This window comes from Lontra canadensis, unplaced genomic scaffold (assembly GCF_010015895.1).
Source record: "Lontra canadensis isolate GAN:19392208 unplaced genomic scaffold, GSC_riverotter_1.0 scaffold219, whole genome shotgun sequence".
In the NCBI taxonomy this organism is placed as follows: Eukaryota; Metazoa; Chordata; class Mammalia; order Carnivora; family Mustelidae; genus Lontra; species Lontra canadensis.
This window is the reverse complement of record NW_022631213.1, coordinates 408,250-477,652: the sequence shown is the minus strand read 5'-3', so window position 1 is coordinate 477,652 and position 69,403 is coordinate 408,250. Positions and strand designations below refer to the sequence as shown.

Sequence of the window (69,403 nt, the reverse complement as noted above, 5' to 3'; positions counted from 1 at the left end):
GGTCTGGGCATATGACTCAAGCTGGCCAATTAGAGCCCTCCCCTGGGATTTTTGTCTGAGCTCCTCCTCTGGGATTCTGAGCCATAAGGGCAGGAGGGAAAGCTGAAGACACATCCCCCACTTGAAGATATATTCACTTCCAACACCGAGAACCTATGAAGGTTACCTCATATACCAACTATATGATTAAGTTAGAGGTCTCAAGAGAAGCTTAGCCTGGATCACCCAGGTAGGCTCTAACTGCTATGACAAGTATCCTTGTAAGAGGGATTGGACACACTCAGAGGAGAAGGTGACGTGAAAGCTGAACAGAGAGAGAGAGGTGACCTCAAGAGGTGACCAAAATGCTGACAGCCACCAGAAGCTAAGGAGGCAAGGAACAGATTTTTCCCTGGAGCCTCCAGAGGGAGGAAGCAAAGCCTTGCTGGCACCTTGATTTCAGACTTCTGGCCTCCGGAACTGTGAGAGAATACATTTCTATTGTTTGAGGCCCCTTTTTGTTATAATCTGTTACAGTCCCCCTAGGGATCGAATACAGACAGTAAGCACCTGTTGGGGGGAGAGGAGGAGGTCCTGTCTGAGACGAAGCTGATTCTGAGGAAAGCAGAGGTGAGTGTGGAAAGAGGGATACTTGTGGGTGGGCAGAGCATGCAGGTGGTTACCCCTGAAAGCAGTCTTCATGTCCAGGGAACAGACGGCATCCTCAGGGCAGTAAGATCCATCCCAGCTCTCCCTACATTCTCACTGGGGTTCTGAGAACAGGAGCAGCTGAGGCAGTCGGGGGCCTCCTGGCCTTTTCAGCAACATAAGCCAACACATGTCCCTCCTTATTTAAGCCAGTTTGAATTGGTTTTCTGTCACTTGCAACGTAAAGAACCCAATAATTACCAAGAGCCTTAAAAAGAGCTCAAACCTTTGACCCAGTAATCCCAGCTCTCTGCCCTAAGAAAATAATTTGTATAAGGACAGTCACTATGATGTGGAAAAATGGGAGGTGGGGGTGGAAACCCTCTATATGTAACCTCAGGACATGGGTTCATAAATTATGGTGCATTCCTTTAAGGGGATATTATGCAGACATTAAAAATCATGTTTCCCTGCTCATTATAAAATGTTAAATGAACAGCAGGACATCAAAACTATGCACACACATACAAATATACAGAATGAGCCCCATTCTTAAATTTTGTCTTAGAGCATTTTTTTAAGAAATAAAGCATTACACACACAACGGAATTCCTTTGTATACTTCTCCCCAGGTCCTTACATGGCCCCTTCTCTCTCTAAAGGCAGTCACCCTAAACTGGTGTCATTCTCATGCATGATTTTAAACATACATACCACCTACGTATTTATCCATAAGTAACACATCATATTTGTATGTTTTTATAGTTTTTTAAATAGCACGAGACTTTCTGCAAGTTACTTTCCACATGTTTGTGCACTTAATCCATCTTGGTAACAGGTAACATTAATTTTAACTGTTGTCAAGAATACCATTTAGAAGTACCCCACACTTGGGGCGCCTAGGTGCCTCAGTGGGGTAAAGCCTCTGCCTTCGGCTCAGGTCATGATCCTAGGATCCTGGGATCAAGCCCCACATTGGGCTCTCTGCTCAGCAGGGAGCCTGCTTCACACCCCATGCCCAACCTCTGCCTGCCTCTCTGCCTACTTGTGATCTCTGTCAAATAAATTTAAAAAAAAAAGAAAGAAAGAAATATCCCACACTTTATTTACCCTTTCTCTGGTTAATAGATGCTGAGATTATGGACAATATTTTTTCCCATAAAATGCTGCAGCTCTGGGGCATCTAGGTGGCTCAGTCTGTTAAGTGTCGGACTCTTGGTTTCAGCTCAGGTGTGATCGCTGGTCGAGAGATCAAGCCCTGAATACCGCTCCATGCTAAGAGTGGAGCCCCTTTGAGCTTCTCTCTGTCCTTTCCCTCTACCCTCCCACCCCACCCTCTCTCCCTCTCTCAAAACAAACAAACATGCTGCTGCTCGTAGGTTTCCTTGCACACGCAAGTGAGATGGGCTCTGGGATTTAAACCCCAAAGTGCATTTGCCAGGTGGCAAGGCAGGCCCACCTTCCCCTTCCCAGGATGCCCCAACGGTATGCTCCTAAGGAGGGATACCCAGAGTGGAGAGTTCCCGTTTCCCACGGGAGAGACATTTCGTCTTTGTCAATCCAGTGGGCAGGAAATTTTCTCTCACAGTGGTTTCCACCTGGACGTCTCTGTTGACAGAGCCCAGCACTTTTCTGCATGTTGGCCCCATTTGCTTTCCTCCTGTTACATGCCTTAGGCTGTTCTGCTGAGATGTTTGCCTTGCGAATAGAATGTACGTCATACCGATCTCGCACTTCATTTGCCTGACTTCCCTACTTTGGGAAACACTGCCCCACCACACAAGCCATGTGGACCAATGGGATCTGATCCCGCCTCACAGACTACAGTGATTGGCCCAGGGTGAGGCATGTGACCCAAGCCAGGCCAATCAGAGCTCTTCCCTGGGTTTTTCAGAACTGGAGTGGTCAAAGAGTGTTTCCTCCTCCATCTTGAAAGTGTGAATGAGTGAGACCAGTCTTGCAACCTTAGAGAGATGGGCAGCCTGAGGGCAAGGAACAGGTAGTGGACAGGAGTGAGAGTGGGGACATGTCTAGCCCACCTCAGCCCTCCTGGTCACCAAGTAATGGCTTCCCTCCTGCCTGCATGGGCTCCAGTTGGTGGCTCCTCATGAGCCACCCATGGGGCTCTAAGGAACATAATAAAACTTGCCCGCATTTTCCAAGTTCTTGACAATAGGCCCATATGTTGCTATTTATAATCAGAAATTCAATAGTACATATATTGTTAACTCTCACTCGTCTTTCGAGGTTAGATATAAACGCCTGTCTTCCGTGAAGGCTGTTCTGATCACGTAGCCAAAGTCCTGACTGTGGGCTGTCAGACCTGGGGCTTGGCCCTGGGCACTGTGGGAAATAAGGGCAGGAGGGAGCTCCTCCTCAGGAAAGGGTCGCCATGGAGATGGGGGGGGTGGGGAGCAAAGGACTGGGATTCTTGGGGCGCCTGGGTGGCTCAATGGGTTAAAGCCTCCGCCTTCAGCTTGGGTCATGATCCCAGCGTCCTGGGATCGAGCCCCGCATCGGGCTCTCTGCTCAGCTGGGAGCCTGCTTCCTCTTCTCTCTCTCTGCCTGCCTCTCTGCCTACTTGTGATCTCTGTCTGTCAAATAAATAAACAAAATCTTAAAAAAAAAAAGGACTGGGAGTCTGGCCTCCACTGAGGATGAGGCCTGGCCAGAAAGCAGCCCCTACAGGGATTTCCTCCACCACCACCACCACCGCCACCGCCGCCTCTGGCTGCCCCCCATCAGGGGAGACAACACGGGCTCTGGCCTTTCAGACCGAGGACTGAGGAAGAGCCCGCTTTAGATGCTGGACCAGCAATGCCACCAGGCTTCTGCATAGGCCCCGGGGCCAGGCTTACCTGAGGGGAGGTGGTTGCCAAGAGCAGACCCTCCGGGCCCACTCCTGTCCCCACATGTCTTGCACTTCCTCTTCTTACCGGGTCTGGAGGCTTAAAATGAGAAGCGTGTTCCCAAAGATGAGGCTTATGGGAAAACTTCAGCCAAATCAATTAATGATAAAACCCTTGAGCAAACACAGCTACTTTCATCATTTTCGAATGTTGTGATTTGAGCAGCAAAAGAAATTAAATTAAAAACGCAGAGTCTCTGGGTCAGAACCCCAGCTGCTCTCATTGGTTTTTAATCTCCTATTAAATGATATATCTTCTGATGGCTTTTGTCAGCTTATTCAATGTAATAACATAGGACATGTGGCCCAGTGACCCTCCTCCTTCCCTCTGCACAGCTGAGGGGGTGGGTACCGCCGGCAGCCAGGTCAACTGACAAGCTTAAAATGAAGACAGAGAGATGGCCTGGGGTCAGGGGTAGGGACAAGTGGCTGTGTGGTTCTGTACAGTATCAGAGCTGTGTTGGCAGGGGGCAGGGCCGTGGGTTGCCCTGGGACCACCTGTCTAACCCCTTATGTTACAGATGAGGCACCTGGGACCTGAAAGCAGAAGTTTTCCCGAGTCACCCTGAGTCAAGGTTAGAATGCCAGGGTCCCAATGCCCAGCCCATAGCTCATTCTGTTGAACTACCAGCCTAGGTCATCCAGAAGGGAAACTGTGCTTGGTGCAGGGAGAGAGGTCACCAGCCTTCACCCTTCTCTCAGGGCCTTGGCAGTGGGGCTTACTGAGCTCCAACTGGAAGATGGAGTTAGGATTCCAGTCCCCATTTTTGGGGAGACCCTGACCATTTGGGAAAGAGGCTGTCCTCAGGCTTAGGTGCCTCCCAGTCTGATCTTGGGACACAGATAAATACATGGAGTGAAACACACGATGGCAAGAAAGGATGGCTTGGAGGGGTGCCTGGGTGGCTCAGTGGATTAAGCCTCTGCCTTCGGCTCAGGTCATGATCCCAGGGTCTTCGGATCAAGCCCAGCATCGGGCTCTCTGCTCAGCAGGGAGCCTGCTTCGCACCCCCCCACCTCTGCCTGCCTCTCTGCCTATTTGTGATCTCTGTCTGTCAAATAAATAAATAAAATCTTTAGAAAGAAAAGAAAGAAAGAAAGAAAGAAAGAAAGAAAGAAAGAAAGAAAGAAAGAAAGAAAGAAAGGCTTAGAATTGGTTTCGGCTTGACCATGGAAGGCTTCCTGGAGGAGGCTGAGACTTCGGGAGGAAGAACGGGTCTCATGACAGCTTAGGCAGAGAAGCTGAGGCAAGACAGAAAGGCTGGAGCTGGAGAGGAAAATGACACAGAGGATGAGTTGCCTCTGTGAGTTTGTACCCACACACAGGCACGTCGATAAACACACGGGCCTGTGTACATACACTCACGCCCACAATGCACATACTCAGCTGTGCACTCATACCAGCACACTTACGTGTCAGGTGTAAGCACACACGAGCTTTCTCATACCTCCACACGCGCACGCACACACACACACACACACACACACACACACATGCGTCTACCCATGCAATCATTTACAGACCTAGACTGGCTAACAGGGCTTTGCATATAGCTCAAATGTACTCTGTTCTGCACACAGGTAGGGGGCCCTCGTGACCCCCAGCCCACTTGAGTCTCCCAGCCTTGTATCACCTGCCTGCCCTGCTTGAGTTCCATCTCCATCCCCGGCCCCTGCCACGGTCCGGATACACGGTCCCTCCATCTGCTACCTCTCCTTTGGTGCTGTGGCTGGGCGGGGAGCTAGGGCTGACCTGGAGGACACACCCAGGGGGCCTCGGGGAGCTTCCTTCTGCCCGGAGGACCCACAGGCTGGGGAGGAGTCTCCGGGATTATCTGTGGCCACCTGCCAGCTTCTGAGTGGGACTCCCTACAGCCACTCACGGCCCCCTATTGTTTCCTCCAGGTCTCTGGAACAGGTCAGTTCCTGGGAGACAGACCCTGAGCTGGAGATTCAAGGGCAGGTTTCCTGGGAATGGGACCCTTGCGAGAGTGAAGGAGCCAGGACGGGGCAGAGTGAGGAGCTGGGCCCTGCTGCAGGCACAGCAAAGGCCTCGGCCACCCCCGCTGCCACCCCCAGGAGCTGCCAACCAGGGAGGGCTCTGCAGGCAGCGCACCACCCCGCCCCAGGAGGCAAGGAGGACCTTCCTTTATGCTATGCCTTTACCGGTCACTGGATACAGGCTGCCTCCAGAAAGTGGGGTAGCCTTGAGGAAGGAGGGTTGCTTCAGCCAAGTACACTCAGAAGCAAGAGGGGCTCCCCTTAGAGCTGCCAACCGCCCACGTTCCCCACCGTGCAGGGAGAGCAGGCACTTGAGTCTTAAGGGGGCTATGCGAGCAGCTTGATGATGCCCGCTGCAGTGGGCAAGGGACCCCCTTCCGCCTGCAGGCCAAACTTCAGTCCCCCCTGCTGCAGTCAGATGCTCCTCTTAGGTTTTCTGGGCCCTGCTCCCTTGTTCCTCCTTCCCGCATCATCCCATCTCGCTGGACTGGTGTTGACAACTCCACGTTCCAGGATCCTGTTTCCATCCCAGAAAGCCAAGGACGTGGCTCCCTTCAGCACCCCCTCTCCATCCTTTCCTGGGGGCCAAGATCATTGCTGAGCATGGAGAGCTGAGTAATCGGGGGAGGGGTTCAGACCGTCTCTGCCCGCCTGCTAGTCCCCCATGACTCAGATCAGGGGGACAGGGGCTGAGGCCATCTGTTTGGCTCTGGGCTGACAAGACAATGGCGTGGGCTTGTGACTTTATTATTCAACAGGCTTTGTGGGTGGTAGATTCCTTTCCACTTTCTACTGGCAGGATCCCCTTCTTGGTTTCCCTAGTCCTCTGTTGATATCACCCCCATCTCCGGTTCTTCTCACAGACAGGCCTGGCAAGGGTGGGAGCCAAAGCCTTTGGATCGGAGGCAACCCTGTCACTGCTTCCTTTCCAGGGAAGGTGTGAGCCAGAAAGTGCCCAGCTTGGAGAGGAAAGGCCTATTTCACCTTCCCGACAACCGTATTTTACCAAAGATGCACATTGCTTCTCACATTTTAATATCCCTGAAACTAAGCACGTCCTGTAATTGATGGCTTACTCCAGTTTAATCGGCCTCATTTTCCCCCTTCTTGTACCTGCAACAACAGTCACTCTTTAAATGAATGGAATCTTAGATTTGATGTGACCGAGCCTCGCCACCTGAAGGTGGGGGAAGGCAGGGGACAGGAGCTGGCGGGGTCTCAGCACCCCTATCTGAGGTTTTCACGGCGCAGCATCAAGATCCAGGCCCTCCCAAGGCCTCCGGCAGGCAGTTGAAGAGCAGAACCAGGTTCTGGAGCCAAATAGAAAATTATTTTTAGAGACTCAGGGCTGAGGTTCGCTTCCGGTGCCCCGCAGACCTCATCTGCTGGTGGCTACAAGCCTCCTTCTCAAGCCAAAATGAAAGTAGCTAGATGCAGCCGCGAGGATGTCAGGGATGTAAATGTGGGTGCAGACATGCTGGGGGAGAGAGCTCGGGGCTGCGGTGCCACGTGAGGCCTTGTAAAGGGGTACATGGGCCTCGCACTGTCTCCGGGTGAAGGGAGCGGCCCTGCAGGGTGCTGGCTGTCCAAAGCCGGGACATGAGGAAGAAAATGTCCCAGAGGAGGAGAGGCAAGTCTGGGGGAGCCAGGGATGCCGAGATCAAGGGGGGCAGAAAGATGTCTGGCCACAGGCAGCCCGGAGACCCCTGGAGCAGGTTCCCAGGGGAACAGCCTCACTCAGCAGCCAGGCCCTCACTCTCTTCTCCTGAGCTCCCAAACGGCCAGCTGAGCAGACCCTTGCTGGAGGACGTGGTCGGTGGCTGATGTGGAGATCAGAGCCAGATGAGGTTTCAACAAGCAGTAGAGACTGGAGGAAGCCATTTGAGGGGCAGGGACAGGGACAAGTATGACCGGAGCCCGGTGGGAGACAGTGCCAAAGAGGCTGGAGGACTGAGCTGGGAGGTGGGAGGAGGCGGGGCAGTGTAGACTTCCAGAAACCAGAAGCTCCCAGCAAGGGGCCCCGGGGAAGAGAATTTTGCGGGAGAAAGACAGGAGCACTTACCACCCCCAGGACCACAGGGTTTCCTGCCAGCCCAGGTCAGCTCTCATGCATTACTCCACTTGCACAAATATGTTCTGAGCACCCATGACAGGCCATACCTGAGCGGGGTGCTGGGGATTCAGCAGCGAAGCAGACAGGCTAAAAAGCCCCCTCTCAAGGAGTCTGTGTTCTAGTTGGAAAGTGATAATAAAATCAACACACAGCCAGTGCTAAGCGCTATGGAGAAAGAGACACCAGGATAAGGGAGCTGGGGAGGCATACGGGTGTTCTTTTACTGGTGTGATCAGGCAAGTCCTTCTGGAAAGTTTGACTAGGGATCAAAATGAGATGAGGGAATGGGCCAGCAGGGTATCTGCAAACACTGCGCTTCAGGCTCAGGAAAGCAACAGTTGCAAAGGCTCTGGGGCAGGCGTGAACTTAGAATGGTGAAGAACTAAAAAGCCCAGTGGCTGAAGTGGAGGGAGCCAAGGAGAGTCAAGGATGCAAGGGCAGGGAGGTAAGTAGCATCCCCTCCCGCAGGGCTTGCTGGCCCTTGGAAATGACTTTGCCTCTCATTGTGAGTGAACCTGGGAGCCTGTAGAGGGTTCTAGTGGAAGGGCATGATCTGGCTTCTGTTTCAGTAGGAGAGCAAACTGTTGGTGGCGAGGGACCAGAGGCAGGAGGCCCCATCAAGAGACTATTGTCATCTTCCAAGTAAGAGATTACGGAGGTTGGATTCTAGCTATATTTGGAAGGCATAGCTGACAGATTGGATTCAGGGTGCTTTCCAGTTATGTGTTTCCACATAACAAACCACCCCCAATACTTGGTGCTGAAAACAACCATACTCGTGCATTTTGCTCATGAGTCTGCAGTTTGGCAGGGCTCAACAAGGAAGACTCATCTGTTCCATGTGACATCGGCTGAGCCAGTCTGACAGGAGCTACCAGAGCCACTTCCAAGATGGCTCAGTCACAGCAAGTGTGTGCCGGCAGCGGCTGGGAGCTTAGCCCGGGCTGTTAGCCCAAGGTCTATCCCTCTTCCCACGGGCCTCTCCCAGGTTCCCTGGGCTTCTCACAACATGGCAGCTGGTGACAAGAGCCAGCGTTCCAACAGACCAAGGTGGGAGCCCCTTATGACCAAGCACTGAGTCCTAGACTCTCATTCCACCACCTTCTATTGTTCAAACCACTCTAGCGCCAGCCCTGTCTTAAGGGGCAGGCAAGTAGCCACCACCGTCATCCTTCAGTAGAGGAGAAGCTGATCTGCTGATCTGCTACAGGGTGTGCGAGGGAAAGAGGCGAGTCAAAGGATGGCTTCAGGATTTGGGAGCTGGGCCACATCTGTCCTGACTGAGGTTGCCATCTACACCCAGAGACAAAGCTGTGTGACCTTAGCCAAGTCCCTTCCCCTCCCCGGACCTGTTTCTTCCTGTCAAATGAGGAGCTTGAATTAGGAGACAGCCGTCCCTTCCAGCCCCGGTACCTTAGCTACAGGGGCTGGGGACACCCTGTACTGTGGCTTCCCAGAGACTGATGACCTCTCTAGCCGGGGCTGCTCTCAGAACCACGGCTGGTGGGCCTGAGGCTCGAGCCAGAGCAGCTGGACCTGGTAGGCATCAAACAACAGGATCCCAGCTCTCAGCTGTCCCCTTCACATCCTGCCTCTGCGAGACCTCCCCACCACAGAGGGCCTGGCCCAGGTCACAGCCGCCCATGGCGGCCTATACCCTCAGGGAAGAGGTGGAAGGGCCCAGCCTGCTATTGCCAGGTTATGGTTTCCAGATGTTTCCAAGCCCTTATTTATCTAGGCCTAACTACACAGCAAGAGACCCAGAGGCAATCAGCTGAGCTGCTGCCCACTGCTGCTCCACTCTGGGCTGGGGACCCGGAAGGCTGTCCCGGGGGCAGAAGAGGAGTGGAGGGGGCGGGGTTGCGCAGTGGCTGCGAGCACACAGCGGGGACGCCGGAGGGGGATACAGCGCCCCCTCCTGGAGGCAAGACCCGCAGCACGGAGAGCCTCCCCGGAAAGCTCGCCAACAGAAAACTCTGGTGTGCTTGTGAGTCTCTGGAGCAAGAGCGTTAAAATGCTGACTCTGATTCAAAAGCTCAGCATGGGGGCCGAGGCTCTGCACCTCTCCGTAGCTCCCAGCTGATATCAGGGCTGCTCACCCACAGAGCAAGGGTCTGGTCTAGCCAGAACTACGGCTTCGCAGGTAGACACTGTAACACAGACAACCAGGGTGGAGGGACGATCATCCAGCCCCAGGTGACCTGACCAGCAGCCATAGCGCACTGAACACCCAGGGGGGACGAGCTAGGTGCTCCTGGGCAAATTCCTTCTCTCTGAGTTTCAGTCTGTTCATCTGCAAAATGGGGGAGAGTCTTGGACAGTAGGAGAGAGGAGGAAAGGTTGAGGGGAGGGAATGGAGAAGCATTCCCCCAGTAGACAAAGGGGAAGGATGGAAGGGGAGGGGGAGGGGAAGGCAGAGTGAAAGAGGGCAGCAAGCCCGGAAACCCTGATCAGGAGTCAGCGGGGAGAACACGGAGAAAACATGCTGAAGGGGGAGATGCAGGGCCAGGGCAAGGAGGGAACTCGGACAGAAGAGGCAGGGTGGGGCTTGAAGGAGAGGCGGTAGCTCTCATCTTATCCTGAGCTGCAAGGCGCTAAGAAGATTCTCGCTGGAATTCTTCTGGGAAACATCTGCCTTTTCATTTATGAGAAAAAAGCAGAAAAATGACCAGGGGAGATGCCATTCTGTTTTTTAAGCAATCGAAGCAAAAAATGTCACCACTGGGAGTGTAAAGCCCACCAGGATGGTTAAGTAATCGCCTGGCCGCCTTCATCAGGCTCAGCCACCCACAGACCCCCCTTCCCTGGGCCATATTTCACCCCAGGGCCCCACAGCCCCGACTCACCTGCCATCCTGTAATGAGCCGCAAGATAGGCATAAAATGCCACCAGCAGTCAGCTCGTGGGCAAGCCAGGCCCTTCCAATGGAAGACACAGAACTTGTGAGGCCTTGACTGTCCCACCCCATTCCATAACACAACCGTAGGGAAACAGAGGCACAGATATTCCCCCACCCCTTTCTGGACCACCAGACTTACTCATTGTGCTGGCTTCCCCCACCCAGTGGGGTCTGCAAGGGACCAGAGTTGTCCTTGGGCTCAAGGAATGACAGTTTGGGGAATGCCTTAAAAAAATAAGAGAAACAGAGGGGCACCTGGGTGGCTCAGTCAGTTAAGCGTCTGCTTTTGGCTCAAATCATGATCCCAGTGTCCTGGGATCGAGCCTCACAAAGTCAGGCTCCCTGCTTCCTACTTTGCAGGGAAGCCTGCTTCTCCCTCTCCCTCTGCCCCTCCTCCTGACTTGTGCACGCATTCACGCTCTTTCTCAAATAAATAAATAAAAGCTTAAAAAAAAAAATAGAGAAGGGGCTCCTGGGTGGCTCCGTGGGTTAAAGCCTCTGCCTTCGGCTTGGGTCATGATCCCAGGAAGCCTGCTTCCCCAACCCCACCCCCGGCCGGCCTCTCTGCCTACTTGTGATCTCTGTCTGTCAAATAAATAAATAAAATCTTAAAAAAAAAAAAAAAGAAAGAAATGGATTTCTATGCCTTCCTGAAGCCCACCCCCCAGATAAAAAACTTTCTCTTTGGATTTTTGCCCGGAAACAGTTCTTGGTTAGGTAAGGCTGGCATGGGGAGGCAAAAGGGAGGCCTTGGAAGAAACAAAAGAGAAGGCTGGCATCACAGGCCTCTAAAAGATGCCAGGGCAAGGAGGGCTCAACATCTGTCCGGGGTATAATTAGCAAGGACTCTGTGCTCAAAGCACCTGCCAAACTCAGGCTTGGCATGGGACTGGGCTTTGAGTTAGAAGGAGGGACGTCTGGGGCAGCCCATCCCCTCCTGCATGGTGGTGGAGGGTGGGTTGGGGAGGTACTTGAGGAGGGGGCTCCTGCCAGCCTTCCCGGACCGGCCATGCCACGCCAGCTCACAAGTAGAATCCTGTCCAAGGAAGAATTGCCTGCACCCCTGGGGCCAGTCTGGTCTCTTTCCGGAAACATACCAGAAGGCCCTTCAGGGCAGAGCCTGGTACCAGCCCCAGCTCAGGGGAAGAGCATTTGGAAATTCCCTTTCCCCAGGGTGCAGAAGGGGCCCAATCACACCCAGGCCTGCTGGCTCTGCGCTCAGAGCTGCTCCGCACGCCTCTCCGCACCCACTTAGCCCGTGGCCCTCCCCCAACACCCACACTGTCCTTCTTTGTTGATTGTCTCCGGCTAGAATGTAAACTTCATCAGGGCAGGCTGGTTTTGCCTGTTTCCCTCATGGCTGAGTATCTGGCACCTGGAATAGTGCCTGGCATGTGGTACGTTCTGAATGAATGCTTGTTAGATCCCGTTCTTTACCAAGGTGGAATGTACTCAAGAGAGTCTTTCTTCTAATTGGTCTACAAACAGAGGCCACACAGCTGACAGGCCCGTGCTTTGTTCTGCATTGGGAAAGCAGATAGCACGGGAGAGGAATGGGTCCTTTCATACTATTTTGGGGTCTTGCCCTTTCCCTTTGGAAAGTCCCTTGAAATTCCCTCATCTGGACTTCAAGCCCTCAGTGAGCTCAAAACACAGATTGTTGTTGTTGTTGTTCAGGTCCTGGAGAATATCTAGAGAAGCAGCACCTTTCTGAGATGAGAGCAGTATAGTGACTTGCCAAATATCACACAGCCCATTAGTGTCCCAGCCAGAGCCCCACCACCACCCCCGGCCCCAGGGGAAGGGGACCAGCCATCAGCCCACGCTGGCTCTCTCCAGCCACCGACTCAGACGGAAGGAGGCCAAAGACAAGGAAATTAGCTGACTTTAGGGTTTTGCTCCAAAATAAAATGGGTCTGTGATAGGGGCTCCACCTGCGTGTCCTCCACTCCTGGCTGGGTCAGGGGGGCTGTGGCGGAGCTCTGGCCCCAGGGGCTTCAGCACTCCTTGAACTGGTTTTCAGTCTGGGACTCTCACCTGGGGACAGAATGCTGGGCCTGGTCCCCAGGCTGGCATGGGGCTCTAATCTGCATTTCTAACAGAGGTTGATGCTGTCGTGGGGGGAGGGCGCCAACTTTGAGGACCACTGGCCTAGAGAAAGCCCTCCTGGTGGTTGACAGGCTCACCGTGGGGAATTCGATTGGGAGAGAGAAAGGTATGAGAGAAAGGTACTTATCCATCTCGATGTGGTTATGAACATGTAAAAGCCAAGGGGACGATTTCTGTAATGGTTTTTTAAAGCTTTAAAAGAAAACAAGCAATTCGTGTGGGATGTGAGTGGGATGTGAGTGGCAATTATCTGTCCCAAGTAACAAGCATTTATTATGTGCCTGCTGTGTGCAGGGCAAAATCTGAAATGAATAAGATGCAGTCCCAGTTTCATCTGGATGAGAGAATCAGATGGGGAGTGAGAAAGATAAAGCAGCAGTAATGGAAAGAAGGGGGGACTGCCCCAGAGGTGTTTACAGGTATGCTGGGAGCACAGGTGGCCATCAATTCCACCCGAGGAGTCAGGGAACACTGCCAGAGAGAAGGGAGCATTTTCACTCAGCCTTGAAGGACCCCAGCCAAGGGGAGCAGTGTGCCCAGACCTGAAGGAGCACGGTACCTGCATTTTTAAGGAACTGGACTAAGCCTGGGATGCAGGGAGGACTCTGGGATGGGGGATGCGGGGATGGAAGATACTGGAGACAGGCCAGAAAAAGCAGGTGGCAGGCAGATGAAAACACTTATCTGTGGAGTTAAGTGGCTGTGACTCCACAGAGAACCCTCCAAGTTGAGAAGTAGGAAGATGAGACCCTCCACTGTGCTTCCAGAAGGACAACATGTAGGTGGATTGCATGGGACGAGGCAGAGAAGAGAGGCTGGATACCAGGGTAGGTGATGGGGTCCTGGGTTGGGGGGCAGAAGGGAGTGGGCACAGAGAATGCCCCTTGTTCTTTCTAGACCTTAGGAAGGGAGAGACAGGAGCAGATTTGCTCTGAGGTCCCCAGCTTGGCCCTAGGACTCTGGGGGCCCATGATTTGTATCATGTGACCCTGCCTCATTTCCCTAGCCACAGTCTATTGGTCCACATTCGGGCACATGATCTGATGGGGGATGGGGGAAAAGACTGGCCCTTGGGGATGAGATTCTGCCAGAGCCATGTTCTAGAGGATTCCTTGCAACAGATGTACAATGAAGAGCTCAGCCCTTATACCCCCACCCTCCTGGTCCCAGCACAGGACTCGGCAATCAGCATGGGATTCATTCAAAAGGAAGGTGGAAAGGGCTGGAAGCATGGAGGTCTTCCTGGAGGAACACGTTGGATTTGGATGGCCAGATGCCATGGCAGGAGCGCAGGGCCAAGCAGGTCCTTCAAAAGGCCAGCTCTCCCCCTCTCCAGCCCTGCAGCTCAGAGGGAGCCCTGACTTCCTTGCCCCCTTGGTCCCTCTGGGGTAGAGTCTCTGAGAACAGCTCTGGTGGGGAGTGTGGGCTCCCAATAGCTGAGGAAATGAGCCTAGGGAGAGCAGAGACATGCCTCAGGTCTAATAGCCAGTTAGTGGCCTTGCCGAACCCCAGATCCAGGCCTCTTTCCCTTGGGGAGGTGGTCAGGTCTGGCCAGACCTCCAGCCTGTATGGGACACTGAAGACTGGCCCAGAATCACCCACTCAGAGCCTGGAGCCTGGGCCGCTCTGCAGACCTGGCACAGATACACCCAGAAAACCCTTCCGCTCCAGCCACAGGGTCCTTGAGGCCCAGGAGAGGAAGCTGTATCTGGGGGGGTCAGGGAGGTCAGGAGGTGACAAGTGCTATGACCTCAGGACCTTCGGATCCATATCTCCCTGCCCCCGCATTCTAGCCACCACCCATTTAACCTGGGGGCTCTCTAAACCCTCCCTCCAGAGCTTTAGCCACAAGCTGCCAGACGCGCAGATAAGGGGAGAAGCAGTGAAAGAAGCGGGTGCCAGGCTGAGTGCCCACAGAGCTCTCCTCTGTGGTAGGGATCCAAATGGAGTGACAGCAATGACAGCCACTGGGTGCCTGACCTACAGATCAATCCACTCAGACATCAGGTGGTTATACCTGTGTAGCAGGAGCAGAAGGAGGGTGTGGTAGCTTCTAGAGCTGGAGCACCCCCCAAAACCAGGAGGAAACCCCCTCTGGTCACCAGCCCAGCCGGAGAGCAGCAGGAAGCCCCCAACCCCACGGTCCCTGCCTCCCTGTGTACCAAACTCTGTTCTCCCTCTGTTCTCTGCCCTCCCCATTATCTGTCTCACACCAGCCCTGCTTCACTCCCTACCCCCACCCCTACCCTCTTCTCCTCCCGCTCCCTCCCCCACCTTGGAGGTTATTCTGGTGAGTTAAGCATTGCCCTCCTCCGGTGTCCTGTTTTGTCCATGTTTCACCTGTCTCAAGATGCTCTCGTGACTAATGAAGTGCAAATTCATACAAAGCATCCCTGACTCCATAGTGGATTTTCGCCATTGTGAATTTCCCACCCAGGAACACATTACCACTACAATGCGCCATCACTTCTGTTTTCAAAGGAATGCTGCATTTTCTGTTTTGTTTTAATTCTTCATTACAGAGAATTGCAAAATGACAAAACTGCAGAGAAGGTTCTAATGAAGGCGCAGGTACCTCTCAGGCAGCCTAAACGGCCAGCAGCCCAAGGCCGGGCCTGGTGGCCACGCCCCAGCCACGCCCCTCCCTCCCCATACTTGGGAAGCATGACCCATTGTCATATGTCATACGGATTCATCTGTCCACACCTGACCACAATTCTCCAAACGATAAGGATGCTTCACTTTGAAGTGGAATCAAAATACCATGGTCACACTTAATACTTACTGGTCACTAGGTCATATCCTGTCAGTGTTCAAAGCTGTTCAAAGTTGATGTCAAATGTGGAGCCCAATACTTGAAAAAGTCAGGGAGCCTGCTTGTCTGGGCCTTCATGTCTCCCTCTCCTTTGATGGTAACTGTGCCTCCCTCCTACTCCGCACCCCAAGTCACCCTCCAACACAACAGATGGGAGCCATCTCAGGCCAGAAACTTAGTCCAAATCCTCTTCTCACCGCCGTGGGAGAAGTGGGTCAGGACCACCACTTGTGGGGTCCACAGTGGGGGCTCCAGAAGCATTTATTCAGCTGTAGTGAGCTGCACTTTATACTGAACACAACTGTAAATCTACGACCTGCCAGGAGAAGAGCTGGGGGAGGACCCTGTCGGCCTCCCCTCTAGGTGGCCGGAACATGGCACCCATTCCCGGGCACTTTCCTGAAGGGCCTCATCCTCCTGACCTCTTGCAGCTTATCAGGCCCTGAGAGAAGCTGTCCCTGAGCATCCTGCTTCCACTCTGCCTCTAAATGCACCTCATCCAGGAAGCCCTCTGGGAGCCTACTTACCACTGAAGGCCCCCTGACTCCAGACTTTGCCTGGCCCATCCCTCCCTGTGGCTCATTTGCTGTAAGCTCCTGAAGGGCAGGGCTGTGTCTTGTCTGTCTCCCTACACCCCGCTGTAAGTGACTGTTCATAGCCAAGAAATACCAGAGCATCTTTCTACCCTGAGATTTTCTTTTTCCCTGCCCCCCTCACTAATTCTTCCGACCCTTTAACCATTTTCTCCCTCTCTCATTTTTTTCTTTTTTTATTTATTTAGAGAGCTAGAGAGCACAAGTAGGCAGAATGGAAGGCAGAAGGAGAGGGAGAAGCAGGCTCCCCCATTGAGCAAGGAACCTGATGCAGGGCTGGATCCCAGGACCCTGGGATCATGATCTAAGCCGAAGGCTGTCACTTAACCAACTGAGCCACCCAGGCGCCCCATCTATTTTTTTCTTTTAAGACTTTATTTATTTGAGACGGAGAGAGCATGAGCAAGGGGAGCAGCAGAGGAAGAGGGAGAAGCAGACTCCCCACTGAGTGAGGAGCCCAAGTTGGGGCTCAATCCCAGGACTCTGAGATCATAACCTGAGCAGAAGGCAGGCAAACGCTTAACTGACTGAGCCACCCAGGCACTCCTCATTGCTTCATTTTTTTCAAAACCAGGGCTTCTCACCCATAAATCCACTTATTTTGCAAACTCTAATTAAGCGCTGCTGCATGCTAGGTGTAGGTCAAGCCCTCAAGGGCCAGAGAGAGGAGAAAGTGGGGTCACTCCTCCCAAAGGGAGGTAAGCAGGGTGCAGTGCCCAAGACGATATCCCACATCTGACTACAGGCAGCTTCTCCAGACCCTCCACGCGCAGCTCAGGCCCCATAACCCCTCGGTCCACACAACTCCACGAGGCCTGGCTCTGCCCCACATCTAGGTGTGGCCACCCAGACCTGAATCAGATACTCAGGTCCATCCTCAGCAGCGATGACAGTTGACACAAGGGATACACAGACAGTTTGTGCCTTGCCTGAGGGACACACAGCAAGGCAGGGAAGGAGAGGAAACTGGACGTGAACCTAGTTCTTCACACCCCTCAGTGGTCCACACAGCTGACCACCAGGGACCACTCTAAGTAGAGACCTGGCCCCACAACCACCATGCTGGGTTTGACCCCTTCCAACTCCCCATCATCACCCAGAAAAGTGTCCTTCACCCTCTCTTCGGTATCCAGAGAGTTGGAAGGGGTATCCCAAACCCTCCAGTACAGCCTTCTTTTCCCCAGCTCCTTATATTACAGTTGAAGTACTTGAGCCAAGAGTGGGGGAAATGCCTCAGCATTTATTGAGTACCTACTGTATATACCGGATTCTTTATATTCATTATCCATTTAATACGATGCCCTAGCTGGGAAGATCTTATGATACCCATTATTCACATGAAAAGGGGCTCTAACCAGGCCAAACCCCAATATTTCTGCAGCCTCCATGTCCAGAAGTGGGAACAAACTTCTACAATCAAAGCCATCAACAGTTCTCTGATCTGTGTTATGGAAAGAGCTCCTTTGTTCTGGGCAAAATGATTTGGTAGGTTTTCTTGTGTCAAAGTGCAGCCAAACTCCTCTTCTTGACTAGAGGGGATGGCTCTGATAAGCACAAGGTTCTGGAGGCAGGGTGGCCTTTCTCTCTGAGCCCAGCAGAGAGTGGGTGCTGGGCTCCGGGTTACAGGGCCCTGGACAAAGGCATTCTCACTCAGGGTGTGATGGGGGGCCATAGCACCAGGTCTAAGCTAAGACAAGAGCCATCCGGGGGGGAGGGGTAGAGGGCTGCCCATGGAGAGCTTGGGGCGCCCGCTAACCCATTTCACTTTGCCGCTGGCTAAGACGCAAGTAAAGCTTGTTTAAACCCCTGACTTGTACAGAGCCAGGCTTTGGGAATTATGGGAATCAGGACTGTGTCCCAGCTTGGAGGGAAGGAGTTTGAGAAGGAAGGAATTGGCCCAAAAATGCCCACATAGGGCAGAGACAGTGGACCCCAGGGACAGCTGTCATCTGGAGTGAGACGCCAGTGGATTTGGAGAGGAGCCTAGGCCAGACCCGACTTCCTGCACACAGCGGGAGGGTCTCTGAGCCTGGTGGGGTGGGTGCTGCTGAAGTCCAGTCTCTGTAGACTGGAGAAGCAGGAGGCATCGGGTTAGTAGGGAGGAGAAAACTGAGGACCCACGGAGAGGTGAGGCAGCTTGCCCCAGGCTCTCAGAGCCCTGCTCTCCAGCTGGATCCAGAATGTCACTTGAGGGCTTCAGCCCTACCCCTACTCCACCCTGTTCCTCTTTGGAACCAGAGGTCCCTCTCCAGGCCAAGTGAGTGAGTGGCTCAGGTCCCCTCGGTCACCATCACCTCTCAACCAGAAGTTTGTGCCCCTCTGCAAAGGGATCCAGGGCTCTTAGCGGGAAGTGGCCAGCCCTGCCTCGCCAGGCTGCCCTCCACGTTGGCTGATTGACTTTTTACTTCCCTGCTTGTCCAAGCAATAATTAGGATCCCCTTTTCCGTATCAAGCAGCAGCTGTCATCACCACTTCATGGCTCTCCTGGTCACATTCCTCCTCCTTCTCTTTATCCTAGAGGCCGGTTTCTGACAAGTTGGCTGTTTCCTTGTCACTGAGAAAAGGCAGGATGTTGGACAGGGAGGCTGGGAGCAGCAGGGGAGCAGGGGAGCTTTCTTAGAAGATGAGCAAGGCTGGTTCTGACTTCCAAGGTAGATCCACCCAAGATGGACTAGGTCACGTTCAGTCTCCCTACAGGGAAACTAGGAGAGATTCTTAGGCCTCCTGTCACGAAGATCTGAATCCCCTCCTCAGAGATTCATTCCTTTGAAAAAGGGCACTTTAAGAATACAGATAAATTCTGGAAGACTAGTTAAACTGTCACTAGGATTTCTGGTGGACATCTGTTTGACCCCTGCCTGCTTCCCCTGCCCTCCCTCTGCTCCTCTCTATTACTGCAACTGCCCCCAGAAAACTACATTTCCCGAGGCTCCTTGCCTGCGGGTTTCTGGTCAGATTCAGCCAATGGCTGGAGACTGGCAGGAGGGAGAAGAGGAGAAGCCAGGGTATTTCTTCCCTCTTTCTGACTCATTGTTTCTCTGCCAGTGGCTGCTTATTGGGCATTGGCTACATCTCTGCTGTGGCCTCAGTTTCCCCAGCCTGGGAGATCCCTTGGGTAGCCCCTTCCCAAATCCTCGTTCCCACCAACCAGCCTCAGATCCTGGGCTGCTGGTACCATCACCTCTTCTCTTATACCTCTTTTCAGGGGGCGGGGTATGCAGAAGGGTGCGGGAGTCGGGGGGAGAAGGGACAGATACCTGTTTCTCCACTTCCTGTTTTAGCTCTCCAGCACCCCTGCACCTGGTTTCTGCATGTTGTATTCCCTCTACTAAACTACCTGGCAAAAAGATCTGTTTGCTTGCTTGGACCCTCTTTGAACAAAGCTCTCACACTTAAAATGTGCAGCACAGAGCTGTTGCTTCCACCTGCCCATACATGGATCTCTTCCGTCCTCAGTCCTCCTCAGGACTGTCCACACAGTATCCAAATCAGAAACCTGAGCATCATCCTTGATTCCTTTTCCCATCTATCCATCATCACCAAAGCCATTTTCAAGTACAGATCTTGAATTCCTGGTTTCCCTCCTGCCATCATCTCCCACCTGGCCTGTAGCCTTCCAGATGGTATCCCTGCTTCTTTTCCTGCCTCCCGGTAATCCACTCTCCATACAGCATCCAGAAGGATCTTTTAAAAGATCCTTTGCCTTGGGGAGTGTCTGGGTGGCTCAGTCAGTTAGGTGTCTGTCTTCAGCTCAGGTCATGATCCTAGGGTCCTGGGATGGAGCCCCATATGTCTTATGTCCAGCTCCCTGCTTAGCAGGGAGCCTGCTTCTCCCTCTCCTTCTGCACCTTCTCTTGGCTTGTGCTCTCTCATGTGTGCATGTGCTCTCTTGCTTTCTCAAATAAATAAATCATTTAAAAATAAGTGAATGAATGAATGAATGAATGAATAAAAAGATCTCTGACTAGGTGCCCCTGAGTGGCTCGGTTCATTAAGCACCTGACTCCTGATTTCAGTTCAGATCATGATATCAAGGCTGTGAGATCGAGACATGTCGGGCACTGTGCTGGGTGTGGAGCCTGCTTAAGATTCTCTCTCTCTCTCCCTTTACCCCCTGCCCACCTTATGTGCGTGCATACAGGCATGGGCTCCCCCACTCCACCCAAGAAAAAGAAAAGAGAATTATCCCTGCCTAAAACTCCTCAGTAGCATCCCATTTGAATCCAGACTCCCAAACAGGGTCAATCAGGATGTGCTCATTCATATGTAACATATGTAACACTATCTTTTTCGGTCTAGCATACGAAAAGAAGACTTTGCTAGCAGATATCAGGCCTTAGAATTGACAACAGGAGACTCTAGGTTTGGAAAACAGGTGAGAAACATCTTTTGGCAGAAACAGCCAGGACAGAATATACTCAAAGCTGCTCCCCATCACCACCCAGAGAGAGCCTGACTTTCTTCACATCTTTGGCTACTTGAGATTCAAAGTCCAGGGCAGGAGAGAGCAGTTGGCCAAGCCAGGTCGAGTGCCATAACCCAGCCAAGAGAGAGAATCTGGCTCTTCTGGTCAGACTCTTTTCACTGCCCCAGAAAGGTGGAAAGTTGGATGCTGGACGGCCAAAGCATGATCAGACGAGATCGGGCGCGTTCAGGGTGGTATGGCCATAGACCCAAAGCATGATCATACCCACAGGCAGCCTTCAGGCACTGCATGATCCAGCTCTTGCATTCCACTCATCCCCAGTTTTCACATCCCACCAGCTCCCCCTGGGTTCAGTCCACACCATGCTGACCTCTCAGTTTCTAGAACATGGTCAAGCTCATTCCTGCCTCTACAGTCTGTCAGGGCTGGCCCTCACAGAGAAGCGATGTCTCATCATCCCTGCTGCCCGCAGTCCTCTTACTTGTTTTACTTTCCATGCTGGAAGGAAGGGAGGGGTGAGGGAGCTAATCCTATGTCCAGTAGGTGCCCAGGCCATGCTCTAGTCTGTTGTGATGGGTGACCCTAAATCCAGCCTTCAGGGCTGGCACATTCTCAGAGCCAGGGTGTTGTCAAGGTAGCTGATGGCACAGGGCTGCTTTTCCCAAGGGGCCTCTCCAAACCCAGTCACATCCTCCCCCAGACTTAGCATCTTCCAGGAGGTGCTTCTTCAAGAGCATGATCGCAGGAATCTGGTCCCTCTGCATCCCTTCTCCCAAACGCACCTCCTTCTGTCACCCCCACCCCCTTCACCAACAACAGCTGCAAAATTTCAGCAGAAGCATAAAAGACAGGTGCTTGTCTTTGGCTTTGTTCTTTTAAGAAGAAAAACAATGAAGAGACAAGCCCTAGGAAATCAAGTGGGGGAAAAAACCAACCCTGCGTTCTAGGGAAATGTTAGATCAGCGAATTAAAATGCTGGTGATGAAAGTGGGACTGCCGGGTGGAGCTCGTCACACCCGCGCTCTGGTAATGACAGCGTGGAGATGGTGGGGGGACGCAGGCAGTGTCAGGTTGTGAGGCTTGACGGCAGCGCCCCCACTCTGCTGGCTCCTGAGTTCCCTCCTGCTATGGCTTTGTCTAGCACCTGGGCTCTCCCCATCTCCCCCTCCAGCTTGGACAGTTGGGGTTGGGGGAGCTCTGTTGCCTCTGCCCCTCCCCACCACCAAATTGTCCTTAAGTCCTCCACCCCCATGCATCATTTAGGAGAGCACTCGCTAATGGTGGAGTGATATTGGAATTTAGAATAAGAAATACGTATTTGGTCTTCTTACTGTCTGGCATAGAGCTCCTAGAACCCTTGGAATTTCCTGAGTAGAGCAGTGGGAGCATCTTTTGTTAATGTTTGTTTTTTTGGTTCCTGATATAGCCCAGAGCCATGATGATGAAAGGAGCGCCTTGTTACCATAACAAACCCCTTTCTATTGCCCCTGGGTTTACATTAATGACGTGACTTTTGGAAAGCACCTAAGGGTGGGAGCTTGTTGCCAAGGGGAACCAGCCACTTGACTAAGAGGATTGGAACATTCAGCCCTTTTCCTCCACCTCCAAGGCAGATTGAGTTTAGTCACCAATGGCCAAGGATTTAATCAATTGTGCCAGTGTAATGAAACTCCTATAAAAAATGCAAAAGGACAGGGTTCAGCAAGCATCTGAGTTGGGAACACGTCTACATGCCAAGAGGGTAATGTACCCCAGTTCTATGGAGACCGAAGCTTCTGTGCTTGGGACCCTTCCAGACCCCACCCTACATACCTCTTTTATTTGGCTGTTTATCTCTATCCTTTATAATAAACTGGTAAATGTAAGCTTACCTGTTACAGAAGTTGACGTCTGTGAGCAAATCAGTCAAACCCGAGAAGGGGCTCATGGGGAATCTCCAATTTATAGTCAGCCAGTCAGAAGCACAGGTCATAGCCTGGACTTCTAATTAGTATCTGAAATGAGGGCAGTCCTGTGGGAGTGAGTCCTCTAGGTAGATAGTGTCAGAATTGAGTTAAACTGAAGGACACCAGATGGTATCACAGAATTGCTTGGTGCGGTTGGAGAAGACACACATTGGAGATGGCCTCAGCAAGTTGGTAAAGAGATAGTGGCCTCCTTGGCTCTCTAGAATCCACCCTCTCAGGGCCTGGTCTTCCTGTAGACCTCTGCCCCAGAAAGAGTTGAGCCCCCAAGGAGATGGACTACATTCCTGTTTCTTACAGACATTCAGTCCTCTGATCATTGACCTTGACCATGGGTCAGTTGACTTCGGGAGGTTTCCAGGTAGAGTAAGCTGGGGGCGGTAGGAGAAAGCGGGGAGAAAGAGGTGGCTGACAACTGTGGATTGGGCCCCATCAGATATACTACTCAATGAGAAGATGTAAGATGGGGTATGAGAGAGGAAACGAAGAACATTTGGAGAAGAGATAGAAACCCAGAGAGGAGCCAGTAGGATAGAATATGGGCCAAGTGGGGGCATGGGCATGGGCACCCCTCCTGGGACCCGAGCTTGTAACTGAGTCAAGTGAGCATTTGCCCACCCAGTGTACAACAAGCCAATAAAACCTGACACCGAGCTCTTGCAGTGAAGACACATAGGCTCCGTATTGGTGTGGTGCCACTCAGGAGAATGGGAAGCTAACGCTCAAAAGTCCCAAACTCCCCTCGTAGCTTGTGAGTGAGGGTTTTTAAGGGCAAAATGGAGGCCAGGGGTCTCCTGACTCCATTGACTTCATCAGGTTTCCTGGAGGTCTTTTCCATCTCAAGAAATTTGGAAGCTGAAATGCATCTGTATTGTTTATGTTAGAGATTTCATGGGGTATATCTGGTTCATCAGGCATATAGTGATTATATCTTTAGAGTGTGTTGATTAACTACTTGTGAGCTAGTGGGGTTGCATTCCTATAGGTCCTTTGGCTGGCCCAGCCCTGCCTGGGAGCGATATGACTTCTAGTGTCCATTCTTTTCATCTGAACTGATAAGATGGACTATGGCTTCAAGCTGGACCCAGGCCTGAGGGGATCCTACAAGACCTCAGGGAAGGCAGCTTGTGAGTTGGAGGGTGAAGGAAAGGTCTGATGCCCAGCAGCACGGTTAGCACCACACCCAGATTGTTTCATCCTCTAATGAGCCATCTCATCCCCACGCAGCATCTGCCTGTGTGGGTCTGTGTGGTCTGTGCTGCTCTGTGACAGACTAGCCTCACTAAGCAGCTGTGTTTTAGGACAAAGTAGGGCCTTCCTCTTGGCACAGAGCTGGGCCTGTCATCAATGATAAGGGGACAAATTGGACCTCCTATCCCCATAGGAGCCTGATGAAGTCAGAGGCTGAGGGAAGGAGGGCTGGGCTGGCTCTTTTTCTCCGGGCTCCTCTCTCTTGCGTTCTAATAGGGGGCTCCACCCACAGCAGGAACACCACAGTGGAGGCTGCCCACACTCCTCTCTTGTTCTCCCAGCTCCCAGCAGGGTTGCTGAGTACCACTGAATGAGGGGTAATCATTCCAGAGATGCAGCAGGGGCTGTTTGGCCGCCCATAGGGGAAGGGGAAATATATCCCTTTGTTTAAATTAGTCAGCCCTCCAGGGGCACCTGTGTGGTTCTTTCAGATAAGTGTCCATCTCTTGATTTCAGCTTAGGCCATGATCTCAGGGTCATGAGATCAAGCCCCACACTGGGCTGCATAGTGAGCTAGGAGCCTGCCTAGGATTCTCTCTCTCCCTGTCCCTCTGCCCCAACCCCCCTCCCCATCTCTCGCTCTCTCCCCTGGCTTCCCTCTCTCTCCCCCAAAAATTAAAAATTAAAAAAAAATTATTCAGCCCTCCAAGTTCCATAGCTGCAGGAAGTAGTGCCCTGGTTTGGCCAGAGAGCCTGGTTAAGTGGGCCAGCCTTCAGCACCACGGACAGCGCCCTGGGCCAGAAGACCGCGGTCTGGTAGCTAGATGACGCTGAAGGCTAGGCCCTATTAAAGTCCACATTGAGGCCCTGAGAGGATGTCCCTTTCACTCCAGCTTGAAGGGACATCGGATAAGGAATGTCACCGCCAGGCCCAGTTGCCTGGTAATCAACCATTCTCAGTGCCCTGCATGGAAAGGCAATTAAACCAAGAATTAAAAAGCCATAGCATCATTTAAAATCCAATAATACGGCTGGCCTGAAATGTGTCTTCAGTCTCTGGGGAGGGTGGAGGTGGGGTGTGGGGAGGTGCTGAGGGCAGAGGGATGCAGCACAAGGGGAGAGAAGGAAGGGAAAGGCAGAGATGGTGGCATGGCGGTGGACAAGTTTTCTGAGGCTCGTATGCCTTCCCACTACCCTGCTCGCCTGCCCCACTGATGACTCTGGCCTTAAGGAAGTTGTCTCCTCTGGAGTCCTCCAGTGCATCTTATCACTCAGTGTTGCTTCCTTGTTGTCATCTTTCCTTCTCAACCAGAGTGTATGGCCCTGCAGGGATAGGCTTGCTTATGTCATCAGTGTCCACTGCCCATCACATCTGGTGCCTAGCACAGAGCTGAACCCTGTGTAGGTAATCATTAACTATGCACTGATTGGTTCAATGGCTGAGGCTTTTAATATAGTCCCACCATTCCCCCCATTATTTACCCACCCCCCAGCAAGGCCATCCATAAAAGGAGAATCATAAAACTCAAGATCGTCATGAACCTGTGTGTCAAACACAAAGCAAGTCAGTCTGGCCATTTCCCCTCCTTTTGTTTCCAGTGTCTAAAAAGGGTTTATGAACACTCCTTCATGGAAAAGCTCGAATTTGCTTTTCATTCCTAAGAGACCCAGAGAATTTCTAATCTGCTAAAATGATGTTAACCCTTTTCACATCAAATAAAGCCCTCCTGCAGGTAATCTTCCTGTCACAAGCTGGCTGCCTTGATGTGACTTGGAAGTGAGTGGGGATACTCTGTTCCCTTTCATATTCCGTCCTTCTTAGTAAAATCCTAAACCGGGAGGATTCAAGTTTGATTGGAGCTGTTCTTGCAATTTATGCCTCCTGTCCCTTGGGAGCTTACACGTGCCTATTTTAAATAAATTCCCCCTTTTTTCTCTCCTTTTTACAAAGAACTGCAAATCTTCTCTGAGGATAGCTTTTCTTTGGGGTGGAATTCAGTTCTGACAGTCAAACACTCAGGAGATGAGCCCTGGGTGAATAATGATTAGATGAATTACCACTGTGATTGGGTCTTGCCTGGAACCTGGGAGCGTTCTCTCAAAATCCCGCAGTGTTGTTTGGCTGCAGTTTCCCAGTAACTTGGTTGCTCTTCCAAGGGAAATATTATTCTAGGAAGTAGAAAAGGAAAAAGAGGAACGGGCGCTGTGAGAGGAGGTGAGGATGATGAGCTCTAACACCCTTGTCTTCAGAGCTGCTCAGGGCAGTTCTTGTTCAAGATCCTAGTAGGAGTAGCTGAGTCTTGCCACTATCTACAGCACTTGCTCCAAGCTCACCTTGCCCCCATCCTGGCTCCTGTGATGCCTCTGGCTCGCCGCATTATCCCAACTGAGATCTTCGGACCTGCCCATATGGCACATGCCTCCCTTAGATGTGCCCCACAGGAAACCACAGCCGTTAAGGACCTAAAGAGCATGCTCGCTGTGATGGCAGACAGGTCTCTGCTCAGCCAGACACTATGAAGGTGTGGAGCTGTGAATGGCTCCTGAGCACCAGACCTGAGCCACCAACAATTTCTGCTCAATCCTGCGTGAACTCACCCTCCTTCACCATCCTCCACTCTTGCCCATCCCTCACCTGCCAGCTCAGCCCTAGCCATGGACCACAGAGGAAACAGAATCACCTCTTTGCCCTGCCCCTCACCTCCGGAGTGGGTTGGTGGGAAGGAGGTCTGCGTGACTGCCACTGGTGTCAATGGCAGAAGCTACATGTAGCCCATGGTTCCCATCAGCAGCCACCGGTAGCCCCCAAAATCCAAAACCCACCAGCCCAGCAGGTGTGGGGAAGACAATGAATGAGGTTCATTGATGCCATGGAAGAGAAAAGGTTTGGACAGCTAGCTCCTTTTACCTGAATCTACCCTGGATTAGGCTGACATTTGAAATGATTTTGGCTCCTGTCCACATGGCGTAAAACCTCTACTGAGACTCCTTTCCTTCTGAAACATGTAAGTACAAACTTCTCTCAACCACGGACTTCCTTAATCATTTATGAAAATGTGTCAGCTGTCCCTGCCTCCATGTTCTAGTGCCTCGTTCCCTCCGATCAGGGTGCTGGGAGCCCCCTGCCCTGAAGGAGTTGAAGAGAAAGGAGAGGCTTTGGCTTCCCTTATAATTAATTTGTCATTTCCAAAGCCATCTGCTTTCCCTTCACACACATCCATCATCTCTATAAAAATATAAATACATAGATTTAAAATTCAATTACAAGGAGACTTGGTGTCACCAGCTCAATTAACAGAAAGAACAGAAAAAATAAATCCCATCAAAGTCCAGCCCATAGACTCAGCTCTAAGCACCGTCATCGTCCCTGGAAAAAAAGTTATGTGACCTCTTTTTTAAGTTTTATAGCAGCAGCTTTTGTGATAAACCCCCATAAATAGAAAGGGAACCCAGAAGCACATTAGTGACTGGGACATTTCTAGGAGTATATTAACCACCCGGGGAAGTATTGACCGGGAAGTCGGCAGGAATGCTATTGTAAAACTCAACAAAGTCCCCAAATTCCGCGTACACTGTCAATAGTCCACAGAGCTGAGCTGGACAGGAAAGCATTTTACTGGATTGTTTTGGGTCCAGGGTTGTTGGCACACATTGAATGGACTCAACAGGAAATCGGAGATGCAGGAATGTAAATTCAAGTATCAGGTGTAACACACAAGAAGCTCAACAAATTGGGAATTAACTCTGGATGGATGCTCTCCAAGTTTGTGTTTTCCTTTCCACTCACACTATTTCTATACCAGGGGGTTCTTGGTGTATGGTGTCTGCTGTGTATCATTTCTCAACAAACCATTTGTGACTTCTGAAAAAAGAGCCTGAGCCATGGAAGGAAAAGAATAAAAATACCCCACAGGTCACTAAAGCCTGTGTCCCATGGGCCAGGACACTGTTGTTGCCTAAAATACATCTTTCAGTGCTTTGCTTGCCCTAGTTTTTTTTTTTTTTTAAGATTTTATTTATTTATTTGAGAGAGAGAGAGAGAGCATGTGAGCAGGGGGAGGGGCAGAGGCAGAGGGAGAAGCAGACTCCCCACTGAGTACAGAGCTCTATCCCAGGACCCTGGGGTCATGACCTGAGGGATCATGACCTGAGCCAAAGGCAGATGCCTAACTGACTGAGCCACCCAGGGGGTCCCTGCCTACCCTAGTTTTAAATGCCATCACTGTCAACTAGTATTTGTGCTCATGAGCCCAGTCACACCCCTCTAGCTCCAGGAGGGCCGACTGTAGGTGGAGCCGCCGCTTATTCCTCAACCCCCCCACCCCCCACCACTGTTTCTGCCCAGGAGACACTGCGTTCTTTGCGTTCTTTGCCTCTCCTTGGCCTTTGTTCAACATCAGCAATGCACATTTAATTCTTACCAGCATTCTGGGCAAGCCAGTCTTTCGAAACCTTTCATTTTTCATTTTTATACCTTAAGCTTTGGCACTCCTAGCAATCTCCGGGCAATTTTGACTTATCTGGACTCTTGTCTTCCTCTAGCCACTGTCCTCTGCCTCTTTGAGGGTGCCATCTAGAAAACAGAGCAATGTGTTTGCCACCACGCTTCCCGCCGGCCCCTCCCAGGTCACCCCGGTTGTAGCTTTCTTTCTTTGCTGGCCTCTCCTCACCATCCACATCTCATGTCCTCGAGGCCTTGATGACCTATGTCCAGCAGCTCACCTGGCCTTTTCCAGCTTGTAGTTCTAACCTCCCAACGTCTTCTTGCATTAGGAATCTGTCCTCCCTGATGTTTGCTACATCTCCCAATTTAGTATCCTCTGCAAATTTAATTAACACGCGGTTGCCTCCCTGTTCCAGGCCATTAATGAAGATGTTATGCAGTACCCAGCAAACAATATTTTCAAGGTCATGAGGAGAGGAGAGCTGAACTGCTAATACTTCTGCCCAACATGGGGGAAAGAGGCAATCAAGGGCCCACATGTGGTGTGAGTCGCTTCCTCTGAGTTTTGTGAACTTCCTTTCCCAGACATGGGTCAGGTTTTTTGCCTCCCCTCTGCTTCAGCCGCTGCACATCGGAGGCAGTCCCAGGTCAGAGAAGGAAGAACATCAGATTATGCCTTCCTTTTATTTTTGCCCAATTTCTAGCAGGAGAGAGAGCCACTAATTGAGCATTTGTAGGGAGAGACAGTGTACATGGTAAAGACAAAGTAGTTGTGATTAGGCTTGTTATCCACCGTCTCTCCATTTTGGAAGCACTACACTCGACAGTGGAAAATACACCTCGAGACCGAGGACCCGGACAGAGAGGAGAGAGAAGACATTCTCCTGGTGGGAACCTTCCTAACGGTCTGACCCTCACGATCCGCAGCCTAAATGGGCAGGAAGGAGAGGCCCCTTCCTCCTTACAGCTTGTGACTCCAGAACAAAGGCCACAGCAGAGCCCCACACTGGTCCACGTTCCCCCCTGCATTATAGGGAGTAGCTCCCTGGGAACCCCGATTTGTGTTTCTTCCAGACCAAACTGCAGATATCATATATAACACTGCAAAGTGCTTGGATCAGAAGTCCTGAATCACAGGAGAGCTCCAGGATAATGCTACTCACGTGCAGAAAATTGATCCCAGATTATTTACTGTTTCCAGCACCTCCTTTCTCCCCATCTCTCATCGCGGGCCTGTCTCCGGTTCCCAGGTTCCTATCATTTCTCAGACGGAGTGTCTCTGGATCAGAGCCCGGACTGGGCCAGCAGAGGCAGTGTGCTGGTCTCAGAGGCCTGGTGTACAGGGGTGATGGGGAGAGGCTTCGAACTTTCCCTTGTGTGTGGCCGACAGCCTGGCCCACCGCATGCAGTCCTCCCCGGGTCCAGGTCTGACCTCTCCAAACCCGAGAACACACAAGAACAACCTGCATTTGTCACAGTTGGTCCATTCGGATTGGGTCGTGCTCAGGCATCTTGCCAAGGGCTGGCTTAGGAGAAAGTGGCAGGTTTGTAGAATTTCTACAGGGCCCTATCAAGGCCTTCCCCAGCTGTAAACATCCATGTGCTCACTCATCAAACATCAAGTGGCAAAAACCACAGTGGGCTCTGAAGCCAGGCTTTGAATCCCGGCCCTGCCATTTTAATAGGTGTGATCTTGGGCCCAATGTTTCACCTGTTTTCCTACCTGTAAAATGGAACAATATCCACACCAGCCTCAGAGTATTGTATGATTTTAAAAAGCTGATACATAGGATGTCTGGCTGTTATTTTTTAACGTATCAAGCACCTTCCACGCTCCAGACACGGTCAAGGCCAAGGATAAGCAAACTTTCTAGAAGACCCAAATAATAAATAGCTTCAGCTTTGTGGGTCTTAACGTCTCTGTCCAACTATTCAACTCTCTTGTTAGAGCCCCAAAGCAGCCACAGACAGCAAACAAATGAATGAGAGTGGCCGTGTTCCAAGAAAACCTTATTTATGGGCACAGGAATTGGAATTTCGTAAAAATTCACATGTCACCAAAAATCCTTTTTCTTCTGATTTTTTGAATTATTAAAAAAACGTAAAAACTACTCTTAGCTCACAAGCTAGATTTGGCTCACGGACCACAGTTGGCCTGCCCCCCACCCCACCATGTGCTAGAGATGAAGGTACGGACCTGAGCCCCGTCCCCTCCTCCCCTCCCCCAGGAGAACATGGTGCTAACAGAGGCTCCCAGAGCCTGGGAAGTGGGGAGGGGGGGTGCTCCTTCACCTTGCTCATGCTATCTTGCCGCCCCCAAGATCTGTGACCATGTCTTAAAAGCCATTCTTGCAACCTGGGGCAGGGTGGGCAGTGGCATCTCAGTTCCAAGCCCCCGCATTTCAAGCTCTCATTCCTTGGGGCTAAGTCTCAGAGACTGCAGAGACCCAGGGCACAGGCTGAACAGCAGTTGGCGAGCCCACGATCCAGCGGTCCAGTGTCTGACCTGGCCTTGGAGTGGAATGCCCAGACCCCGTGGGCAGGAAGCCTTGCTGAGCATAGGATTGGGTTTGTAGCTACACAAACATTTGTTTCTTTCTGAGGGGAAAAGCCACAGCAGAGAGGTCTGACAGGGGAGGGGTTCCTGGACCAAGAGCAATCCCCATCTGGATGTGTGCAGCAGCCTCTCTGGAAAGTGCTACTGGCCATCAAGTTTCTGCTGGGGAAAGGGCCTCCACTAGCCCAGGCCCTCTGGACCTCACACTCAGTTGTTTGTTTTTTTCTTTTTTTTTTTTTTTAATTTTTTCCTTAATTTGACAGACAGAGATCACAAGTAGGCAGAGAGGCAGGCAGAGAGAGATGGGGAAACAGGCTCCCCGCTGACCAGAGAGCCAGATGCAGGACTCGATCCCAGGACCCTGAGATCATGACCTGAGCCAAAGGCAGAGGCTTAAACCACTGAGCCACCAAGGTGCCCCACTGTGCTTTGTTTTGTTTTTAATTTTATTTATTTATTTGACAGAGTGAGCACAAGCAAGGGGAGGGGCAGAAAGAGAGAGAAGCAGGCTCCCCACTGGACAGGGAGCCCGATGCAGGACTCCATCCCACATGACCTGAGTTGAAGGCAGACGCTTAACTGACTGAGCCACCCAGGTGTCCCCAGCAGCTGAGTTCTAAGTGGGCCAGGGGGGCCATCTGGGTGGGAGTTGGCCTCCACCAAATCCTGACTGTTGCCTGAGGCAGAAGCCTTCCAGGAAGGCCCCAGAAGTCCACAGGTGGCAGGACCTGCCTGCTGTTTCCATGAGCTTCAAGAATCCGGGCTCCCCACCCAAAGCCCCCAAGGTGTGGCCAAAGGTTAATGGGCTCCCAAGGGCGGGCCAGAGGGCCCATCAGACCAGCAAGATGCCAGATATAAAGACCGGTCAGATCAGCCAGTTACCAGAGGACAAACAGACACAGACTCTGCCAGTCCCATTCACACCACGCTGATGTGAGTAGCCATGGTTGGGGGGGTGTGGGGAGAGTTCAGCATGAGCCCCCGGGGCAGAACAGTGGTGCGAGCAGAGCCAGCCTGGTCCAGAGATCTCCCCTGTGTCTCTCCTGACACCTTCCAATACTTCACTAGGCTTTGGACTGCAAGCCCCGGAGCCGATTTCCAGAGTAGCAGGTTAAAGCCACCCGTCGTGTGTGTTAAAGCAGGACTGCCCCGGAGCAGGGAAGCTGGAGGGAGGAGTGGGTGGGTGCCATTCCTGGCAAAAGAGAGGCTGTGTGGGTGCATGGTGCTGTTGACTACAACTACAGGCCAGGAACCCAAACCAGAGCTCAGTGTGGATGCAGGACCCCCACATGGCATGGAGGCTTCACTCTGGAAAGATAAAGGTGAAGCGGGTCCCTAGGGAGATTGAGTGACGAGGCCAGACTCGCCAGAGCCGGGGCTCCTATGGGAGGGCAGGGACCAGACAGGCACCCCCTCCTCCAGCCTGATCGCTTAAAGACTGGAGCCCCATCCTGGGAGATGGAAAAGGGAAGTCAGTGTCTCATCATACAGTGAAAAACTCTCCCACTCTGAGCTCCCGGGAACGCAAATGAATGTAGGTGACATGCCAACTGCCAGTTGGATCAAGAAAATGAGCAGCAATTGGATTTTGCCTTTTTTTATTTAAGGTTTTTATTTATTCTTATGGAGGGAATTAAATGTGAACACCAGAATGAAAAGGGCTCTGTAGCATCTCTGTGAAGGAAATGGGACGCCATCGATGTGACGCATCATCTCCACCGTGGGAGGGGAGTCAGGGCCCTCCAGCCTCCAAAGGGAGAGGATAGGAAGAAGAGTGATTGGGAGCCCTCCATCCCTGCCCAGACTCTGTACTGCTCCAGGTCCTCCTGGGGTCCCAGACCAGATCTCAGCTGTCCTCACAGATGGGGAAGGCAGTCGGTTGGTGGGTGGTCTTCTGACCCTGAATTTGCATGTAGCTGGCATGGGAGGCTTTGATTGCCTGAGCTCTCATGTTCTTTCTCATGGAGTGTTAGCCAGATGGAGAGAGAAAGTAGGACGGGGACAGGAGGCTTCAAAGAAGGCAGAGGGAGTGTCCCGCTTAGTAGAGGTGGCTTCAGATGACTGAGGAGAAGGGTCCTGGACTCGGGGAGGCAGGACACAAGTCCGCATTCTTGGATGATTCTCTTCAAAGGGGTAATGGGGGTTGGAACTGCAGGGAAGCTTGGAGACCAGTCCAGGGCTGGACCCTTTCCTGCCAACAGAATCCAGGCTGTCCAAGGGCTGTGAGAGCCCCAAGCTGACTCCCTGAAACTCTTTATCTGCAACCCTATAATGCTCCCAACTCTGCCTGCTGTGGAGGCTGCCCGTGGTCTCTCCTCCTTGCTCTGGGGCCTGGCCCTTGCACTCATCAGCCCACTCAGCGCAGGAATGTTGGGGCCTGGATTGCATTCAGCAGGCTGCCCCCTGCGATGCCCTTCTCCACTTTCTGTGAGCAGAGGCAACGTGGAGTGTCATGCAGGGCCAAGCAGCAGGCCCCAGGAAGCCAGCCTTCCAACCTCCACCACCTCTGAATAAGTCTCCTCACCTGTCTAGGTCCCCTCCCCTCCCCAGATAGCACCTGCTCCCAGGTGAGTGTGCGGATTGTGTGGGAGAGGGCTTGGAAGGGGGCACTGTGCACCAGCGTAAGGAGTCAACTGAGACTGGCACCCAGCAGGCAGCACCCTACCCCACCCCCACCATAGGACCATCCGGACCCAGCCCGGAGTCTGCCTAGCTGACCCCATTTCTCAAGCCTTTGTTCTCCTGGGGTCACCACACCTACCTGTTTCCTGGCAGGTGTCTGTGGCCCACCTTCTGGCCTACCAATCCAGACATACCCACTTCCTGGGACGCAAGAGGCCCCACATGTACAAACAGGCACCCCCAGCACTTGCAGCATTCTGAGGTGTTGGGAGGGGGTTGCCAGGAACAGAAGCACTCTGTGTTGTTTCTAGACAACCAACAGGCAGCTAGCTAGAGCTCTGGAAGAGTCTCGTTCCAGAGCCAGTGCTGGCCCCCGGAGGGGTGGAGACCCCACTTCAGCTCTAGGATGCTGTTCCCTGCTGAAATTTTCCATCTGGCTCTGCTTCCATCTAGGCAAAGTGTTACAGCCCTTCTCTCTCCAGACCCAGTGCCTCTGGCACTCTTCAGGGAAACCTGGGGTCATCTGGGCCTGGGTCTGTCCCTTTTGTCATCCTCATCAGCTCAGGGCACAGGGAGGGCTCAAGAGGGGAGCACAATTCTGTTGATTATCTAGTCTTTCTTCTGAGACATGGGTCCTTCCCACTTCATGAGCCCCACTGACCCTGGAGGACTGCAGCTGTGACAAAGAGGGGAGATGACACATGGATGACTGCTCCCCCAGCATGTGGCAGGGGCCGGGCCACCTCTGCCAGGCCTGGCTCTGTGACAGAGAAGGGGCTCTGAGCTCCTCCGGTCAAGCCCCACACCCGGCCCACATCAGGAGAGGCTAAGTGGCTTGCTCAAGGTCACAGCTGTAAGGAACGTGTGCACGGTAAGCCCCGTGACAAGAGTTTCTTGTCTCTGTCCAGCTCCAGGATGGTGTCCCGAAAGGCTGTGGCTGCTCTGCTTGTGGTGCATGTGGCTGCCATGCTGGCCTCCCAGACAGAAGCCTTCGTTCCCATCTTCACCCACAGCGAGCTCCAGAAGATCCGGGTAGGAAATCCCCCCCACACACACACACCTCAAGGCATGCCCGCCTCCCCTGTGTGGCCCAAGTGACGCAGAGCCCTGCTCAGCACTCAGGTGGCCTTAGTCTCTCTAAGGCACAAGTAAGTGTCCCTTTGGTAAACCCATGTTTAATCAGCTAAGCTAGCCCCACTGAGGACAGCACTAAGAACCCAGACCCAAGCTAGCCCCCAGCTACAGCTGTCTCCCTGCCACCTTCACTCCTCCCCAGCACCACACACAGGTGACTGCAGCTCCTACACACAACAACTTTTCCCGCCCCTGCCCATCCTTCAGAGGAGATTTTCCATTAACGAGCCAATCAGTATTTGCTGAGCATCTCCGTGGTATAAACGGCCACGCTGGGGGAGAGGCCAGGCACACAGGAGATCTAAGAGCCTCCGTCTTCAAGGAGCAGGCTCAGCGGCCAAGATACAAACACATGAAAAAGTCACTAACAATAGAGAACAAGAGAAATGTCACGAGGTAGGACGTGATTAATTGCCCAGCGAGTGACGCTGATGGTAAGTGCGAAGCTCGGAGCAGGGAGAGGTCTCCACAGAGAAGCCTACAGAGAAGAGGTGAGCATGGATCTGGGGGTCTTTAGAGAGAAGGAGGGGCACTCGGTTGGGGCAAATGCCCAGAGTGGGAAAGAAGAAGCTGCTGCTCCCTGAAGTGTCGGCCAGAGCCGCCTCTTGAGAACCCAGAAGTAAACCAGGCAGACTTAACAGAACTCAGGGGGCGGGTCCCCCGAAAAAGTGACCACTCGACCTGGCTCCCTGTGCCTTTTACTTTAGATGTCCAGGGGTTCTGAGTATCTTGTACAGACAATTGTTTCTCTCTGACCTGAGGAGGTGAAAAAATGGGACTTTCGTGTCCCACCTGTCTGAGACCAAGGCTCCACTAGGAACAAAGACAAGAATCCATTCTCTGGGAGGTTGCATGGCCTCTGCACCCACGTGCTCTGTCCGGGGCGGGCTGCCCCACACCCAGTGACCAGTGTCCTCTGCCAAGGCAAGGCTGGCTGCAGCCTCCCTTCTTCGTGGGGGTGGGGCATAGTCATGGAAATACGGAGGAGATGTGGCAGTCTCTCTAAACACACTTCCTCCACCACCAGCTTCCTCCCCAGAAGAGACAGCCCTTTGTTCTAGAATCACCATGTCTCAGGCAAGGCCCTGAGCCGAATCCCAAGGGTGCCATTAGGGAAACCAAAGGAATGAGTTGTGTCTGATCTCAGTGCCCTGGGACCCAGCAAGCAGGATGCCACGTAAGATTTGGGGCAGAAACAGTCAAACTCAGTAGAACATAAACTAGCAAAATGGCAACCAAAGGACACTTTGCATTAATCCGCTCTATGGTTTTGCTCCTTATAATTGCCAGGCACCAGGATTTTTATGAAGAAGCTGCAATCTCCTTCCTCCATAATTCATCTCCCTGTCTCGCCTCTTATAAATCACCTCCCAGGGACTCCAGTTTCTGGGCCACCCCATGGTGCCCTCGCAGGCTGAGCTGTCTTGCCACCTTTTTTATAGGCTCTCTGCTAAGAAAAACCCATTTTCACGCTTAATATGCATGAAGGGCAGCCATTATTTTCAGCATTTTAACTTAATTAACGGTAACAACCTGGGTGCAGTGCTGGAACGAGAAAGGAAGGGATTCTTCTGCAAGTTGACCTGTTGGTGGACAACTCGGAGAGGCTTCTGTGGCCATCGCATTGCTGGGACTTGCCGTAGAGGTGCCTGGGGAGAAGGAATGCTTCCGTCCCTGTGGGAAGCTCAGGCCACTTAGCACCCTGGACAGAGACAGGCAGGTGCCGTCTGGGCAGTGGACAGACCCCGGTTTTGGGTTTTGTGCGATTTTGTGCTCTGCCCTTAGGAAAAGGAGCGCAACAAAGGTCAGAAGAAGTCCCTGGTTTTACAAAAGAGGTCTGAGGAAGTGGGGCCTCTGGACCTTGTGGAGCCCACAGAAGAAGAAGAAAATCAGGTTATCAAGGTGAGCAGAAAGGGCGACAATACAGAGAAACCTAGTGGGTGCGGGCAGGGAATGGCTCCCCTGCTAACCACCGATTGTGCTAGGATACAGCAGCGAACCAGACATTTAGGCAACCAGCTCCCTTCTAGGAGAAAGGGAGACAGACACCAACGAGGAGACAGTAAACCATTTCAGGCACCAAATAAAAGGAGGCAGGATAGAGAATGACAGGGTGGGGCTTGGGGGCACTCCTTCGCCAGAGGAGGGCTCAGGGAAGGCCTCTTGGAGGCGGTGACATTTATTTTCTTTGAAACCAGAATGATAAGAAGGAGCCTCTCATGCAAAGTGCTAGAGTGAGAACATTTCAGAAGGAAAAGTGCAAAAACCTTGCTCAGGAAGCACATAGTAGGTGTGAGGTCCTCAAGGCCAGGGCACACCGGGAGAGGAAAAGAGGTTGGCAGGGCCTGGTGGTCCAGGCGAGATGTCTAGGTCACTGGGGGTTCAAAGCAGGGTAGTGACCTGATCTGACTTAGGAAGATCTGGGGCAGCACAAGTGGAGGCAGGAGACCATTCAGGAGGCAGGTGTGGTCCTCAGGGGACAGATGACAAGGGTGCCGGTTCTTCCCCTAGCAAGGAACCTTGGGGACAGCTACAGTGTGAACCCCCCTGGGTCAGTGCTGAGTTTGGATGCACAGACTGTCATGGCCAGAGCCAGCCTTGGGTTTGTCCAGCGCAGCTCTTTAATTTCACAGACTCCTTTGTCCAGGCAGTAAGTATTTACCGAGCCCTAAGTGTGAAGCAGGGTTCTGGGCCCTGGGGATAGTGTGGTGAACAAAACAGATACATCCTCTGAGCTCGCAGAGCTCACACTCCAGTGGGGGGGCAAGAAATGAGATACCAAAAGGACCAACAATGGACTACAACCAGGATAAACAAACAACCTTCCTAGTGTGGCCTGTGGTGGCAGGTGCCATGGAGGAAAATAAAGCAGAGAGGGGAGATAGATGGGTTGCAATTTAAATAGGGCAGTCAGAGCAGGCTTCCTCCGTACATGGTATTAGTACACAGACCTGGAGACAGTGAGGCACTGAACCGCTAAAATGTCTGGGGGAAGAGCATTCCAAGCAGCACAAGTAATCAGTGCAAAGGCCCTGAGGCAGGAGTAGACCTGGCGCATTGTGGGAACAGGGAGGAAGCTGGAGTGGCTGGGGCAGAGGGAGTCAAAGAGAAAGTGGGAGGTGAAAGCAGACTCTGCAGTTTGGACTCTGCTTTCACTCTGCTGAGATGGGAGCCACTAGGGGCTTTGGAGTGAGCAGGGAGAAGATCAGATTACATTTTAAAAGCGTCTCCCCAGGGGAACCTGGGTGGCTTAGTCTGTTAAGCGTCTGACTCTTGATCTCAGCTCAGGTCTTGATCTCAGGGTAGTGAGTTCAAGCCCCGTGTTCGGGCCAGAGGACCTAGAAGGATGGGTTCATGACTCATGGAGACGGTGAAGCCTATGGTTAGCTGTAGGATGGCAGGAGGAAGGTAAGGAGGTCAGACAGGACCTGTGAACTTTAAGATGCCTGGTGGGTGCCCAGGTGGAGGCGTTGCGCAGGCAGGCCGATATAGATGACTGGACTTCAGGAGCGCTTAGGGCTGGAGACATCCCTGTGGGAGGCATCAGCAATTAGCTGGAATTTCAAGCCAGGACTGGGTGAGATCCTGGAGAGGGTAGGTGTGGATGGAGAATGAAGGGGGTCCTGGGTCTGAGCGAGGGACACTTCCCTGTACAGGGGCTTGGGAGGCAAGATGACTGATAGTAGAGAGAGTGAGGGCCTTGCCAGGGTGACACAGTCATCAGAGCAAAACTGAGCTGGACTCCAGGCCTCCTGCCTTCTGCCAGACACCAGCCAGGGATCCTTCTACCCCCTCGGGTGGCCATAGCACACTGTCCACAAACAGGGAGGTCAGTTGTGGCCCAGAGAGGGACTTCGGTGCAGTCATCACACTGGGTGGCAGGGTTAGGGGAGTGTGCCTTCCCTTCCCACATGCTCCTTGGGCTCCCTGGGAGGAATTGGGAGGGACTGGTCTAGCTGGCAAAGGGGAGCTCACTCGGAACTGCCCGCTACCTGCACCCTGGGCAGTGGTAAGGCACGTGTTACATCCTAAAGAATGTCTTGGGGAGGCTGTTCCGTCTCCCTAGAACACGATATATGGGTCAGGAGGTCCTTTCCAGATCATTCCATCCAGCCGCCTCATTTTAAGGTGAGGACGCTGATGCATAGAGAAAAGCATAGCTCAGCAAGAGGATGGCATGGGCAGGGCCGGAGACCCTCTGCGTGGCCCTTCAGGCAGCCCCAGCCCGTTTCCCACTGCCAGGGAGCCCCTGGGACTCCTCCATCACAGCTCTCCAGACAGGCAGGGAAGCTCAGCTGGCCTGTGAACCAAGACCACTGAACCAGGAAGCTCTGGGGGTGGTGGCAAGATTAGTCAGGCCCCCACCCCTCACCCCCCAGCTCGGCACAACAACTTCTCCTGGTGGTGAGCCTCCAGACAGCTCCTTTGGGGTCTCACCTGTGTCCCCATGGTCCAGAGAAAGTCTCGCCTGGTGGCGCAGACCCTGGAGTCAGACCCCCTGGGTGTCACACCCTCTCCCTCCACGACTTAGTACCTGTGTGGCTTTGATCAAGTTACTCTACCTCTTTGCCCTCACAGAGGTTCCTCATCTGTGAAATGGGCGCACCACTAGTCATGTCTACCTCTAGGGCTATTGAGAGGCTTCATACACGCAAAGCGTTTGGAGTGACGCCTGTGCTGCAAGGCTCCAGGTGCCAGCTCTCCTTATACAGGAGAAGAGGGATGGAGAGTTTCCCCCCACAGGAAGAGCCAGGGGGGTTCCTGCGGACCCCTCCCCTCCTGTCCCAGCTTCCCAGCCAGGGGAGATTTGTTGATCCTCCTCCCAGCAAGACTGGGGTGACTTCCAGGATCCAGCCCCCTGGTTGGAGTTTGGGGCGGGGGGCGGTTCCTGCCAGAATTCTCTGGCTGGCCCTGGAAGGCCAGAGGCTTCCCCGGAGGATGGATCAGGAAAAGTGGGGCCGCCGCAGAGCCGTGTGGCTACTGGCCGTCCCTCCTGCCACCTGTGAGGCACCCGGGGGGTTAATGGTACTCTCCGTGTCTCTTCCTTCTTGTTAACTCTGCCTTATTTCACAGCTGACTGCTCCTGTGGAAATTGGAATGAAGATGAACTCCAGGCAGCTGGAAAAGTACTGGGCTGCCCTGGAAGAGTTGCTGGGTGAGGCGCTGCTGTCCACCCAGAACGGTAAGGGAAGGCGGGAGCCTCTGCGGCTGGGCCTGGCCTCATCCACCCCGTGTTAATATTCCAGGAGCGCGTCTGAGCGCGATCTGGGGACAGCGATTTGTTTTGCTGCCTTGCACTTGAGAACAGGAAGCTGCCTTCTTGGGGGAAAGGGTGCCCCTGTCTCTGAGGGGAGCCTCATCACAGAACAGGGCAGGCTCTGAGAGCTCCTGGGGACCACTGAGGCCCAATCCCCAGCCAGGGGCATCTCAAGGCTCTGCCCCATGGCTCAGGCCCCTTTCCCAAATCCCCTCCTGGCAGAGTAGACCACGACCACACACCCACCCCTCCCCCTGCTCCAGATACGTTCATTCCCTCCCCCAAAACACCACCAGCGCTGGGGGCTTCCTCTGAAGGGAACTCTGGAACAGTCTGGCCCCCAAAGCCTGCATTTTTTTTTTTTTTAATCTGTTCTACAAATCGAAGTGCTGAGCTGCACTTGGCCTTGCCCCGTTCAAGGTCTGCCAGAGTAACTTATGCGAAGCTAGGACTTACCTGACAAACCGCTACTAATGACTTCTCATCCTCCCCAGGAGAGGAGAGAGGCGGGGAGGAAGCATTGGAGTGGGAAGAACCAGAGGTTAAAGGACTTGCCCCAGGGTACAGAGAAAGCTAGAGGCTGAGCTGCCAGATACCTGGCCAGTCCGCCCTGCACCCTTTAGAAGTCAGTTTCATAAGTGGAACTGCGAATGTTCCTGAGCACAAACCCTGCTTTTCCCCAGCAGACAAGTGACAGCCCGCTCTGGGGAGAAGAAGGTGGAGCCCTCCTCCCACCCAAAGGAGGCCCCAAAATCTGCATGCCCAACAGCGGGGCTCCGAAGGAAAATGCTCTCTCCCAGGCAAGCCCCCCATCTGGCAAATAAAGTGGGAAATACACAGAAATGACTCTTTTATTTAATATTTGAATTTTGAAAGGTTAAACTCAGGTCATTCCATATAGGGGGTGGGGGGATAAAGTTTGGAGTGGGCCATAAGTGGTGGTACAGGAGCAAAACGTGTGCCTTTGATAAATTCTACGTTCAAATATGAAGTCAGACCCACGGAACTGGAAGATCTGTGCCGCTGAGAAAAGATGGCATTTTCTGCCCACACACACCAGCCAGCGGCAGAGCAAGGACCAGAATTCAGGTCTCCTGAACCCTTGTTGGTCTACTTTCTGTGTACGGGCAAGCTCGAGGTCTAATGGGCCAGAGAGTTGTGAGACTTCTGCACTCAATCCCTTGCTATGTAACTTCCAGCTAGCCCTCTAACCTCAATGAGCCTTTGCAAATGCAAGGTGGTAATATGTGCCTTGAGATCAGGGGACAGGCACCAGCAAATCACTATTATTACTATCATCTTGTGACTCTACGCTCAGCATCCACAGCAAAATTCCACCGTCAACACATTTATTTCTGCCTTCTAAACAAAATTGGATGGGAAATATCATTCTGATTTCATTTTGCATTAATGAATGTTCATTTATTTATAAACCAGGGCTGTATAGGAACCACAGCTCCCGCTATCCATAGGTTACCAGCAATCAGACATGCTGCCCCTTCGGCATTTCCACCCACCACAGTCATCGTGGGAGCTTAGCCACAGTTGGTAGTTAGCGGAACCAGACAACCCCAACCCTTAGAATAGACACTCCTTTGGTGGGCTCTGACTGCTTCTGAGGGACACCTGAACCTTCCAGGGGACCCAGACCCTTTACACCACCCAGTCCCACAATTTCCCACGCATGTACTGATCAGCCCAAGTGCAGCTGCAGGTTCATGGAAAATGCTGCCAAGACACCCTGTAATAAATGGGGAGAGGGCTGCACAGGGCAGGGGAGGAAAAGGAGGAAGAAAGGCAGGGAAATCTACAAAGCCTGCCCTTGGGAAGTACTGGATCCAAGACCCCTCCTGGCCCTTCGGAGCTCCACCGTGCCATTCACATCATTCCACGGAAGCCACTCCAAAAAGCAGACCAAATGCTAACTGTCTCTTTCCAAGGCAGAAAACACAGCTTTTGTGTCTTTTCCTCTCTGCTCAGATCTGTTGCTATATGAGACTACCTTCCCCATCACCAGATGGGGGCGCTCACCACGCCCACTCCCCCTGCGCCAGCCTCCCAGCCCCCACGCCCCCACGCCCACCGCCCCGCGTGGGGGGAATTTTCCTTAAGATCCTGGGGTTGGAGAGCAGCACTGAAATAGGTGACAAGAAGGAAACGAGAGCTCTAGGTGACTGCGCCAAAGGCGATCTGCCTTTCTGAAAACGGAATTGGTTCCGCAGCCACAGAACTTAGGTGGCCCGAGGGTGGGGTTCCTTCTGCAGACCAGCCCTGTTCAAAGCTCAGCGCGGCAGCCAGGTTCTCCCTGACCCTCACCCAGTGGCCTCTGATGTGCTTCTCAGTAATGAGCCGCAACAGGGACCCAGCCACCACCTCCATCTGTATGCACAGTGCCCCAGCCGCCTGGTTGGATGTGTCCGCTCCTTTCTTCTCTCCTTCTCCTCCTGCCGCTGTTCAATTTCTCACAATCGGTTCAAATAATTCTTTTTCTCCAACGAGTTCCCCCAGTTTCCAGGACAGCAGACTTGATTGCTTACTGGACATGCAGAGCCCTGGAAGAAATTAAAATGGGGGATGGGGAGGGAGGGATAGGGGAGGATAGTGTGAGCTGAGCCGAGACAAAAATGACCATATTTTCACAAAAGAGAAAAAGAGATCCGCTTTTGGTTAAAGCTCTCCACAGCCAGGAGCAGGGATGGGAAAGGGGAAAGTGCCCAGAGGAACCAGTCAGGAGAGGACTGCGATCTTCCTCACATCTTAACTGAGGTTCATCCCGTGAATTCTGCAAGAATCTCTCCAGAAAACTGGCAATTACAGAGAGTTACAGATTATCCCTCTTCGTCTGGAATGTACTTTACACTTAACAGGACCACGGGTAATTATAGGGCAACCTGAGCCTCGCTTCACAAGATGGAGATGATGAGGTATTTTCTCGGTAACCACATTGGTATGATTTTATAATTACTGAGCTACGTGGATTTGCCATGAAATTGAATAGTTAAAAGCAAAGAGTAATTGCCTGATATCTGTACTCTGTAATTTTGTATAATCTAATCATGGACAAAGCCCAAAAGAAAATGTTCTGAAAGCATTACATTTTCCTTCATACACAATTTGTTATTGACATGGGGAACGTATTCCATGCCGCTAAAGGAACTCTTACCACAGGTATCAAAGTGTGGCCAAAAGAACGAGAGTTTTGTTATATTTTCAGCCGATTGTGAAAAGCAGCCAACCGGACTGCCCATTATACCTGTTCTGGAGTTTCTCTGTGACTCTATTTGCCCCCTCACTGACCTGGAGGGATGAAAGGTAGCTCTCTTCTTCCCTGGGGGGCACTGAGATAAGGCAGCCAGAAGCTGGGCTGTGCTGGGACCATTCCAGCCAAGACCTGAGCCCAGAGGGCACCCACTTTGTCCCCCACTTTTCAATCACACTCTGCCAGCACCCCACCGTCCCACTGTGTGATACCACCCATGATGCGGTTCCAAGGAAGCCCAGAGAAATGCACAAGGCTGGCAAGGGGGTGGGTCAAGGGAGGCCATGGTTCCCCAGGGTCTCTAAGGACCTGATAAATGTGTGCAAAGCTCTTTGCAGGAGGAGAAGGCGAATGGAACCCACTAAAAGATTTATGGCTGTTGTTATTCTAAGGCTCTGCTGAGACAGAGAGAGGTCAGCAGGATGGCAGGCAGTGTGCCGGCCCTCTGGGAATCCAGAGCCTTCTCCTAGAGGCCCCTCACCTCTGATAAATGTGTGGATGTGGTTACTAAGTAGATTTTGGACACTGGAGCCTGCTTTTCCTCTTCTGCCTTTAATAAATCAGGAAGACCGCCCACAGCCTGAGCTGCTCACCTTAAAAAAAAAAAACAAAAACCACACACAAGAAAGTGAGGAGAAAGGGGGGCATGCAGGGCAGCCGCTGACTTTGCAATATTGCCCTTTGCTTTAAAATATGCGTTCCCATACTCGACCCAGGAGGCAAACTCTGAGAAAGCTCGCATGAGCCTCCAGGGCGGCTCCCAACACAAGGCAGTGGTGCTGGAAGAGGACGAGGGCTGAGCCCGAGGCGGGGAAGACGAGAGGGGCAGTGAAGAAAGTGTGGGGGTGCAGCAAGGAGCAGGTGAAGGCATCCTGGCAGACGATGTGGGTGGAGGGCATCGGAGGGGCTATCAATCCACGGAAGGGCCAGGACTGGAACAGACTGGAACCGGGCCTTTCCAGGGCAGGGTACACGGAAAGGCCCCAGACCTGAGAGGGACGATTGCCTTGTAAGGGTTTTTCTGATTGACTTCTCCATCCGACCGACCGTGAGGCTTCTTCCGAGGGCGGGGGGGGGGGGGGGGGGGGGGGGAGGCAGGCATTGCAGGGGAGCACTGATTGGCAAACACCCTGTGGCGGGGGCACATGAGCCCAAAGGCCCGTTGGACACAGCGAGATATCCAGCAACGTCTAGAAGCCCCACGGAGACAGAGGATGGACTGCGGGGGGGTGGGCAGAAAGCCACGCCTGCGGACATGATGCGTTCCAGGCTAGAGGGAAGACAACAGGCTTGGCGGGTGGGGGTCACTGGGCCCTAGGTGGGTACAGCAACAGCAGCAGCCCCAAACCCAAGCCCGGCTTGACAAAGCCCACACGGGGGACCACTGCTGGGGGCGGCGCCGGTTCAGGACATATTTTTAAATCGTCCTGGGATCCATTGTGATGAAACAGACCGTAACTCTGCAAAGTGCCAGAATGTTCACTTTGTTTAAGCGTCAGATTCAAGCCCTCTTAGAATACACGGGGCCAGTATTGATGCCGAAAGGCTCGTTCCTTATATATTGAACTGCACAGCTGCAAGGAGCTGCACAAATGTTACCAACTCATTTGTCATGCAAACAGTGCTTCAGAAAGAAATAAAATACTATTATGTGGTGTATGTGTTAGGCAATCACTATATCAAATTCATGGCAGTCCGTGCAAACACAGGCAGAGAAAAGGAAAACAACACTTGGTGAGAAAAATTGCACCACATGGGAACAGCTAAGTTGGGGGAGATGGGGAGGCTAACAATGGAAGCCCGACAGCAGAGGCTGTAATTTTCCCAGCAACTGCGGCCAGTGTAGGACTACCCCCGTGGGACAGCAAGTGGCAGTGGCAGAGATGCAAACCACTGGCGGAGGGGCCTTGCCCACGACCCAGGGAAGGAATAGGGACACACAAGGTGGGGGCTGGGTGATGGGTGGGGAAGGGGGGAACCTCATTGGAAGGTTAGCAGTGGCATGGTACCTGGGAGGCCAAGGGCAGCCACAAACGTCTGGGACAGGAAGCTGGAGAAGGATGTGGAAGGCTTACAAAGAGGGGAGGGAGACAAATAGGAGGCTATGAGCCATAGCTCCGTTTCCATTTGCCACCACTTCCCCATGCTTCCCTTAAGGGCCTCTCACTTCCTGTAATCAAATAGGATGCCCTATGGGAGGTTCTAAGACGGCCCTCCCCACCCCTGTGCTGCCCCTGCAGAGAGAGGGATTAAGTATAAACACTTAGGAGGCCTATCAGGCACTGTTTTGAACCCCTCATACAAATTACCTGTTCTAATCCTCATAGCTACCCTACCAACTTTACTGGCCAGCGGGCTATAAATGTTAATTGGATGTGATCACACATCTGAAAGTGGCGCAGGTGGGATTTGGGAGTCCCCAACCTAAACTCGCAAGTGACACAAGACTGTGTCTCGGGGGTCTTCCTCTACCCATCTCTCGTGAAAAATCCCACTACCCACACATACGGGCTCCTCCCAGAAGCCTGTACTGCCCACTCAAGCCCAAGGGCATTTGGGTCTTCTGCCTCCTTAAGGCCCGTGGCAATGGGCCTGGGGCAGGGGACCTGGGACAGGGCCTACATCCCCTCGGAGCTCCACCCCAGAGCGAACTCCTAGGGAAACACCACGGAGGCCTACCACCCTCGACCTGAAGTCGAACTGGGTCTCAGAACATTTCCGGCATCTAGCTCACGGCCAAACAAATCCCTTCCCCAAGCACAGACAGAGGCAAAGGATCCCATCTCCCCAGTCTCCACTGGCGCTTGTTTATCACCATTAAGCAATTCATCCACTATTTCACCTTTAGGCAATTCATCAACGCTTTACTGAATGCCTACCAAGGGCAAGGGACCGCGCATGGGGCGAAATATTCGGAAAGAAACCCCGATCGGTCTTCCGGAGAAGACGGACTGAGCAAGGAGGGGAAAGAAAAAAGGAAGAAGGAGGGGGGGGGGGGTGGAAATCCTCGGACCTCCCCAACATGGCGGCCTAAAAGGCCGACTCTGACCCCCTCATCATGGCCGGCAATCAAGGAGACGCGTACCTTCTCAACATGGCGGCCCAGACAGACCTTCCCATCATGGCGCGGGGCCCCGCCCGCTCCGCCGAGGCCGCGGCGGGAGCAGTTCCGGGTGCGGTGCGCGCTGGGGGCGGGTGGGGGGCGGCGTCCTGGCCATGGCCGGCCTGTCGGACCTGGAGCTGCGGCGGGAGCTGCAGGCCCTGGGCTTCCAGCCAGGACCCATCACCGACACCACCCGGGACGTCTACCGCAACAAGCTGCGCCGCCTGCGGGGCGAGGCCCGGCTGCGCGGCGAGGAGCGGCTGCGGGAGGAGGCCCGGCTGCGGGGCGAGGAGCGGCAGCGGGAGGAGGCCCGGCTGCGGGAGGAGGCGCCGCTACGAGCACGGCCCGCCGCGGCCTCCCTGCGAGCGGAGCCCTGGCTCTCTTCGTCGGTCTCGGGCTCGGCCTACGCGACCTCCGGGGCCTACGGCGATGTTGGGGCCTCCGCGGCTCCCTGGTCCGGGAGCCGCGGCCTCGCCTACCCCGCCCGCCCTGCGCCGCTCAGGCGCCGCACCTCGGTCCGGGGCAGCTCCGAGGAGGACGAGGACGCCCGGCCGCTCGACAGGGCCGCGCCGGGCCACGGAGTTCGTCGCTGGTGGGCCTCGACCCCGACCCCGACCCCAGCACGGCCGCCCTCAGCCCTCCTAGGCGCGGACCCGCGCCCGGACCCGCGCCCGGGCCCGCGGGCGGCGCGAACTGGCCCGGCGGGAGCGGCGCGGGCCCGGCCCGAAGCGGGGCGGCGGCTGGAGCGCTACCTGTCCCGGCTCCTGTTCTGGGCTAGCCTGGGGCTGCTGCTCGTCTTCCTGGGCATCCTCTGGGTGAAGATGGGCAAGCCCTCGGCTCCGCAGGAGGCGGAGGACAACAGTACGTCCCGGGCCGGCGCAGGGGAGGGCCCCGGGCGCGCGAGTGTCCACCAGAACCGCCACCCAGTCCTCCCAGCGCCAGACTGCACATTCCCGGGCTTTGTCGGATGCCTCTGGCTGTCTTCTTACCTCCAGACCCTGACTCTCCTTCCTCCCTCTGTGGGAGAAGAGGGCTGGAGTTCCCGCAGTAATTTCTGTCTTCACTCTCTGCTGTTCTCATTTTCTGCCTTAACCCTCCCTGCCAACCTCCCTTTCAACCACGTGCTGGAAGCAGTCTTCATTCCTAGTCACTTCCACCCCAACCTCTGGTTTTCCCCCATCTAGAGAAAACCACACCCCTATCCAACAGACAGGTCCACCCCCATTCGTTTTTAGTTCCTTCTTAACTTGGATCTCTTGCTCATTCACACATTAGTGCCCATTTGAAGGCACCCCAGGTTTCACTGCCCACAGATCAGATCTGGTTGGGTTCCCAGCTTTGCAGCACCAGAAGAGTTTAAACCGATATAAATGGAGGCGTTTATCCTTGCTTGCATTATCCTCCTGGAGTGTGTGCAGAGAGGGTTCTGTGAGTCAAGGACATTCCCAGCCACGCTTCTGTCCACACTTCAGTGACTAGACATGCCAATAAGTGGTCTGCAGGATACAGTAATGCTTCCTGAAGAGTTGAGGATTGGTATGTTTCTTAAAAGGGAAATTTGCCTCTTGGGTAACGCTGGGCTTTAGTCTAACAGAAAACAACATAGAAATCATTTCTTTATAAATTTAAAGGGTAAAGTGTATAAATTTAAAGTCTAAGTATAAAGTGACATTGTGAGTTCACCAGTTTTTTATATTCTTTGGAAAGCATCGTGATTAATCCTGCTCCCAGCCTCAGGCCAAGGCCACATCTCTCCATGCCTAGTAGGAACAGCCAAGATGGAGGGAGAAGCTAAATTGTGTCTTAGCTCTGGCAACAGATGGGTGTTTGGGTATACGAACGAGTCTGTAGGTGCATGGATCCCGGACTTGTGCACACACCCAAATAATTTCTTGGCTCTGAGAGCAGTTTATCCACCTGCTAAAGAAATTAAGCAGACCCGGGAGTGTCGTGGGACTGTACAGTTACCATAAGTCAGTCTACTGTCATACTCACTGCTGGAGAGGCTTTAAGACCACAGCTCTTGGATATATACTGGGATTTACCTGGAGTGCCCCTCCCATGATGGTACTAATCCCTGTTCAACATATCACTGTTGGCAATTTACAAAACCATCATGTATATTGACTTGTTGGAGGTTAACTCCCTGAGTTAAGCAGGGGAAGCTTTATCGATCCCGTTTTACAAATGAAACGGAGATTCAGAGTGGTTGAGTTACCCAAGAGCCCGTGGCTAATCATTTCCGGCTAGGACTTGGACCCAGCTGCCCTCATCCTCATTCCTAATCCAGGATTGGGAAACTCTTATGTGTTACTGCCTGCGTTTTAAAAATGCCACCACTTAGATGACACCTTCCCGAACCCCACCCTTATGTTGGTAATGTTTTACTTCCCCTGAATTTTGAGACTGGTCCCTTTTTTGCAGTCTTTTCCTCCACCCACACGTTTAATTTCCTCTGTGTTTCTTTTCTTGGTCTCAGTGAAATTATTGCCAGTGGACTGTGAGAGCAAAACAGATAAGGTGAGTCTGCGTTCCTCTAAGCTTTTGTTATTCCTCCCAAGGATGTTAGCCTCCGCCAGGAGGTAAGCTGGCCCCGAAAAAGATCATAATAGGCTCATTTTCAGGAGTGCTTCCTGTAATGTACCAGAATCACATCGTGTTCTGTGGTGTTTGTGTCAGACTCAATTGTGGCAGGCGAAGGAGTACTTGAAACAGAGAGAATTGAACTCCCAGGATCCAACCCTGGGCTTGTTATGGAAGCTCTCCCATCAATCACGGCTCTGGGGACTTTGATCTTCTGCCTGAGTCAATCTAGGGGGATGCAGAAGGTGGGGGCTGAAGGACTGCTCAAGCTCCCTGGCTTCCCCAGGAGGGGCTGACGGTTTTCAGCACCCGGAGGCTGGCTTCTCAGGTCCACATGCCCTCTGGTAGTGCGTCTGTGGCTGACGGGTGCCGTTCGGATTTGAAACATCATGGGATGGGGGGAGGTTGTTTTAAATATATCTGAAGTAGAATGAGCCCTCCCAGTCTATAGATTTGTTTTGTGAAGCTTTAATGTTCCCTACAAATAATATTTGGGGAAGGCGAGCAGCCCCATCCATTTATGACTCATGCCCATAGCATTAGCCGGGAGCTGGGATGCTGGCACAGGTGATAGTCTAGGGAAGATAGGAGGCAATAAATTTTCAGGTCATGAATCCTACCAGGAGGAACCTTTTGCTGCCAGAGGGCATGACTTAGTAGTCTAATTATTAAGTGTGCAGTGCCAGGCCTCTCTGGAGGCCTCAGTCTCCACGTCTAGCAGCCCAGCAGCTGGGAAAGAAACAACACAGGGTCACGTGTTCACTCTCTTACCCATGTCACCGAAGGGGTGGCCTGGGGCAGATAATAGGTTTCATCTCTTCTTTGGCTTCTGTTGTGTATTAAGGGTTGTTTTGTTACATTCATTTATTGCGTTCGTCCACCAAGTATCTTTTCCTCTCCGTTGTTTTGGGAAAACAGATTCGTCTTAAGTTTCAGCTGCCTCGTGTTGTACAAACCACAGTTGGCGATTACAGGAAGTGGCCCGGAAAAATAGGTAGTGGCCAGAGGGAACACTAGAATTCTGAACCCTGAATGCAAAAAATGGGCAACAAGTCTGTAAGATTTCTCTGGTTTCTATCTCTTGGTTCTCCACCCCAGTTGAGTGAGCCCCGACAGGCACAATCCGGGGCCTTGCTAAAAACGTGCCCGATGAGCAGGCTGGGGACTTAAAACCTCTGAGCGTCCGAGGGCAGGGTCTGGCATCGTCGGCAGGCGCCCCTGAGCTGAGATTTCACAGGATGCTCTTGGTCTTCGTGAAGGGCAGACACAGGAACAGGCAGGCTGGGAGGCGCTTCTTGGCTTTGGTGAGGCTCTTGCTGAAAGTTTCATTCTTTGTGCGACTCTCAGGCTCCCCCAGAACCCAGATGGGCACTGGAGTTATAGATATACATGTTCTTTCCCTTCTCAGCCAACGATGACACTTAGCGTTTTTCTTTCTGCCTTTGTGCTGCTGAAAACGTGTGGACAGGCTGGGAGTGGGTGTGCTGTCTCAGGCGGGCCGTCTCGTGGTCTGGTGCCTTCTGTCCTTCTGTTCCCTTTAGGTGGTGTGAGCCCTGCTTTGCCTAAATGTCGGTGAGTGTGGAACAGAGCTCGTTGTGACCGCGTTTGTTGTCCTTTTGTAGGGTTTTTTTTTCTTTCTGGTTGTGACAGTAAGAGATGTTTAGTGTAGAAAATTTGAAAAGTGTGACAAAATCAGCCATGAATCTGCCACCAAGAGATAATCAATCGCCTTTGACATTTTGGGGGCGTTTCCTTCCCCCTCTTACCTGTCTGCGTACGTATGTTTATAGAATTGGAATCTCCGTGTATATTCAGTTACATTTTCTATCATCAACATTTCCTATCTCATTCGTCTTTAAAAGGTAGTTTGGGTACCTGATTCTACTTACAGACTTGGGAGTTGTCTCAGAATGTTCATGGTCATACATGTATATCTTGGTATTGCCATTTTGTACCCTATAAGGGCTCTTGGGTCTTTAGGCAACATGAGGGTACATATCTTGGCCTCTGAGACTATGAGAAACCAAGTCCCGCACTTTGCAGATGAGGGCCGCAAGTGAGCCCAAGAAGGAAGGGGACTGTGGTTCCTCTGGCAGTTGTCATGCCAGGCCCCAAGCCCTGGCCCTCGGTGTCGGTCGGGTGCCCTGCCCAATGACACCCCAGAGGAGGTCTGCAGGGGGCGGCAGGCTTAGAGGGGACTGGCTGCAGCACTTGTTAGCTGTGGGATCTTGGGGTCCTAGCAAGTCTCTAAACCTCGAGCTCTTCATCTGAGAAATTGGGGTGCGGTCAGGATTGTGATGAGGAGTCAGTGCGGACTCTTGACAGCCCGTGGCCTGTCATTCACTCTCGAGGACAGCAGCCTTCCGTTTAAATATTCTCAAGCTAGCAGCCTAGCAAAATGGGTTCAGTTCAGTTGCGGGTACAGGAGAGCTAGGTGTGCCTGTATTCCTGTGCCCATGTCCTCATACGGGTGACTTTCGTCCCCCGTTTCAAGATGCCTAGAGATATCGCAGTTCCAGTCTAGAATCTGGATGTCTAGGATGAGGCCTTTGCTGCAGCTCATGTGCACAGCAGATGATTTATGGGCGGAACGAAGACACCTGGCTCTCCAAACACAGACGGGAATGGCCCAAGGAGGGACGAGACAGTGGTAGTGTGGCATTTGCCTGGCCCACTGCGGAGGCCCGACCACAACATCCCGCAACCTCATGGCCTTCATTCCGAGGAGAGTCACGGGACAGAGGCCGGGGGGTGCCTCTTAGACAGTGACCGGGGCTGCTTTTAGCTCTCCCTCAGCTTTTATGGTTAACCAGATACTTACCCATCCTTTGGAGAATATGGGTTTTGAGGGGTTCCGGGCTGCTCAGCCCTTGACAGTGCAGCCGAGGAGGTCTAGCCAGATAGACGGAGCCGGCCACCGCCCCTCTGTTGACTGCTTGTCCTGTGCTCTTCCAGTTCTGTCAGGCCAAGCAGAAGGCGGCCTTGCTGGAGCTGCTGCATGAGCTCTACAATTTTCTGGCCATCCAAGCCGGTGAGTGCCTCTCTCGGGGCCCCAGGGTGGTGGGCTCTCACCCTCAGCAGCTGAGCGGGGGTTGGCTGGCAGGCGGCTAAGATGCCAGATGTCTCCCGGAAGATATCCTGCAAAACCACGCCTTGCCTTCCCCACTTTTCCACTCAGTCACATCTCCTTTCAGCCTACAGTTGGTTCTCATATCCCCTGGAAGGGTCCCAGGGCTCCTGGCCCCAAGCCTTTCTGCTTTCTCTGGATGCCCGCTACCTGAGGTCTGGGGCATTCATGTTGCCTTGGAGGGGGTGTGGCAGGCCCCAGGTCTCCTCAGTGCAGGTCTTCTGACTTGGAGGGCCTCCCTGTACCAGGTGGCTGGCCAGGCCAGGAGGAGAGGCCTATGCAGGGGCCAGGGGTCGGCACAGTAGGCTAGTCACACTCAGGTCCATCCACTTGCCAGGGCCCCGGGGTCACTTCTGGTCCCATTTACTCCATGTGGCTGGAAGACCTTGGATAAGTCTCTTATCGTCTCAGAAACCATCTCCCTATCCCACCAAGTGGTCTTGGGTCCTTTTTTTCTTTTTTCTTTTTTTTTTTTAAACAAAATGAAAAGGAAGTCCTGTACTCTAGGAGAGGGCATTTTCAGCACCCCCATGAATACCCCCTAAAAAGTCATCTATCCGGAAGGCTCGCTTACTTTTTTATTTAGAAAATTGTTCTCTGAGGCCAGAGATAACCTGTCCCCACACCTCTCAGAATCACTTGCTAAAACCATAGGTAATGACCAAAACTTATGCCCCCAGTGGAATATATTTGGCACAAGAACCAGATGGAGCTATTCAGTCTTACGAGATGTTCCAGAGACACCTCTGACCTGTGGGGCCTTGTCTAAAGTTGTTGCTAGGGAATCGAGGCTAGATGGGCCTGTACTGGGCCCTCAGCCCTTGGGGCCAGTCTTATTGGCCCCAGCTCTGCCACCACCTCCCTCTTGAACGGCAGGAGACTGGTGATGGGCAGAGAGGAATCTGGGAGCTCCTCAGAGGAGCAGTAGGAGTGGGAGCTCACAGCACCATGGGCCTCAGGGGCCTTTCTCTGCGGCCCAAGTGCTTGGAATATAAATTCTGGCCCAAGAGGGTGTTGTAGACCTTTGTGACTCAGTTGTGGTTCGGGGACCAGTCAAATCATCCAGGAGGTTACTGGATGGAAATGCAGACTCTGAGGACCCATCCCAAACCTATGAATCAAAGTCTGCATTTTCAAAAGACCTCCAGGGTATAAAGTAGAGAAGCTCTGTCTTAAGCCGTGGATGCTGGTAGATATTTCTCCTTCCTGCCCTCCGACTGTGGTCCTGGCTTATGCTGTCAGGGGGCCTAGTGCCTCCTGTCCTCTGACAAGCCATCTGTCCTCTGACAAGTCAGGGGCAACCCTAGGGTCTCATTGCTGGGGAATGAGGGCTCTATCAGGCTCTACCCACCCCACCACCCCTGCAGATCACCTGTCGGCAGAGCCTTGTGCTGGCCTTTGCAGCTAACAGGCTGCTTCTGGTCTAGTAGAAGAGACATACCACCTACGTCCCTGACCACTGGCTGTTATGAGGCATGACTGGATGAGAACCAAGAGGCCAGAAGTTCCAGGAGGCGTTTTGCCTTTTAGTCAGAGCAGTCAGGAAAGCGGCACAGGGGAGGTGGTGTCTGTACCAGGCCCTGAAGCCCAAGGAAGGTTGATTCTATGTATGTGGGGGGCATGGCAGAGCCAGAGAGGCAGGAAATGACAGGGGCAGGGATGGAAGCAACTGGCCTCACGGGGGAAGGAGAAACAGAAGGGATGGAGTTTGGAAAGGTCAGCTGGGCCCAGTCGGCACCAGTCAGCAAGGCCACAGGTGCTTGATCCCTGTAGGCAGTGAACGCCAGGGAGGCCTTCAAGCAGGGGAGCGAGGTGCTGGGGGCCAGGAGCCAGGAATGCCAAGGCGACAGCAGCTCGGGTGTAGTAGTGCCATTTAAGCAGAATCATTTTAAACTTCTGTTGATAAGACGTGGATGGGAAAGGGGAGAGGAGGAAACCAATCAGGAGACCATGGCCATGATCCAGGCAGGCTTAAGTGGGGCAGGGTGATCAGGGCAGGGTAGGAGAAGCCAACTTGATCTCAGGGTCCCCTAAGGTCAAGATCAACTTCGGCATTAGAGGGATAAGCTGTAGTTCATTCTCAAGATTTTTGAGAATCCTCAGCCACTCCCTCCCCAGCACACAGACTGCCCCTCCATGGCCCCTAGGCAGCACCAGGTTAAGAGTTTGTGGCTTCAGGGTCTTGTGCGGGTACACCCTGTGCTGTCCCTGCTCTCAAGGAGCCTGGTGAACCACGGGAAGCAGCACGTGGTGGGTGGGCCATAGTGGGCTGTCGAGAGCCAATGGCTGTGGCGGGCCCCCAAGTCCAGAGTAATTTGGTTCAATAGGATTCCCCTACAGGCCAGAGATTTTTTCCAAGGAGATGTCCCTGGGTGGGCTTCCTCCTAGGTGGGAGCTGGTCATCCAGGGTGCTCAGATGGGAACAGTACCGTGGGGCTCCACACTGAGGCCCCACTGCCCAGCACAGAGACGCCCTTTTTCTCTGTGGGGCATTTGGACATACATCCCCAGAACCCCTCAACCAGGTCACTTGCCTGTATCACGGTCAGAATCCCTGCAGTGCCTACGGCTTCCCTGCCTTTCTTTTCTCCCGGGTAGCGTTTATTTATAGTGCCATTCTGGTACCTTCCAAAGCTATCTGTCTGATCCTTTTAGGGATCAGTTGCAAACAGACCTTAGGATTGGGCAGCTTTTTAGTCATTTAATGCAAATCACTGCACTGCTTTGCAGGTCAGGTTTTAATGATCTGGAATCGATCCAAGCTAAGTGGCTTTTGATCTTGCTGCGGAGTGAAGATGCCCCACGGAAGCTGGAGTCGCGGGGCCACATGCTCCTCATCAGAGCTGATGGCTTGATTCTCACTGCAGTTTTTTTTAGGCCGTTTCCGAGTAATTTTTTTTCCACCTCTTCTTTGTGTTTGAATGTGTGTTTTTTCCTCCTAGGTAATTTTGAATGTGGAAATCCAGAGAAGCTAAAAAGCAAATGCATTCCTGTAATGGAAGCCCAGGAGTACCTAGCAGTAAGTAGGCTGCGGTGCTTACCCATTCCCGAGAGGTCCTGGTGCTTTTGTACTGATCTTGCAAGCCCTGCTTTTTTTTTCCCTTTTCATTTTGTGTTTGCTTTTTGGCTTTTTTGTTTTCCCTTTTTTTTTTTTTTTCTTAAAAGTTAGTTCTGAGTGTTAGGCTACTTTCAGTTTAGGCAGCAGCAGGGGTGGCTGGTCCAAGGTGGGCTATGAGCCGGAGCCCGGCCTGCTGCCTCTTTTTCCAGGGGCCCTGTTACTTGCTCCCCACTTTTCTCTCCTTCCCAGCAGCTTTACGGAGCTGCACTCTGTCTGTCCGCTCTTTCCTTTATGTTTGCTGTGTAGTTTGCTCAGGGTCTGTTGGACTGTTGGCCTGGCCCCAGTTTGATAGAATTCTGGAACTTGGGAGCCAGCAGAAACTTTAGGGGTCACCTAGCTCCTTGTCATTTCCCAGATGAGGAAACTGAGGCCCAGAGAGGGGAAGGGACTGGCCACTGGCCTCCCACCCTGCCCCGCCCCCACCCCCCTTCCCCTTTTTTTCATTTTCCCCAAGATGATCTGCCAATTCTCTGGCCTCATGCTTTGGTCCTTGAGAAGATGCTGTGGTCTTGGCTACCTCAGGCCTGCATTACTTTCTTGTGTGCTTCTGCATCGACTCCTTCCAGTAGAGCTCTTTCTTGGCTCTCATCGGCCCAGATTTCCACCTGCCACTTTATTGTGCATTTAGCAGAACGGGGCTTTGGGGCCTGCAGAGGACATGGGAGAAGGCCTCCTTAATCCAGCAGGAGAATAATGTTCCAGCTGGTCCGCCCAGACGCAGCACTAATCTCCCGTCCCCTCCCACAGAATGTGACTGGCAACTCCTCCGCCAAGTTTGAAGCCGCACTGACCTGGATACTGAGCAGTAACAAGGACGTGGGCATCTGGTGAGTGTGGGAGGGACCTCACAGGGTGGCAACACTGCCATGGGCCCCTGTGGCCATGGTCCTTACCCATTGGCGGGCTGCTGAGCGCTCACAGATGTGTGTCAGGGCGGAAGTTGGAGGCAGGTCTCCCTGCTGAGTCCTTGTGGGCTAAGCCTGCAGCCAGGCAATGGAAAGAGGAAGCATTCAGGGCCCCGGGGCAGCGGGGTTGGGGGGGGGCAGGGGCAGGCAGCATAAGGAGACGTTTCAAGATAAGACACAAAATCCAGGTGTTGGGACGTGAGCCAAGTGTTCTAGCTAAGCGTTTCAAGTAACTCACCCTGCGCCGCTTGTATTTACCGGTCCCACGGGGTTGCTGGAGAAGGCATTTTTCTGCACTTCCTTTTGTCCGCTGCTAGTTTTCCTTCCTAGATGAAACATTTCTGTCTGTTGGTTTTTACTCAGCATGGACATTGCAAAAGGAAATACTGAATTTTATTCTGACTGGGCAGTTCGACCTCATTTCTGTCTCTGGGGAGCTCTGTTAGCAGAGATGGTGAGCCCCCTCTTCCTCCTGAGAAGCCCCAGCTGGCTGTTCAGCCTGTGGGGGAGGGGCGCACCAGCCACACTGCCCCTATCCGGCTTCCTCTTGCTTCCCAGGGTTTGTGGGAGTCTCTGTTCAGGCCACAGCTCCTGATATTCAAATACACTCTAGGGTTTTGTTCCCTTCCGCTCTAACCCACCCAGACTACTAATTCCATCGGCCTCGCCTCCACCAGAAGCCCCTTGGGCAGCTCAACCTAAAGTTTGCTCACTGGATGCAGGGCACGATTAAAATTCGTTGGCTTAAAAAAAAAATAAAGCTTCCCTGAGTGGCTGAGCGATTTTCCTGTGTGTTAGGAACAGGGGAGGAGAGAATATGGATTTTATCCTCCACAGCACTCACCAAAGCCGCCAGCACAGAAGAATGATGGCACTTGCCCTTTCACATTGGGGGTAGGCCGTTGGGAGGGTTGCCGAGCCCAGCTCAGACAACCGGTGCTCAGAGTGGGTCGTGAGATACTGGGCCGCTTCAGAGACTGGGCATTCCCTTGTGCGGTCTAGAGCACGGGATGGGCACCTAGCCGGAAGAAGGTGCAGGTGTGGGCATCCTCACACGTCCCGACACCACCTCTCAGGGGCCAGGCTGGAGGTGCTGGGGCCGGGGCCTGGCCTCGGAAAGCCTGTTGCTTGTCCTTCCCTGAGCCTCACAGCACCCCGATCTTTACTCTTAAACAGCCTACGTGCCTCCTTGTCCCCGTCACCGAGGAAAAGCACACCCTCCCAGACTCTCAGTTCCTGCCATGCAGTGCAAAGCCAGAGATTCAGTAAACATTTCCATTTCTCTGTGCTGGGAGGTGGGAATCCAATTTACAGTTTAATCTTCCACATGCTGAGAGGGGCTGTCAAAAGACCCGACAGAGGGGGACTTCACTTTAGCAGTAGGGGTTCAAGCCTGCTGCCGTCTTTAAAGCTTTATTCTTTCTAAGTAGCCAACTTGGGAAATTTCTGGAAAGCATACAACCAGGATACTAAGTCAATTTTATAAGCAAGTAGAGGCCTCGAAGCTCCTCCTTTCTTCTCTTTCTGCTCTAAAGTGGGGCTGATCCCATGGCTCTTGGGAGCTTGGGAACGGCTTTGCAGCCCCATGTCCTGTTTCAGGTTGAAGGGGGAAGACCCATCTGAGTTGGTGACGACTGTGGACAAAGTGGTCTGCCTGGAGTCCGCCCGCCCCCGAATGGGTGTGGGCTGCCGCCTGAGCCGCGCCCTGTTCACCGCGGTCACCAACGTGCTCATCTTCTTCTGGTGTAAGTCCTCAGCTGCCCTTCTTCCCCTACCCCAGCCCATCCTTGCTGTGGGGACTGCTCACAGCACCTCCCCGGAACCCAGCTCAGGGACGCTCCCAGGCATGAGTAATGAGTTCTAAAAACCCAAGCCCTGAGAGTTCATTTCTATCTAGTGAACCTGAGGTCTGTGTAATAAAACAGAGGAGATGAACAAGTCAGCCTCTGCCGTAGGTAATCTTTAGAGATTGGTGGCAGGAGCATGAGGGTAACTGGAAAATATCCTTGATCAGGGTCAGGATGATCAGTGTCCCCGGGGTCGGGGTGGTGGGGGGAAGCCTGGCCCCGAGCGGGAGCCCAGCATCATCTCCCCCAAGCCCCTGGGGCCCCAGAGGGCTAGCCTCTCAGAGGAGGAGAAGGCGCAGCAGGACCTTGGCCTAATTTTATTCCCTGAACAATGTAAACATCTCCTTGGGAGCTCTAGGTACCCGATGAAAGCGGGAAGGGCCCAGGGGGCTGAGCTACAAAGCCAAACGCAGGTCCTGTTGCCTGACATCAGGGGCTGCCTTTGAGCAGAGACCTCGGGGCGTCTCTGAAGGCCAAAGGCCGAGTTACAGGACCTGCCACTCGGCAGAGCTGACAGAGTTACAAGTCACAGGCCATCTGGGCGTGCACACGGCTCCCTGCCCAAGGCCACTGGGTGCAGACATCATTATCTGCAGCAGCGTCTCCGAATACAAAGGGCCCCGCATGTATATATGTATGAAATGCCGTGTTCTGGTTCACAAGGGAGGAGATGAAAGGCCCGGAATGAGGTTGGGAGGAGCCGCAATCTGGGCAGCTGGGGAGGCCTCTGTGGTGACAGCCGGCGGGAGGAGCATGATCACTTCATAGCCTGCCTACCCCCTGCCCCTCCACGGCCCGCATCTGCTGCGGGCCGGCCTGGGCCTGACACACTGCAGGCAGGCAGGCAGAACCCTGGTGCTGCTCCCTCACCGCCACCGGCATGGCAGCCGGCCCACCCTGAGACCCAGCCAATGGCCCAGCCGCCCAGAGGGATGTGACGGAGTCATGGGGCCCATGTTCCCTCATAGGTTTGGCCTTCCTATGGGGGCTCCTGATCCTCCTGAAATACCGGTGGCGGAAGCTGGAAGAAGAGGAACAAGCCATGTATGAGATGGTGAAGAAGATTATAGGTGCGTGGCCCCCAGGGAGAGGACTCCTGGCACCTGCCAGAAGGTCCTTGCCCTCAGTCCTGCCCTCTGTCCTGCCCTGCAGACGTGGTCCAGGACCATTACGTGGACTGGGAACAGGACATGGAGCGCTACCCATATGTGGGCATCCTGCACGTGCGCGACACCCTCATCCCTCCACAGAGCCGGTGAGTGCCACGGGAGGAGGCCCAGAGCGTCAATTATTGGGGGCGGCAGTGCAGCCCCAAGGGGCACCGGGGAGGGGGCTGCGCCCGCCTCTGGCCACTGCTCAAGCGCAGCTCTGAAAGAAGCTTCTGGAAGAAATAAGCCCCTGTGAGCGTCTGTACTGACTCTGGGTGGCTAACTCGGGGTGGCTGGCACCCTCCTCTCTGCGGTGGCTCAGGCTGGATTTCTGCGAGCGGAGGTCCAGAGTCCTGTGGCACAGAAGAGTCCGGTCTCTAGTTCCGTTTCTCTGCGATGCTTATGGTCCCCGCCTCCGCAGATGCTGTGAGCTGGTGTAGAGATCCCCCTGGCCACAAGATGGTAGCCTGCCGCAGTGGGGAGCAGCATCTCCCTTGTCACGGCAGCAGGGGAGAGACGGGTCACTCTCACAGGCAGAAGACATTCTCAGAAGCTGCCAGTGACACGCTCCTTGAGGCCCTGCTGGCCGGAACCGGTGACTTGTATATTCTTGAATCAGTCACTAGCCAGGAGGAGATTGTTTTGCAAACATTTTGAACCATGACCCGTTACTTAAAATACCGTGGCGCGCTTCCCACAGACGCGTGCACACGTACATGTGCATGCCTGTAGCGGAGAGCAGGGTTCCGCAGTGGTGGCTGGTGTCAGTTTCCAGGGTGCACAGCTACACGGGAAAGGGGAGCAAGCCACGGTCACGCCTGGGCCGCAGATGCTGGATGGAGCCTGACAAAACCCAGCGGGGGTAGCTTTGGAGGATGAGGTCCCAGCGCCTGCCACGACATTAGCCCAGACTGTGGGCCCTCCTCAGAGTTTGCTGTGGTGTCGGACCGGACGCCATCCCCTCAGGGGGTGCCGAGCCCTCACTGGCTGAGCGCTCACTGGGAGCAAGCACTGCCCTGGGCCCTCCAGAGACACCGCCCTGCTCACTCAGTCCTTGCTGCAGCCATGGGAGGTGACGGCAGTGAGTGTCCCATCTTACAGAGGAGGGAACTGAGGCACCCGGAGTCTAAGAACTTGCTCAAGGTCCACTGCTGGTGGTGTTTCTGTGCAACCCAAGAGGAATTGATAGAGTAAAACATTGAAGACCCCTTTTAAAGGTGAAGATGCTTAAGAACTTTCAGGCCCCGCCTCCTCCTTGGGAAGGTGCAGGCAGGAGCTGAGCGGGGGCAGCTGGATCCCGGCAGTGGCCAGTGCTTGCTGTTGGTGTGAGCACAAGGTAGGCACATGGCCCTCTGGGGCGATGTCACTCGGTGCCTTCATGCTGCCACCACAAATTTCTGGCTTGCCCAGAGTCGTCATGTGGCCATGGGTAGTGGCCCCTTCGAGCCTGCTTCCTCGTCCGAAACGGAGATGACAACACTGCCTTGCAAAGGGCTACATGGAAGCCCCTTATTTACTCAACAACTGTTTACTGAGCTCCTCCTGCAGGTCACACACCCCTGGGTCACCGGGAGGCGGTGGGAAGAGGAAGAAGCCCAAGTCCCTGGCCTTGCTTCCCGGGGGGGAATAAGGAAACTGCTGTGGGGTAGCGATGGGTCCTCAGGAAGTGGGGAGCGGGGGTGTCAGGAGAGGGCCTCACAGCTCATTAAGTCAGCGCCTAGTGAGAGCGCTCCTCCAAGGGCAGCCCTGACGCTCTCGGGCTTCCTTCCGTTAGGTGGGGCCTGCACACCAGCGGCAGTAAGAACAAGAGCACCACCGCTGCTCGTCTTGGGCCTGAGGGCCCAGCCTCCATGCAGAGACTGCAGGTGCAATGGCGGTCCATGGGGACTGAGCCTGGCAGTGAACCCCAGGAGACTCACCCACTGTTGGCTCTCAGCCCCTCGATTTATCTCCCAGGGCCCCTGATTTGTGTAGCCATGCCCTCACTGCCGTCACAGCCAAGCCCTCCACTGTCCTCGGCCCTGCGCAGGTCTGCCCTGCAGAGGAGCGCCTGCCCTTGGGGCCGAAGGAGGGCTGGGGAGCCTGGCTGGCGAGGAAGGCAGGGGAGCTGAGAGCAGCTGGCTAGCAGGGCGTTGATCAGTACCTGTTCGTGGGCAGCCTGAGAAGGAGGGCTGGTGTGAGACCAGCCAAGTGGGGACTGCTGAACTGTCTGAGGAGTCATTGGTGGCAGGACTGACCCCCGAGGTAGAAAGCCCTGGCACCCTCATTCTAACTCCTGACCCACAGGCCCCCTCGGGCTCCTTTGTCCGCCCCCAGGCTGAACCTCTCCTTCTCCCACACGGACGTACCCCCAGCCCCTCTCCACGCGAGGGGGCACAAGGAGGTAGTGTGCAGAGCTGACAAAACACAGGGACTCCTCAAAGAGAAGATGTCAAAGCAACCCTCCCTGACCGCCTTGGAAACTTCCTGTCTAGCCTGGAGGGGAAAGAGTTTATAGGGGGCTGTCCAAGGGATTGCAAGGCCCCGGGGAGCCAACAGAGAAGGGGCCCTGCCTGGTAGCTCTGGTTCCAGGAGTAGCTCCGGCTTTTTGGCCTCCCCAGTTAGATGCTGAGCTCATTCCCATGCTCCAAAGTACTGTGGAGTTTGGGCTCAGCAGCCCAGTGGCCACTCTTTAATTGGCCCACATGGGGCATTAAAATGCAGCCAGCACTGGTGGGGGGCCGCCTGGCTGGGGCTGCTGCAGGAACAGGCCCCAGCAAGAGCTGGCCAAGGCCGGCACAGCCCCTTCCCACTCGGACACCTGGGGGTACTCTGGCCACCTCTGGCTCCGTTCAGCTCCCTTTAATTGAATGCTTTTAGAGCAGAGAAGGTTGAGGAATCATTTCTCTGTGGCTCAAGAAATTTCTGTCCTCTGCAGGAGTTCTGTTAGTACCTGACGCCTTTTCCTCCCACAGATAAATTCCACCCGGGCTCCTGGATTTTTGGCCCTGGTTTGTACAAAGGGTTTACACAGGCCCACTCACTTCTCTGATCAGTGCCAGACGGAGCTCTCGGGGTGCTGCTGGCCTGCTGAGCCTGGCTCCTCTCTTTGCAGGAGGCGCATGAAGCGGGTCTGGGACCGGGCTGTGGAGTTCCTGGCGTCCAATGAATCCCGGATCCAGACAGAGTCCCACCGCGTGGCTGGAGAAGATATGCTGGTGTGGAGATGGACTAAGCCCTCTTCCTTCTCCGACTCCGAGCGATAAATCCCGGGCGGGGAGGGGGCCCTGTTCCCAGTCGGCCTGTCCCAGGCCAGTCCCCTCCAGGGGCGCGAGAAGGCCACCAGACCTGCCAGTGCTGAATTCACACTTGCCTTGACTTTCACCCTCCTCCCGACTCTGGTTCCAAAGGTCTGTCTATAAGACTCTTCAGAGATCAGCTTGTAGGAAAGCATGGGCTTCCTTGAAGGGCAGCGGTGGGGAAGAGCCAGAGGCCAAGTGCCTAGCTTGTCCTCTGTGTTGGTCCGATCCTCTCTGCCCTGATTGCTGGCAGAAAAAGGGAGAAGAACCCTTCTTCCCTGTTTTTGATGCAGGGAAAAGATGAAAGAGCAGCCCTGAGACCCTGCAGAGCAAGTGTGCAGTTAGGTGGGCTACAGCTCTCCCACCGCTGGGGAACACTCTGGACATCGTGCCTGTGGGAGGCGGGTCGGGACGGCAGGCTGGGGCGGCAGGGGTTGGGGAGCAGTTGGGTCCATGTGCCTTCAGAGGGTGTTACCTGGGAGCTCAAGGGTGAGGGGAGAAAGCCTGTCCTCTAGCTGGGTGGGGCCTGTTTTATCCCGAAGGGGTAAGGTGCTAGAAAGTAGAACATGTACTGTAGAAGAACTCTCTAGAAATGCCAGGTCCTGGCACACGGAACCCTCAGGTCAGGAGGAGTGAGCTGCCAGGGTGGCCTCCTGAGAGGACCTGGAGCAGGCACAGGGGCCTGAGAGCAGACAGGAGGGTAGGACTGCCTGCCGCCACCATCTCTGGCCGCCGGAGGCAGCCTCCCAGGACCGGGCCTCTGGGACTCTTGAGCGGTGCTTCTCACGGAGTGTTGGTTCCAGACCAGCCCCGCAGCCACGGCACTGTGTGGGGCCACGATGCGCATTCCGGGACTTTGGGAGTGCCGCGCCTCCGGTGTGCGACGGTCACCTTGTCTTAGGGCGACCGCAGCCACCCCACGGGGAGGCAGCGGAGCCAGAACTTGGAGGCACCGACCCCGGGGGCGCGGGGCGCAGCGGCCGCACAGCTGCCCCCTGCTGGCCGCCGGGGGTCGTGCGTGCGCCGCTGCAGACCTTCGTCACGGCCCCCCCACCACAGCCCGCCAGCCCGCAGCGCGGAGCCCGGCTCCAGAACCGCCCTGGCGGGGGGCCTTATTAAGTACGGGGAGCCTCTCCGGCAGAGCCACGTTCCCATATGTTCTCAGCCGCAGCAGGCGGGAGAGGGGCAAGCGGGCCGAAACAGCTGCCTCCAGAAGGCATCAACCACCCCCTTTAAGTCTTTCTGGTATTTTTTGTTTCTCTAATAAAGCTCCAGTCTCCCTCATTTGAGCAATACTCTCTCATTTCCTCTGATATCTGGATGATCGGCGGGGCTGGAATCTGAGTGCCAGCCCCGTGGCAAAGAAACGGTCGTAATCAGGCTCCAGCCAGAAAAATAACCCTGCAACAGGCTTCAATATCAGGGTTGAAACTATTGGATAAATAAACTATTTATTAAAAATGGATGTGTTTCTCGTCCATGGTTCTCCCCCTTTCTCCCCCTAGAGTGACGTTGTAAAGGATGGCAGCTTGCCGAGAGGTCAGCAGAAGAGGAGGGTGGGGCGGGCTGACCAGGGGCCCTGAGCCTTCTCCCAGGGCTGGCTGACCTCACCCCGCTGTGGGCCCCAGCCTTTCCACCAACAGGCTCTCAGGCAAGCCCCCAAACCTTCCAGAGCCTCAGTTTCCCCATTATCACTCTGCGTGGCTTCCATACTCGGCGGGGTGGGTTCAAAACATGCCCACCTGGTCCCAGTGAGTGTGAGCAAGGGGCAGGGGTCAGTAGAACCTTTCATCCTCGGCCCCATTTCTGCCTCCCCGCAGGGCCCCAGACGCTCCTGGGGGGTGCTCAGCCCCTTTCAGCCCTGGGAGGGGGAGGAAGGAAGAGCAGAGTGAGGCTGGATGGGGCTTCTTGTCTGCTGACAGTGTCCTCTGAGGAGGCAGAGATGAATGTCTGCCACAGACCAGTGTCTGGGCCCCCATTGCTCTGGAAGCCCCGGGGGCAGTCTGGGAGGGAGGGCGCAGGGCCTATGGGGGTCTGCAGCGCAAGGGTTCACGGAGCTTCCGGGGTCCCATCGCCCTCCGCCAGAACAGTCCCTACCCAGAGGGCAGGGTGGGGTGTGGGGAAGAGCTGCAGGAATAGGGGTTGGCATCCTTCTCTGCCGGCCCTGCTGCACCCTCCACACCGTCCCACTTCTGGGTGGTGGCTGGTGCGGGAGCACTATCTGCGGGAAATTCGGTGGAGAAACTGACCGTCAAAGCACCCAGAAACACAACCCAGACAGAAACAAGCCCACCTTTCCCGTTTCTGTTTTTCAGGGAAAGATTTTTTTTCCCTCTGCCCTGTTTCGTCTTAAGTTGAGAAGGAAGTTAATGCACGGCTCTATTTCTGTGAGGTTGTTTGGAGAGCGGCAGCGAGATCAAAATAAGCCAGATAACAAAAGGCCCCCGCCAGTCGGCCCCTGGCTTTCTGGAGCACTGCGCGCAGGCACAAAGGCCCGGAGGTGCGTCCTCTGCCGCTCAGCCTCAGATCTGGCCCTGCAGCCCTCCTCTGCTTTGAAGGGCCAAGCATCTCTTTCAAGCAGCTCTTACTGCACAAGGGACAGGGCAGGGTGGAGGGATTTGCCTGAGGATGGGGTCCAGGGGTCTCTTTTTTAGTGGGAGCCATTGCTGAGAAGCTTCCCTGGCTCTGCCTAGTCCCTTCCAAGCCTCCCCAGGCCTCAGACCTGTCTTTCCTCAGTGACAAACAGCCCCTTGGGCTTGGTGGCACGGATAAAGAAGCTTGTGGGTGGTGAAGGAGGGAGAGGCTGTACCCCACAAATCTCGGCCGTGGACATCCACCCAGGAGCTCCAGGCCATCTTCCGGAGCCTCCGCTCAGAAGAAAGGTAAACATGGCCATTTGTCACTGACTTATCATAAGAACTGCGGTAGCAGCTGTTCCCCTTAATTAATACACCATTGACTTTGAGTCTCTCTCTCTCTCTCTCTCTCTCCCTCTCACACACACACACACACACACACACACACACACAAATCCCTGCGTTGAGGCAGGCCTATGGACTTCAAATCCATTATCCTGTTGGCCTCCACCAAAGGGAAGGGGCAGGGGAGTGGTCAGACAGTAACTCAGCTCCAAACAGGCCTCCTGGGGCAGTCAGGCCAGCTTCTCCACCCTGTCCCCAGAGAAAGCTCTAGAAACAAGGAGAGAATCTGGAGAGAGGGGCTCGTGGTGCACCAGGGAAAAGAGACAGAGGGGATGAGTGGGGGAGGGGGGGAGCATGCCACCTGGGGCTTGAACAGTGGGGGGCAGGCTGGCACTCAGCATCCTCAGGACCGGCTCTGTCCCTTATTGGCTGGGACCTCAGGCAGATCAAGCACTCTATCCCTGTACCAAGGGACGTCATTGAGAAAGAAATGGTAAAATTAGCCAATACATGAGATGCTCCTAGTGAGCCATAGCCCACCGTGGGGCCACGACACCCCACACGGTAGTTGCTATTATTATCCCCTTTATGGGGTCTGGGGGAAACTGAGGCACGGGTTGGACGGGCAAGTAGCAGAGCTGCAGTTTGAATCCAGGCACACCAGCCCAGAGCCTGTGTCCTCAGCCCTGCTCTCTTCCCTTCTCCAAAGAAAACAATGGGAGCCACTCACAATTTTTTGAGCTGTGCTGGGTTTGCCAGAAGAGTAAAACTATGCCAGGACCTCAGAAAGGCTCTGAGAGGCTCCTCCGACGTACCCACATGCCCGCCCCCATTATGCTTTCTGGCCACACAGCTTGCTGCCCTCGCCCTGCCTGGGGGCCCACGGCTGCCACCAAGCCTCCACATTTGCTGTTCCACCCAGTCTGCTCTTCCTCCAGGGCGCCAGGCGGCTCTCTCCTCCTCTCCTGGAGTGGGGGCTTGGAGCAGATGGGCCAAGATTTCTAAAGGAAGTGACAGGATGTTTTCTCCTGCCAAGAGTTGGGGCATCCAGGGCTGAGGCCTCCCAGGACCTCAAGGGCGAACCCCTCAACCCGGCAGCAGCAGTGTGCCGAGACTGCTGGCTACCATGGAGGGACTGCCTCCTGCAGGTACCAGGCTGCAGGTGGGGACAATCCAGAGCAGGGGCTTGGGAGCAGAGGACCTGAACAAGGTCTGAGAAGCAAGGGGAACAGAGGTATCGCTGGTGATTACAGCCCAATTTCTGAGCCACTTCTGTTTAGGAAGGAGACAGGGAAAGTACAGCAATTTTCTTCAATGAAAACAGGCAACAGAATTCCCTTTGCCTCCTTCCCCTTGCAATTAAGCCCTTCTCTGCAAATGAAATGATTTGGTTTTCATGGGGACTAATTTAAGCACACTGGAAGGGCCGCTGAACTTTCTGATTGCAAACACCAGCATGTGCAAAACAGACTCCCCAGCAGTGGCAGGCTGGCGAGGTGGGCCTCACCACCAGCCTGGGCTTCAAGCGGTAAGGTGGGCTAAGCCCTGGGGTGTGAGTCCAGCTCCACCCCTGCATCGGTGACACTCTCTGCGTGGCTGCCGCCATTGCCTTCTCCAGCCCCCATATCACAGGTGAGGGAGCTGGACTGGAGCCCGAGTGGTGGGGGGGGTGATTGAGAAGCCTCTGACCCAGCTGGTGATGGCAATGAACTGAACACACCGCCCCTCCCATCATCAAGAGGGGGCATCTACCTCTTCTTGAATCCAGGTGGGGTCTGCGACTGCTTTAAGAGAAGGGAGATGGTTAGGGGGACACTGGCCAGGGCCAGCCCGAGGCCTGACCACTTCCGCTTTCATCCCTGAGGCCCAGAGCCACCACATAAAGTGGCTCAGCTGTCCTGCTGGACAGAGCTTGTGGGGGACAGATGCCCGCCTGCCCCCAGCTCTTTCAGCGTCCCCGGCTGGCACCCTGGATGCGTAAGTGTGTCCCACGGGAGCAGGGATAAGCTGTTCCCACCCAGCACTGCCCACGTGGCAGAGTCATGAATGCATACATGGTTGCTGTGTTAAGCCACTAAGTCCATATTATTACCATTATAACTTTTTAATTTGAAATAGTTGAAGATCCACAAGAAGATGCAAAAAGAGTACAGAGACTTCTCGGGTACCCTTCACCCAGCTTCCCCCAGTGATAATGTCCCACATAATTGCGCCCGATTGTCAAAACCAGGACGTTGACCTTGATCCCATACTACTAACTCATGCACAGACCTGATTTAGGCACTTCGTGTGTGCGTGTGTGTGTGTGTAGTTTATGAAATTTTGTCACACAGAACCACTAAGTTTTGGGGTGGTATGTGACACGTAATGGATAACTAATCCAGGCATGGACAAAACCTCCCAGGAGTGTGTATGACACAGTTCCTCGGGTGGGAAGTAGAAGAATATTCCACACTAGACTCAGAATGAGCATCCGAGTGGTATGACAGGAACTCACGACGGGTCAGTATGCAGAGACATCACAAAGGCCGTTTGCCAGAATTCCTGGCACTAGAAGAGCTCAGAACTGCCTCAGTCCCTTTGCAATGAGGCACAGCCACATGACTTGCTTTGGCCAGTGATATGTTGAATGGAAGTGACAAATGGCGCGTGGAGGCGGAAAGCCTACGAGCTAGCACGTGATCTGTGATCTCTTTCCTTCTGCCCGAGTGTGGTGCTCCCCCCCGCAAGGCCTGGGACCCAAAGCCATGGTGGCCTGGACCGAATCCCCAGCTGACCTGCAATGCAGCGATGTGAGCAAGAAATCAATGCACGTTGGTAGAAGCCGCTACCAAGAACCTGGGCTGGTTTATTACCAACCTCAGCTCCCTGACCCAGGTAACCATCTTCTACCACCTTCGATGCAGGAAGAACAAACAGCTCCCATCGCAGGAGGGGAGCTAGAGGAATATGCCTGAGTCTTCCGTGGTCTAACATGCAGTGCCTGGAGGCTGGGGCATGGCCTAGAAGATTCTGGAAGATCTGTCTAGGCCCTGCGATCTTTTTCATTCCATTTAGGCAATGTCTGCCAGGCTCTGCAGGGAAGATCTGGATCTTTCCAAGCTGGCTATCCCTGCTATGCGATTACCTCAAAGAGAAGGTCTGGGATCCCCCGAAGAGAAGGATCAGAGAAACAGCGCGCAGCAAGTACACTGGCAAGAAGGAGCTCACACCCCAAGCAGTTGTGCTGACTTCACCATCAGCAGCCGCAGCCAAGAGGGGGAAGAGCTACACATCCGGACGCTGCGTCTGGTGTGTCTAGCGGCAATGGAAGGGATGCACAGCTGGCCGGGAGTGCCAAGGTCCATGCTGGCTCACCAGCCTCGCCTTAAGCTCGAAGGAAAGGGCCAGTGGGGTCTTGCCGCGGCAAAGGCTCTTTAAACAGCTGCTGATGGAAGTGAGGACATGTGGATGTCCCCAGAGCATCCCATCCACCGCAGGGACACGTGCACAGCAAGTGGCTGCAAGTGACAAACCCTCTATGGGATACAGGTGCCCAGGATCCCCACCGGGATCCCGGTGACTGGACAGGGCTGACAAGCCTCAGCCAGAAAAGAAAGGGGAAAGCGCATGTGTGTATATGTGTGTGTGTGTGTGTGTGTGTGTACACACGCGCCTGCGCACGCCTGTGCTCCAGCCACCCAATGCAGCGGAGGGGGCTTCCTCTGAGACAAACACGCTCCATGTACTTTATCAAATTTGCAGATGCCACACAGCTGGGGGGGATGATGGCAAATACGCCAGTTGACAGAGCTGGGATCTAAAGGGAAGTTGACAGGCCGGAGCGATGGGGTGGATCTAACGAGATGAAACTTAACAGGGACGAACGTGTTTATTTTGTTTTATTTATCTATTTGTGCCCTGCCTCCATGCGCAGAGGAATGGGGGAGGGACAGTGGTTCATGGGAGGAGGGAAGTGTAACTATGGCACGCAGGGCCACAGAGCTGACTGCACAGACCTGGGGGCCCGGGGGAAGGGGGTGGGGACCGAACTCCAGTGTGGGCTTGGGGGTCCAGGGATGATGGTCAGTTCCATAGTCAGCAATGGGGGCCGGGGGTCTGTGGCTGCATCAATAAAGGCATAGCATCCAGGTTGAGGAGAGTAGTGAGGACTGGGGCGCCTGAGTCTGAAGTCCGGGATGGTCAGGCTGTCCTGTTGGGCAGGGGCCTTTCAGGCAGCTCAAACCCGGCCTCCTTCCACGCCATCCACCTGGGATCAGGTCCCCACATCCACCTCTCTTTAAAATAAAAAAATTTTTTTTTAATTTATTTGAGAGAGAGCATGAGTGGATGGGAGGGGCAGAGGGAGAAGGAGAAGCAGGGAACCTGACATGGGGCTCAATCCCAAAACTCGGGGATCATGATCTGAGCTGAAGGCAGACACTCAACCGACTGAGCCACCCAGGCACCCCTGT

At 53.8% G+C, this 69,403-nt stretch overlaps 2 protein-coding genes and 1 long non-coding RNA gene across 3 annotated transcripts; 2 read left to right on the top strand and 1 right to left on the bottom strand.

Moving 5' to 3' along the window:
• The first annotated feature begins 34,184 nt into the window (after positions 1–34,184).
• MLN (motilin) lies at positions 34,185–39,887 on the top strand. Its single transcript, XM_032849188.1, has 4 exons — positions 34,185–34,301; positions 36,189–36,305; positions 39,477–39,585; positions 39,883–39,887. Exons 1-4 carry the CDS (start codon positions 34,185–34,187, stop codon positions 39,885–39,887), a joined length of 348 nt encoding a protein of 115 aa, XP_032705079.1.
• A 717-nt stretch (positions 39,888–40,604) lies between these two features.
• On the bottom strand, positions 40,605–47,259 carry LOC116862080. Its single transcript, XR_004381590.1, has 2 exons — positions 47,012–47,259; positions 40,605–42,212 (listed from the first exon to the last, which is right to left on the bottom strand). It is a non-coding gene; the product is annotated as an uncharacterized LOC116862080 (long non-coding RNA).
• On the top strand, positions 46,097–62,288 carry LEMD2 (LEM domain nuclear envelope protein 2). The gene is made up of 9 exons (XM_032849189.1): positions 46,097–46,883; positions 48,502–48,542; positions 51,561–51,636; positions 54,675–54,751; positions 55,598–55,677; positions 57,355–57,500; positions 58,571–58,672; positions 58,755–58,857; positions 61,845–62,288. The coding sequence occupies exons 1-9, from the start codon at positions 46,136–46,138 to the stop codon at positions 61,993–61,995; spliced, it is 1,524 nt and encodes a 507-aa protein (XP_032705080.1). The 5' UTR covers positions 46,097–46,135; the 3' UTR covers positions 61,996–62,288.
• The last annotated feature ends 7,115 nt before the right edge of the window (positions 62,289–69,403 follow it).

Coding starts and splice junctions, on each gene's coding strand:
- MLN (XM_032849188.1), top strand. CDS start 34,185: ATGGTGTCCCGAAAGGCTGTGGCTGCTCTGCTTGTGGTGCATGTGGCT. Junction 34,302..36,188: donor GCGAGCTCCAGAAGATCCGG/GTAGGAAATCCC, acceptor CTCTGCCCTTAG/GAAAAGGAGCGCAACAAAGG. Junction 36,306..39,476: donor AAGAAAATCAGGTTATCAAG/GTGAGCAGAAAG, acceptor CTTATTTCACAG/CTGACTGCTCCTGTGGAAAT.
- LEMD2 (XM_032849189.1), top strand. CDS start 46,136: ATGGCCGGCCTGTCGGACCTGGAGCTGCGGCGGGAGCTGCAGGCCCTG. Junction 48,543..51,560: donor GTGAGAGCAAAACAGATAAG/GTGAGTCTGCGT, acceptor GTGCTCTTCCAG/TTCTGTCAGGCCAAGCAGAA. Junction 55,678..57,354: donor AACAAGGACGTGGGCATCTG/GTGAGTGTGGGA, acceptor GTCCTGTTTCAG/GTTGAAGGGGGAAGACCCAT.